At 31.6% G+C, this 72089-nt stretch overlaps 5 protein-coding genes, 1 long non-coding RNA gene and 3 pseudogenes across 8 annotated transcripts; 8 read left to right on the plus strand and 1 right to left on the minus strand.

Moving 5' to 3' along the window:
• Positions 1-4131: 4131 nt before the first annotated feature.
• On the minus strand, positions 4132-8418 carry LOC146908354 (uncharacterized). Of its 2 annotated transcripts, XR_015020674.1 has the most exons (6): positions 7974-8418; positions 7770-7849; positions 7112-7177; positions 5406-5513; positions 5238-5303; positions 4132-4357 (listed from the first exon to the last, which is right to left on the minus strand). It is a non-coding gene; the product is annotated as an uncharacterized LOC146908354 (long non-coding RNA). The 2 variants fall into 2 exon arrangements; XR_015020673.1 differs by having other exon boundaries at positions 7770-8415.
• A 3875-nt stretch (positions 8419-12293) lies between these two features.
• On the plus strand, positions 12294-39042 carry LOC146908355 (non-specific lipid-transfer protein-like). Of its 2 annotated transcripts, none has more exons than XM_085730947.1 (2): positions 12294-12725; positions 38914-39042. In XM_085730947.1, exons 1-2 carry the CDS (start codon positions 12370-12372, stop codon positions 38921-38923), a joined length of 366 nt encoding a protein of 121 aa, XP_085587073.1. In that variant the 5' UTR covers positions 12294-12369; the 3' UTR covers positions 38924-39042. The 2 variants fall into 2 exon arrangements, with proteins under 2 accessions (XP_085587073.1, XP_085587072.1); XM_085730946.1 differs by lacking the exon at positions 38914-39042 and adding an exon at positions 12924-13143 and having other exon boundaries at positions 12296-12725.
• Positions 13990-15893, plus strand: LOC146908356 (uncharacterized; annotated as a pseudogene).
• Positions 19388-20193, plus strand: LOC146908357 (agamous-like MADS-box protein AGL62 pseudogene; annotated as a pseudogene).
• On the plus strand, positions 25762-26407 carry LOC146908358 (agamous-like MADS-box protein AGL62 pseudogene; annotated as a pseudogene).
• LOC146908359 (non-specific lipid-transfer protein-like) lies at positions 38336-39044 on the plus strand. The gene is made up of 2 exons (XM_085730948.1): positions 38336-38741; positions 38914-39044. Exons 1-2 carry the CDS (start codon positions 38389-38391, stop codon positions 38921-38923), a joined length of 363 nt encoding a protein of 120 aa, XP_085587074.1. The 5' UTR covers positions 38336-38388; the 3' UTR covers positions 38924-39044.
• Positions 39045-46777: 7733 nt separating this feature from the next.
• On the plus strand, positions 46778-47910 carry LOC146908360 (non-specific lipid-transfer protein-like). Its single transcript, XM_085729262.1, has 2 exons — positions 46778-47170; positions 47901-47910. The coding sequence occupies exons 1-2, from the start codon at positions 46821-46823 to the stop codon at positions 47908-47910; spliced, it is 360 nt and encodes a 119-aa protein (XP_085585388.1). The 5' UTR covers positions 46778-46820.
• Positions 47911-55946: 8036 nt separating this feature from the next.
• On the plus strand, positions 55947-59900 carry LOC146908361 (uncharacterized). Its single transcript, XM_085729263.1, has 2 exons — positions 55947-56353; positions 59582-59900. Exons 1-2 carry the CDS (start codon positions 55953-55955, stop codon positions 59898-59900), a joined length of 720 nt encoding a protein of 239 aa, XP_085585389.1. The 5' UTR covers positions 55947-55952.
• A 10192-nt stretch (positions 59901-70092) lies between these two features.
• On the plus strand, positions 70093-70801 carry LOC146908362 (non-specific lipid-transfer protein 2-like). The gene is made up of 2 exons (XM_085727197.1): positions 70093-70491; positions 70623-70801. Exons 1-2 carry the CDS (start codon positions 70142-70144, stop codon positions 70630-70632), a joined length of 360 nt encoding a protein of 119 aa, XP_085583323.1. The 5' UTR covers positions 70093-70141; the 3' UTR covers positions 70633-70801.
• Positions 70802-72089: the final 1288 nt, after the last annotated feature.

Consider the following 72089-nt stretch of genomic DNA (forward strand, 5'->3'; position numbering starts at 1 on the left):
ATTGTATGAATGATTATCAGTATCCATGATATCATAAACCACTCATAACTAAAAATAAGTAAGAAAATTTTAGACGGGACGAGAAGTGAAGAATGAATGAAAATTTTGAAGGATGGAAGGTAATTTATAGCTACAAAATATTCATAGACTATAACTACAGTTAATGAAACATGTTTACCTTGATAACTCAATTAACACACCAGAATACTTTTGATGTTACGCCACCGTCTGTATTCTGGGACAGTTCGGATTATATAATCTGAAATCTTCAGAGAATAATTTGGATTATATAATATGAACCGTCCAATAATGTGTCTAAGCTTTGTACACGTTTTAACACATGTGATTTAATTTCAGCGACATAAATTAAATATAACAATCTGAAATACATTAAAAAATTAAATGACATAACCCAACAACGTAAAACACATAATAAAACAAAACATAACAAATCATGGATGAGTCAAACTAACTTCTTCATCTGGTTCCTGCATGAGAACCCTTATTTCTTCATATGTTTTGTGCTGAATAATTTTTTTAAATATCTTCAAAAGATTCTACCAAGGAAGTTTCCAACTTGATTGATCATTTAGTACCGCACTGACCAAATATTGAGAACATTATTCTCACGTCGTCGTTCTTGAGCTTCATCTGGGTGAATTAGACACTTCCATATGTGACGTCTGATGGTTGTCGTTACTAGACATGTTTCACCCTTTGTGTTCTTGTGCACGAGCAAATCATGTCTTGTATCCCTAATTTGCACTAGTATGGTTGAGTCGACGGTTGATCTGGTCCAGCTGATCCTTCAACCCAGACAACGTGACATCATTTCGAATCCTAAACTAATTGGGTTTTCCTTCATTGTAGTAAACTAAAACTTATTTGGTGTTCAGATCAATGACTGAAGTGTCCGTGATTATTTTGTGTGGTTTACAACAAATGAACAAGCACACCAAGTTATAAATGTTTTTATGCATCGTGAACCACGAAAACTGTCAGTGCAATGTGAACCACATAAAATTCATGTATTTGACTGATTCAAATTATTATATAATATGAATTGTTTCTCACCCTACAAAGCACTATTTTAACATAGTCTTGAACCGATTCGGATTATATAATTCGAACATTTTTTAGATAGTTTTAGATTATATAATCTAAATCATTTCAGAGTGTGGACGGTGTCTTGCTTAGCAAGACTTAGTCATTTAAAACATTTTTCTTTGGGTCCCTTAACTAGTCAGGCTAGTTTGAACACTTTATTAATGGACATTTACACTATATGCACCATCCTACACAAATTCTCATTCCATCTCACACTATCTACTTATTTCTTCTACAATGTTCTTTCGCTGTTGGCCTTTCATAGAAACATGCTACTATAATATTTTATGGATTGTTTGAATGGTCAAATGAAAAGGTGCTACTCTGTAAATTGGCACCATCTGTCTGAGTGTAGGGTTGATTTGTTTGGGTGTAAGGTTGATCATCAAAATTTCCTTCTCCTAGGGAGGAAACGAACCTTACCCAACCTCCTCCCCCCTCCATCTTCTTGCACCAAAGGTTTAACATTATGTGCTTAATAAGTTGTGTAATAAGCTTCAATGTTAATGTAAATGTACTTTGAAAAATATGATATATTAATAAAACGAGAATTTGATTCATTTTTATCTCTTTACATTAATTTTATTTTTGGTCATTTTCAATTATGTCTTATGAATATTAAATTTCAATGATATTCTGTAAATATTGGCAATACAAGGTTTCAGATTATATAATCTGAAACATGGTTTGATTTATAGAATCCGAACAAAATGTATTTTGAGAAAAAATAAGGCGCGTGAATAACACATAAGATGGAAAAACAAAATAATATAAGAAGGGTTCTCAGTTTATCAATAGAAAAGGACTGTCCTTTTTTTTTCACCAAACAAAAGGACTGTCCTCTGTAAGACCTGTCGTGGGGTTTTCGTGACAGGCCGAGAAGGTGAAGGAAAATTCTTTGGAGTAATTTTTTTTCTTCTTCATGTGTTTACCATTAAATTAAGTTGATTCTATATGAAATATATCACTAAATTTGAGTTGATATCTTATCTTATATTCAAACCTTAGTTTACTACATTGTAAAAGTCCAATCCTTCCACTGAACCTGACTCCCGTTTGATCCTCAATTTAATTATCGTATTTCAAAATTAACCTGTGAGGACACTCAAAAGTGCCATCTAAATCCCTTTTAAGAGACGGTAATGAGCTGTTTTTATGACAAATAAAAAAAGAAGAATGCTAACAAGTGTCATTAAGATATTGTTTAAAGTATTAAAAGGAGTAAGGGGGACTTATGGCACTAGCTCGTTAGCAAAACCCAAAAAAAATAGTAACAGAAATCGTATCCTTGAGATATTGTTTGAGTTTAATATATAGGAAAAACAAATGTTAAGGCACCAGATATAGAAATTATGTGTTGAAAATTGTGCTAATTTATTTTTCAAAATTTTACAAATGATTTTTTCTTAATAAATACTTACTACCATGTGGAATCCTTAACATTCTTTCCAAAAAAAAAAAAAATGTGGCATCCTTAACATAACTATTTTTTCTCAATAACTCCTTAACATCTATGTAATATAAATACTTCCTTTCAAAAAAATGTAATATAAATACTTACTAATTTATATTATTGAATTATCCAAAAAATTACTTTTAAGTTATATATAATTACTTTTGTAAAAAAAATAAATTATACATATACGGGCCTCATCTTTATCATAAAAAAAAAAAAAAAAAAAGTTATACATACACATATATAGGTACGGAATTTATCACAATCCTAATATTCAAACTAGTAAACAATTACCATATTATATGTACGAAATTTTCACATTCCTAATATTTCCACTAGGATCCTATTTGACACACATGATAAGTTCTTCCCTTTCAACCAAGTTTTTCTTTATACACAAGAGTTAGAGATTGAATTTCCATTAATCACTTATTCTTAAAGCTTATTAGGTCTTGCAATTGTTAAACCTAAAATTTTCCCTCTAATTAGCTATCATTAATGCTAAGAAGTAAACCCTAAAAAAGTTCCCCCAATCAGATGTGCTATTTGAAATTCTAAAATCTGCCTAATTCCCTCCTTATGGTTGTGCATTCCGAAAATTGTTATTACCCTGCCTATTGTTATTCCCCTGCCTATTTTCTTGCAACATTAAGTGCACTATTTAGTGGATAATGTGAACAATGGAACGGTTCCATATTATCAGATTTTTGGTGTACATTGGAATTCATCAGCTTTTAATTCTTTTTATGCGTTTCCAATGCACACAATGGTAGCTCTTCACACACACACACTTTATTCTATAAATACCACCAAATTTTTGTACTGAATTACATCCTTGCATCTTCTTTCATCTATAACATTCAACATGGCAGGCCTCATTGGATTTCTTAATTGGATGACATTAAAAGCTGGGAATTTGAAGATGCTGTTATTTTAAGTTTTGAGTTTGATAAGTTTGTTTGATGTTATAAGGATTGTATTTTGTTCTTCAGTGTTTTAATTATTATTTGATGTAATAACATTTGTCTTAGCCTCAAGTATTGGTTTTCAATGAAATAGTTGCAAGTTATTTAACATTTGTTTCCAAGTTTATTAGTTCCGGTCCTATTTGTATCATTTAATTGACTGCAATACATAAACTAAACCCACTACTACAGAACGGAGTTTTTACATCAGTTGGAAATGCGTTTTTACATCAGGTGGCAACTGATGTAAAGTGATATGATGTTGTAAGTCCACATCCTTTCACATCAGGTTTGGACTGATGTGAAATCTTATTTTCTACATCAGGTCTCTCTTCCACTGTTGTAATAGACGTACTTTAAAATTTAATAATGGGGTTTTCACATCAGCTATAAGATGACACTGAAGTAAAATATGTATATTTCACATCAGTTCTCAAAACCACTGTTGGGAAATCAATTTTAATTTTTTTAAATGGTTTAACAATTAAGCTTGACACCTGCTCTTTTCTTTTATATTAATAAAATGAAAACAAAATATGGATAATTTTAATGCTAAAAAGGAAATTATATTATCTAATTGATATTACATAATCAATCATCAACTTTCAACATCAATATTCCAGTATATATATAAAAAAAGCATATGAGTACAATATAGCTAGGAATATTCCAATATCAACATTCAACCATATAACAACTTTGGGCAGAATATTTTCAAAAAACAATTCAACAGTAAAATCATCATTGTATATATGCCGGCATAGCCACATCTAAACCATAAGCACCGCCAATATCATCTCATCTCAGCCACATCAGAATCAATTTCCAGCTGCAAAAAAAAAAAAGTTCAATTGAAAAAGTCTGCAGAAACGCACTTCACACATCCAAACCACCACGCATTAAGACAACTACAAGTCCGGTCAAACTTCTAATCTCTCTACAAATTAAAATCCTCAATCCTAGACTTAGTAATATTAGTAGAGATAATATCTAGCATATTCTTCATCACATAAATAAATGAATAAACACTAAGAATATGATTTGAACCGTAGTTGTGGCAGTTTATTTTAAGTTGTCAAAAAATCTACTAAACTAGGATTAAGACACTAGAAACATATGAGCTTCATATTCAACGCAACATTTGTTATTGAAGACAAGAGTACCAATTCTCCAAGTGGGAAGCAACTAATAAAGTAAGCTTCTAGAATATTTGGTTTATGATTTGGCGTCAGAGTCTCTATGATTAAGTTGACAAAAGTTTGATCCTTGATGATTTCATTATTCTAATAAAAATAATTGAATATAACTAAGTATACATACATTGTTCATATTTCAAGCACACAAACTATAACATTTGTATGACTTCAACTACGGCTTAAGCTTATGAGTTGGTTCATGACATATTTTCAAGTCGATCGCTCTAATGGTGTTGCCAAATGCATGCAACAATTTTCCTTGCACCATTTACTTTTATTCTTATTGGTTCAATGAAATATACTCCTATTACTCTTAAGCTAAAATTGTATGAGGGATTAAAATGTTACTGACATGAATTTCACTATTGCATATAAAATATCAGGTACAAGCATTTCAAATCACAGGACAGCCACATAGAGGTGGAGTATAATTCAATAGCAAATTCAATAGCATACATGCTACCATACATGCATATGTGTGCACGAGCGCGTGTAGTGGTAAACAACTTTTACCTGGTCAGTCATAGGCATCAATCAAATAGCACGGGCACGAAGGAAACAACCAGGTATCACAGGCTCCTATTCAAAACACAAGTTTCAATTTAAATACAGCTGCAAATTTCACAATAAACAACTATTTCCATAAACTAGCTTCAAAATAAGTTCTTTAAGCATTATTACCTGCATCAGATCTAGGACATCCAAGGGATCTTCATCTTCACAAAGGGTTCTTGGAATAAAACCATAGTTATATGGATAGACAACTGATGAGTAAAGAATCCGATCAACCTAAGTTAAGCAGCCCATTTGTTAGCTATGCTTCAGAGCAAACAAACACAAATTTTACATCCAAAAACCAAAGCATTATATACATAAAGCAGGACACACAAAAACACTGAAACATCCTATAGCTCAATAACTATTGAGCACCGACAAAGATACATAACAAATGATTTAAAAAAATAAAAGTGACTGAATGCAATCACATGTGTTGGTATCATGTTAGACTCACATGTATCGTGTAACGCTCTAAACCCCGAAATAATTCATTTGTCTAATTCATCAACATAATTCAACACACGCAATCACCACACCTACACTTAGCAAGTATAAATTCAACACAACAACATCAACTCACAGATCTAATTCATTATACATCAATCATACTACATGAATTCAAAGGGACATGGCAATTAGCATGAGTTTGACAATTTTAAAAATCACTGTCAAAAATCAGATATAGGAGTCCTACGCATAATAATAGTGGAACTATATTCTTGTCAAAAAAAAAATAGTGGAACTATATGATTGTATATTAATGACCAAACAACTAACAAAATATAGCAACATGGAAGTACTTGGGTTTTTATCCTTGACATTTTGCTAGCTAAGCCACGCAAAAACAACTACAAGCCTTCAAATATGTAAGTCATTCTTATTAAAAACAATATATATATCAATTGCATTTAAGCCAACCAATCTCATGTAATGATAGTTTCTAATTTTTAAGGAAAACCAATTAACTTCAGTTAGTGCCCACCTGCACATTATCTAGATTCATTACTACCTTTTCAATCTAACCCAAGCAGGCTAGCTAGTTGAAAGCCACATATTCTCTCTTAATTATTGAAAACAAATCATATCAGGAGATATACTTATCTACTGGGACAAATTCTAGATCATATTATACTTATTTACAAGAAATAGATTCATCATTGCACATGGTTGTCATGGTTCAACAAACTGAAAAGAACTAAATTGATTGTACAGAGGTGCCCTGTTTGATCTTATAAAGATTACCTTCAGTGTACTAACATCAGGCTATACAAGTTTTAATGAGATACAACTCTTTACTCAACTTCATAGTTTCTAAATTCAAGAAGAAAATAAACAAAAAATAATTTGTGATAGCACTAACAACTAATGGGACGGCTTGTTCCTTTCTTTCTATGAATTCAACATGCCATACCCATGTGTAATTAATTAATACACCAAACCTGGTTTTATTTACAAAAAAGAAATAATTTTCTATACATAAAAATCAACAACTAGGTAAAGGATGAGAATGGATCATAGCTAGACTCATCTTGAGGACTTAATTTATTTCAAAAAGTGTGATGTAAAAGTTGCGATCAATGACAGTAGTTTATTTACTTCAAGAACAAAAAGATTGATCCTATAGCTAGCGACCAAAACAAACAATTATCCAATAACAGAAGGCAATCAGTAGTAGCGTATTGCAACTTCAACAAACACGCACCTTTTCAGTTCATGATAGCACAAATTGGTTAATTAAAATTCTAAAGAACCCAACGTAGCAGCAACGTATTCAAACCATTAATTTATCTTCATTCAACAACAACAATTGGGAAGAATGTAAATGATACCTTAATAAGTCCACTTTTCTTGTCCAGTTCATACTTAACTTTGCTTCCTTTGCCAATTTCAACCACCTACAATAATAAAATTCCCTTTACACCATTAATGGGACAGAAATGTTACAGAATGCAAATGAGATCACCACATTTATGAAGGCTTCATTTAGTTGGATTAACTACAAGTACAAACATTGAATGCATGAACATTATTCCAAAACTCAGAAGGGTGATGCTTGATGATAACTAATTTTCTTCCCTAAGCAATACAAGAAAAGAAAGAAACTCACACAATTGAAAACAAATGGAGCTCTTGGTCCTGTATTTATGAAAATAAAGGTAAATGCAGATATTGTTAAAACTACAGAGAGATTGTTAAAGCATAAACAACAATGAGAAATTAACAAGGATAGGCTATATACACTTTATGAATTCAACTCATTTTGATACCTTTATTTTTTATAATTCAACTCATTTTTATGTCCAATCACTTCACTCAAAATCAATTTTTATCATCACAAAACCAAACACACTAAAAATCAATTCACTTAAAATTATTAAACATTAAAATACTCTTTTTTATAATCCCTAACAAACAGGCCCAGAATTAATCAAATTAACCAGGTAATTAGTAAATCAAATAATGAATTAAATTAAATAAACAACTTACAATAGATAAGGTAGGAGGAGCTGATTGAGTTTTGATAAAGCTAGCAATGAATCTTCAAGTTTCAACTTTGAGTACTGGATCTACACAATAAACGTGTAAATTAGTAAACTCACAATAAACCAAATCAAAATCAAAATATAACCTACTTTCCCAAAATTAGATTCAAATTTGACTAAATCGAAATCAACAAAAACAGATATGTACACCGCCGGAGGTAGAAGAACCGTGAACAGTAGCGCGAACAGTACGAGGTAGAAGAAACGTGAACAGTAGCGGAGGTAGAAGATTGATTCTGAAATCCGTGAACCGTACGATCGAGAGTCGATGTGCATCTCTTGAAACAGGTGAGACAAAAGTGAAAAGGGATCTCTATGTTTTGGGAAGAGTTTAGGGTTTGTGTTGTACAAAAGAGGAAAAAGAGAATGGGATACGTGTTTTCAGAGAAGAGGAAAAGAAAAATGTTATACAAAAGACTTTTACTCTACAGGTAGAACTCACCAAAATAACAAAATTGCCACCGCGTTTTTTTCTCTACAGGTATTATAGCCACTGATGTGAAAACTCTTTATCAGTTATTTTTCCCCTCAGACATTCCTCTCCGCTGATGTGAAAACCATGTTATAAAGTTCAGAGTTACCTTTGACATCTGGTATGTAATCGACTGATGTGAAACTCTTTTAACCCATGATGTAAAATGTATATTTTCTACTAGTGACCCCAGAGGGAGAATGCATGCTGTTGAATATTCATCACAGTTTCTGGTGGAGTTTTGCTATTACTACCTTCACAAAAAATTCAGAATAATTAATCCATGAACCTTCTTTGCTTTCCCCTTTTGCTTTCTTCAAAATATTTGCTTCGTGGTGTAAATGTTGAGAACTTGAGAGAGGAGAGAATGGCGTTTCATTCTTGATGAAATGAGAAAAAAAATTTGAGTTAATAAACAATTGGTGGACAAAATAGCTAACTCTAATTGTTTAAGCAATGAACGATCCTCATATCTTAATATCCTAAAAGCAATTCTCTGAAAGTTTCTAATGCAGAGAAAGGAAACAAAATATAAATTAAAATAGTGTTGAAGATTGAAGACATGAAATAAGATTTGCTGCTTATTTTATTTATAACTATACAAAAATTTCATGCTCAACAATTAGGAAAAAAGTATAAGTATTTATCATTCTTGCAAAACAATTACCTGGGTATTTACTGATCTAAGTTTAAAAATGTACAATCATACATTTGAAAATTTTGAATATATAATGTTGCTGAAATGTTGTTTAAAAAAATCACTTTTTTTCATTTTTAAGTGTTTGTTTAGGATTTTTAGAAAAATCATTTTATCAAAAAAAATCTATTTTGATCCTAAAATGAAAAGCTATTAGGATTAGCTTTTCTCAAAATCTAATTTTTTTTAACAACAAGGAGGAACACATGTACATGTTAAAACTCAATTTTTTTTTTAAAAAAATAGATTTTTATGGGTAGTAGGCAAACAAAAACAGCTTTAGATTTTTTTAAAAATCTCTAAAAAAAATCTCTAGATTCTTTTAATCCAATTTTTTTTTTTTTTAAAGCTGAAACAAACGTCCCCCTTAATTGGTGGCTTTAAATGCTTTTTGTTGGATGGCATGTAATTGTATTGAAACTACCACACAACTTATTTCTTTTTTCTCCTTAAAAAATCATTTTTTAACTCTGACTTTTGTAGAACTCAAAAGCCAGATAACATAACCGTTCCCTCTCACTTATATGCCACACCCACAATTTTTTATGTTGTTTTATAATTGATCCTCTCTGGTGTGTTGCGACATTTGCTATATCCTTGGCATCCATTTTTACTTCATTTCATATTGAGATTACCAACTATATTTCGGCTCAAAAGACCCGTGCGGCGCACGGGTCATCAATCTAGTTTGTTTTTAAATGAACTATGGGTATTTGAGTTTCTTTTTTGAACAGTGTTCTAAAAAGAGCGCTCTTTATGAGGTATATATTTAGATCTATCTCATCTGATTCAACTAACGCAGAAAAATAGAGAGAAGGATACTAGAATATATGCATCTTATAGATTCTTGGAATGATGAAGTGTTACGGCAGCAGGCTATTCAACACTATTCTGATTTGGAAATAAATTCACATTAAATGGCTATGGTTGCTGGCTAGTATGATCTTATCAAATGCTATTGTTTGTGACATTTCATAAACGACAAGTTTTGAAGGATCAAGATGTTAAATAAATTTGTTAGGACATGGGGAGTGGGTCCTCTTGCTTATAGGGTGTTTAACTTTTACTTTTCTATCCGATGTGGGACATATAACTCATACTTGCACACAACACTCATCCTTAAGTGTGAGTCCATTAATTCATCAGTTGCATATATACTATGAGTTAAATATGTTTTTGGTCTTTATAAATATATCAATTTTTTGTTAGTCCCCAAAAAAATTTCACCACCACTTTTTGTCCCTACTTTCAAGTCAATTCTTGTTCTCTAGCCTTAATATTTTAGAATATTATAAGAATCTCTCACCAAAAAAATGATTTTTTTTAAACAAAAGTGGTGATCGAAAACTTTTCAAAGATTAAAAGTTAAAAAAAAAGAGGGAATAAAACAAAAAGTTTGTATACTTATAGAGATTAAAAAAAAAACAACATATTTAACCTTAGAATATATATATCGATGAGAAAGAGAAAGTGGCAACTATTGGATATTGAAATGATGTTTACCTTGCATATATTATGCAGTATCCTATCAACTGAGTTAAACTTATTGGGATAAATATTTAAATAATGTTTTACTACAAAGTGAAGTGCTTAGACATTGAAGATTTTTAAAACAAAGAGCAAGAAGGAAACCCAATTACGTAATACTCACTCAAATGGTAGGAAAAAAAAAAGGTAGAAAACCTATTGAGGAATATTTTTTATATTTTTATTTTTCTTTCCATTGTTTTTCCTTTTCATTGGTTAGGCTTATCCCTCACTTTTTCTGTTTTTAATTTCATCTTAAGTAAATTTTTAGCTTAGGAAAACAAAAATAACTATGGGAAATAATGGCGCAGCGAACCTTTCCATATGAAGGAATGAAGACGGTGGACGTGGAATACTATAGAAATTCTGAAATTAACATTCATAGTAGCTATGATTACTTACTTACAGTTGAGCGTATAAGCCAAATCTTATTGAAAATTGCACGATTTTCGTTTTTCTATTTACAATAAAAATTTCACCAAAGAGGCAATTTGTCACGTTAATTTTTATCTTATTATTTAATTCAACAAAAAAAAAATATATCGTTCACGTTAAGTTCAAGTATGACCCATTATTTGGTCAATTCCTTTTCTGTTAATATGGTTGAAAGTGGTGAATCCTTCCAAAGTTCCACATTTAATTCTTAACACCTCAATTATTGAGTGAACTTTATCCATACATTGTAGAGTGTTTATAATTTTCGAAGAATGATTTTTTTTTCCTAAATACATAAGTAGATATAGGAGTTTTTGCTGCGTTAGATATCTTTTTTTTTTTGACAAAACTGCGTTAGATATCTATTTCTCTGTAAATTATTATAAGTTGTTTTGAAATTTTCACATATATTAAGAAAAATAGTTAATTTTGTATTATAATACAAAATTATGAGAGATTTTATAAAATTATCTTTCATAAATGACATGTGAAAAGAGAGATTAAACAAATACCCTTTGATCACTATTATAAGCAAAACATTACATTTTAGATTCAATCAATTAATGACGTTTAAGATCTTTATTATAGACCACATACATAATTTAATGAATGAATGTAAATGTTGATTTTTGCTTATAATAGTGTCCGGATGGTGTAAACAATAAAAAACATAAGGGCTTTGTTAAAGAATGCCCTAAGGGCACTCTTTAAGGATTCCTAATCCTAATTAAAAAGTTATTCTTTAAAAAAACTTAAAACTTCAATTTCTGATGCGTTGAATGCACAAATTTCTATAAAATTTACTACTCCCTTCGTCCTATATTAGATGATCTAATTGACAATATGCACTAGTGACCTGACGTACTTTGACCTAATGCGGAGTATCTAAAGTTCTTAAATAACGCCTTTAAGGCACTCATTAGCATTTCTCAAAACATAATAATAAAAAAATATTAATTATGTAATGATATAGTAAAATGATATACTCTTGAGAGAGTATAACAAATCAATATTTTTTTTTTATCCAAAATGACATTTAATAAAATACGAACGAAATATATACACCCTACGGTCTTTATTATAAACAAAAATCTAAATTTTAGATTTATCTAATAAATGATGTATATGATCTTTATTATAAATCAAATACATTATTTAACGAATGAACTTAAAATATTGATTTTTTGTTTATAATTAGTAATCGAAGTATGTATTTTTTAGTTTTCATGATCGTTTAATCTTGAGATATTGATTGTGGGCAAAACAATCCTTACAAGGTAAATGTTAAACATTGGAAGTTGAGTTGCCGCCTATTCTCTATAAATAGCCATTTTTGTTTATAACACAACCATTCACCAATCCACACTCACTAATACACTAGAATTGCATTTCCTCTTCCTGAACTTCCAAATCATGGCTAGTTCAATGCTTACCAAGGTTACTTGTTTGGCTATGATATGCTTGGTTTTGGGCATTCCACTAACCAATTCTGCCCCTTCGTGTCCTGAAGTGCAACAAACTTTAGCACCATGCGTTCCGTACGCAACACACCCAGGTCCACCCATCTCTCCCCCTGAACCATGTTGCAATGCGGTTAAGACTTTAAATGAGCAATCCAAAACTCCCCAAGATCGTCGAGATGTTTGCGGTTGCCTCAAATCGATGATGGGCGGCATACCTGGACTCAATCTTCCTGCTGTTGCTACCCTCCCTAAAGACTGTGGTGTTGACATAGGCTATATTATTAGCCCTGACATGGACTGCAGCAAGTACATCTCTTACCATCAACCCTATTTTCCTATTTCATATATACACTATTACATAAAATTTATATATTCTGCTGTGTTGTTACACATTTACAACATGTTAGGGACTAAAATACATGTGTGTGTTTTTTAAGAACTAAATGAAAAACAGTAAAATATTTGTAAAGAAAACTAATATCAATTTCTCTTTACTAATTGCAGGGTAAACTAGTATTGAGCAGCTTGAAGGCTTGATGCCTAATGAATAAGTAATACTTGGTTTGTGGTAATAACCAATACAGTCAGAATAAACGAGATGATGTTACTCTTACAAAAAAAAATGGTTTAATTTCTCCGATTGTAAGTTGTAACCGAAATATATAATTAAATAAAATCTAAAATATTTCAATTCAAAATAATCAATATCTGTTGGACATTTGGATTTACCGCCATCTCTCTTAATTCTTACATTGAATTGAACTAGTTACATTTTACTGTAATTATTAGTATAGTGTGTACCTTTGTCATGCACAAAGTTAATTATATTGAGAGTAATATCTAATTAGATTATAATTAAAATACAATATATTTTTTGGCAAAATATATAAAATAGTGACAAAAAACAATCTTTAATCGGATTATCTAGAGGGAAAAAGCTCGGGGATTCGGTATACCTGAACTCATTGGGTAGGGGGTGGGGTTAAAATGAACCGGCAAAAAAAAATTCATTGTAAGTTGTTTGATTTTCTCTAACATTTTCATTATTCCTTTTTGAGAGTCTTTTTCCATTGTTCTAGTCTTTTTCTTCGTGTCCTCGTGAACTTAACTCACTTGGTATGGACAATGCATAATATATGGAAGATCCGGGGTTTAAACCTGACCACCACAAAAAAAAAGTCCTTTTCTTCGAAACATGTACTTGTGAGCCATCGATTCGATTTTATCGTTTATGTTTTTGCCCCTCAATCATTGGGTAACCATAACCGTAAAAGTTTGCAATATTTGGAATTAGGTAGATATAGTAACTATTTCAATCGAACTGAACTTAATATATAGCAAATTCAACATCATTTCTCTGTTAGGTATTGCTTTTAATTTCAATAACCTCATTGGCACACTCCCTTCAAATATAGGGTTTTATATTTTTTAACATCAAAATTAATTGGATATATAATAAAAGTTGCATAACCCACAACTAGCAAAAACTATAAGAAGATCATCGATGTTATATAAAACCTGTGAGAGTAAGCGAACCTTCAGCCTAAATGGTTCCCGTTGAGTACAATGGATGCGAGGGGTGCTAACACCTTCCTCTCGCATAACCAACTTCCGAACCCATCTCATGGTTCACAGACCATGTTCACTCAAGGTTTTATCGTTATTTTCCTTTCCCTCTTTTGGGATAAATAAAGTTCGGTGGCGACTCCGTTATCGTTGCGAGTGTTTATACTCGTGGCCATATCTTTATTTTTCGCGACGCTACAACAAGGAGAGTGATCTGCAAATGACATTCTCAAAGCGTCGTAGTAGTCTCTTCAAGAAAGCTAGTGAGTTTTGCACCTTTCGTGGTGTAGACGTTGCTCTTGTTATTCTCACTTGGTGAGAAGGCATTTTCCTTTGGTAACCCCAATGTCGGTACAATCATAAACCACTATCTCTCTTGGGTCCCACCCCAAAACAACAACATCACGCAATTCATTGAGGATCACTGGAGCGCCAACGTCTTAGCTGACTAACATACATAACACGTGAAAAGAAGTTTGGTGATGAGCTTAGCCTTTTGCGTAAAGCGGCTAAGGCTCAATTTTGTTGGGTGTGTCCAATTTATGAGATGAATAGGGCTTAACTTGAATTAGTCAAGAAGTCTTTGGAGGCGCTTAAGAGGCATGTTGCACAACATTTTGATAGGATTATAACTCGGGGTGCACCTGCTCAAACTCTTCCACTTTTTGTTGGCAATGCTTCATCCTCTAACATCCCTCTCCATCATCAGCCAAATCTTCAACAAGCCCAAATATTTCTATCACAATTTCTTCATAACCCTATGTTGCAACCTCATTTGTTTGTCTTCAATGATATAGGAGGACGAGGATATGGACCCCTGGATTCTTTTGAAGTTCTACAGTCATTAGCTTGTGTTGTATTAAAAGCCATAAACAACTCAATTTGTTATCCATGTCCCGTCTTGAAACTCAAACCGTTTTATGAATCTAGTTATATCTCGGTTAACATTTTGAAATATGTCCTCTAAGGAAATGGTATTCTATAAGTTTGTTGCCTACGGTATGCTTAGTTGATCTATAATAGAACACTTTTCTTAGTTAAACCCTCTTTTATGCTTGTTTTGTCTAGTAAACTAGTACTAGTAATCTTTCTGTTGACCTGATACTCTGCATGCATAGTAAATATTTCATCTCTTGTTAATTAAGAGCAACAAGGAGTATAACATTACCAACAAGGCAGTAGGAGAGTCAAAAACATGAATCTCCTTGAGAAAAAAGAATTTAGATCGATTATCTGAATCGCTCATTTCGATGGCAGCCTAATTAAACCCAAATGTGTCTAAGCCATGGTGATTACTTTGGGTCAAAGACAAGGAAGAATTTGTTACCATCTTAGTTAGGCCAAAACTTAGAGAATAGGGATCTAAATGGAAGCACCAATACAATTAAGTAACCATCTAAAAACTTTAATTAAAAAAAATGAATCTATTATGCATAATGCATTGGTTAACACACACCGGCCACACACTTTATTGGTAAATTAACATCAGAATTGTGAACAATTGACTGCACTTTTGTTGAGACCTTGAAAATTGACGCTACAGTCATTAAGAGCTAGGATATGAGATCAGCTTCACCACTTCACTTGTGTTCTATATAAAGACATAGCTAGCTGCTCAGTTTCTTATTCATACCCTCCCTTGAAACAAAAACCTTGTTTTTTATTAATCTAATATATACTCTAATTATATTTCTTTGATCATTTTGAACTATGGACAGCAAAGGAAATGGCAATAATGGTGCTGCTGCAAACAATCCCAAGGACAACGTTGGCAGTATCACTAAAGGTGATACGATGAAAGCTCCTGGTGGAGATGGATCCAACATTTCAAGGGAGCAATTTGAGAAAAACCCACAAGGCTATTTTGCTGACTTGCATGCTGCTCAAAAGGATAACAAGAAGAATTAGCTAACTAGTTAATTTCTTATTCTAATAATGTTTCTTGCTATGGTATTATATGTTCTGTAGAATATATTTTGTCATGTGCTAAGGAATAAATAAGAATTCCATTTTAAGTTTGTTTCCTAAGGTAATTGTACTGCTGATCTATAATAAAGCACTTTTCTTTGTTGGTCCCTCTTCTATACTTGTTATGTCTCAAATTATTAATTTTTATGTTGAATTGATACTTTAATTTGCAAGCGTAATGATAATTTTTATCTTCTTTAATCAAGAACATGAATAACTATCCAATTCATAGACGCCAAAAATCAAGTAGCACAAATGAGCAGTGATATCCAAGAGAATGAATTGTACATTCTATCAAGAAAGGATAATTAATTCATAAAGAAGCTTTAACAAATGCCTTTTAGAGCAAGAGACAATAAATTCAACTTGAACGTCTACAAAAGCTTCTAGGCATACGATTTTCATAAAAAATTACTTGTTAATTAAAGTAAGTGGTGCCAAACTTGGCTTCTTAAATCTGAGAGGTTATTATGTGAAGAACCATAAGGAGTAGAGATTAAGAAATGTTGCTACTCTCACACACTACTAATGAGGGTGAAGGTTAACATGGGAAAGGTGAATCCTTTCCCACCATGGGAAAGATGATTTTTGACCCTTGATATATTAATAAAAATATTCAATGGTTCAGATGGACCACTTGCTACCTATTGCTAACTTTTTGGTGTTAAAATTTGTACAAAAATTATGACCCCACATTGTATTGATTTAATGTTATTTTATTTAAAGGGCTATAATTACAATATTAGACAAATGGGCCTATTCTATTAATTTTCTGTAAAATGTTTTTTCTCTTCCCACTAAATTTTTTATACTTTATTATATTATAGTGGAAAAACGATATTCTTAATATATGGAATTCTTAATAAAAACGATATTCTTAATATATGGAATGAAATTCCATCATCCGGCCATTAATTTGATCTGATATTTTTTTTTTAATTAATAATATGAGATTGCTTAAGAAAATATTCTTAAAAAAATTAATAACGTGAAATTGTTTTTTTATTGATATATGAGATTGTGTTTATGCCTGATCCTACATTAAATACTGGAAAAAAATGTACTTAATTGGATCATTCTGTCAATTTATTTTTTATTGGATTTTTTTTCCCTTAACTATTGATGTTCATTAATTTATTTTTTGGTACAATTGATGTTCATTATTATATTGATTTTTTTAGGGAATTTATCACATTTTATTTATTTACATTGTCAGAAAATTTTTGTAAATTATTTATTATCCTTTTATATGCACAAACATGATTAGCCTTTCAACACAAAATTAATCTGGGGTCACAAGTTTTAAGGCTAAAAACTAGAAAAAAAGAAAAACATTGATTTTTTTTTTTTTTGGTGGTGAAAAAACATTGGAATTTCAGTATAAATTACCTTTTACGCATAATTACCTTGATTTAGTGGTTAGTGAAAAGTGTTAACCATATGTTTGTGTATTTTAATTATCCTATAAAACAATATTGCTTCGATATAAATATTTTGGAGTGAGATAGCCAAGTGGGGTGTAAAAAGTAGCGTTTTTAATAGGTGAGGGTGTAATCCAAATTTTGTATTATAATGCTCTAAATTCTGTTTGTTCAAACCAACACACCAAAAAAAAGCTTTACCCAGCCTGTTTGACTGCTAGCTGTCCTTAAAAAGCAACCTTTCCTATGGTGGGAAAGGATTAGTCTTTCCCATGTTAACCTTCACCGAGAATCAAAACTATTGTGAGACTACAATCTTTAAGACTTCAAAGTATACTGTATACCTTGCAATTGAGATTGAGAACCAGATTAATAGTGTGTGGGAGAAGCCTGGCGATGGATGAGTCAAGATTTACGGTGCACTAACCGGTGGCCGTGCCAATGGCGGAGTTGTTCCTAACCCATATGATAGTACCACGACGACACCGGTAACAACCATATTCACACTAATTAAATTTAAACCTATCAATTACGAAAAGATTGTTAAGAAGAGAGTGACAAAGAATGTGTTGCCGGCATTCATCCTATCAATATTAATAGGTTACGTATATAATAGTACATTTTACTATCCATTGCATTTTGAAAATTAGATAAGAAATGACACAAATAATATATGCCTCATGTTTTAAAGATATTAAGTAGCTAGTGAAATGTTTAACACAAAATAAAAACAAAATTGTGGAATTTTAAAATTAGTTTTAACTCTTCTGTCTGTTATCGTCAATAATCTTATTGTGATATTTTTGTGTTGCTTGTTGACCTTTTGTCTTGCAATATCAATAATAATTTGCATTTTTATAAAAAAAAAAAAAAAGCTTAAATGTGTTTTTTATCTATCTATTTTTAAAAAATGAAATTTTTGTCCCTATATTTTAAAACTGGATTTCTGTTCCTCCAATTTCACATTCTCTAAAATTTCCACTCATATTTTACATTAGGGTCATCTTCGTTGATGTGGCTTATTCGCTAATGATATTGAAGTGTTGTAGTCAAATCCATTTCAAGTGGGAGTAATTTGTAGTCCAATCCATAATGAATATGTCAAATCAACAAAAATAACCCTAAAATAGAATAGGGTTTGAATTCTAGAAAAAGTTAAAGTAGATAACCAAAATTTTAGTTTTTAAAACGAAGGACCAAAGTTTCTTTTTCTTTTTTTAATATGAGGATCGAAAATTTCTTTTTATTTTTTTAATGAGAATCAAAAGTGCATTAAGGCAAAAAAGAAGAAAATAAAAAGTGAACCCTATGTTACCATTGGTTGCTGCTTTGATTTTAAAAATTATATTATTTGTATTCCTTTTCGGGAAATGTTACCTTGTATCCATAAGGCACAAGTAAAAATATTTTATAATGTAATTAATGCATTTGAATTATTTTTTTTACTTTTTATTAATTGAATGCACATAATTCAAGAAAAGGTTTTTATTATTAGGTTGCTTAACATGTGCCCTAAAGACACAAGTTATCACGACCCTTCGTATCTTTTTTAACAATAAGTATACGAAAATATGATAGATTTCGAAGAATGTACCAAAATCTCTTGTTTTTATTTAATAAATACAAGAATATGAACATAATTATTGCAAATTCCTGAAAAATGTTTAGGTACATAAAACCTAAGTTGTATACAAGTTAATTTGACAAAATAGCGCAATTTTTTTTGCATTGAATATCATGTCATATTAGCCTTGCAAAAAGAGATTTGACGAGAATCCCTCAATCCAATAAATATTTCAATGTAACGAAAAGACGTAACGTTTGAAAAAGATAAACACAGATTGGTTTTTTTTAAGTCAAATCACAATATGAGTTAGAATATACACACATAAAAAAGTGGCTATAAAATGACTCCTTCGCATCCGATTTTAATATATCATTTCTCAGTCTAAAGTAACAAACACACCCACCTACCCTTTTCATTTTTCTATTTTATCTTTTTGTACTTCAACCATGTCGAGCGGAAGGAAAGGTCGTGGTAGCCAAAAGATCGAGATGAAAAAGATGAGCAACGAGAGCAACCTCCAAGTGACTTTCTCAAAGCGTCGTAGTGGGCTCTTCAAGAAAGTCAATGAGCTTTGCACCCTTTGTGGTGTAGATGTTGCTCTCGTTGTATTCTCACCTAGTGAAAAGGTATTTTCTTTCGGTCATCCAAATGTTGATACGGTCATAGATCGCTATCTCTCTGGGATCCCACCGCAAAACAATAGCACCATGGAATTCATTGAGGCTCACCGTAGCGCCAAAGTGCGTGAGCTCAATGCTGAGTTGTTTCAAATCAACAACACACTGGACGAGGAGAAAAGTGTGGTGATGAGTTGAGCCTTTTGTGCAAGGCGTTCAAGGCTCAATTTTGGTGGGCTTGTCCAATTGATAGAATGAATAGGGCTCAGCTTGAATTATTCAAGAAGATTTTGGTGGAGCTTAAGAAACTTGTTGCTCAACATGTTGATAGGAGTGCAATTCAGGGTGCTTCTGCTCACACTTTTCCATTTTCTCTTGGTAATGATTTATCCTCTAACATCCCTCTCCATTATCAGCCAAATCCTCAACAAACTGAGATGTTTTCGCCACAAATTTTTCATAACCCTATGTTGCAACCTCATTTAATTGGCTTCAACAATATGGAAGGAGGAGGATATGGACCCCCCGGATTCTATTGAAGTTTCTAGAGTCATTAAGTTCAGCTTCGCCACTTTACTTGTGTTATATGAAAATCCATAACCAATTCAATTTCTCATCCATGCCCTCTCTTGAAACTAAAACTTTTGTTTATGAGTCTAATCATATCTCTGTTATCATTTTGAACTATATAGATGATAGAGGAAAGGGTAATTATAAGTTTGTTGCCTAAAGTATATGCACCGTTGATCTATAATAAAGCACTTTTCTTTGTTGAATCCTCTTATATACTTGTTTTGTCTAGTAAACCAGTAATTTTTATGCAAATTTGATACTTTGTATGCTTAATGACGATTTCATCTCCTTTTTTTACTAATCAAGAATAACTATATGTATGTTTGGATTGACATCAAGTTTTGGTAGAATCGTAGTACGCCATTGTGATTTTGTTAAAGTTGCAATTTAGAGTTCAATAAAAAATCACAAGAATCTAAAATATTGAATACCATAACATGTCTGGTTTTTCTTTTGTCTAGTTATACATTGCTGTTTTTTTATTTTTTATTTTATGAAATCAATGATAGAGGATCTGCCCCTCCCTCCTGCCATTTTGGTTTCTATCTCTCTCATTTTTTCATTTGTCTCTCCTCAATCTCAAAAATTGCATGGACTGCAGTCATGTGCCAAGAAACTGATCCAATTAAGTGATAACTCAAATGTGTGTTGAAAATAACAACATCTGTGCAAAGTAATTAGCTGCTTACTCACTAATCCCTTCGGCCTTATTTACAAGTAATATTGATTAATTTCACAAGTTTTAATAAGTTGGTTTAATGGTATTGTATATATTGCATTACATCTAAAGGGAAATACATAGTTTTGGCAAGACTTTTGTCTTCAAATTTTACCTTTTATTTAAACAATTTATCATTTTTACGGTATTTTTAATTTATTAATTAAAAAATCAATTAAACTTCATTTCAATAGGAAAAATCTCACTACAAATGGAACGATATATTAGTTTGATCTTATTTGCCAAAATATTTGATTGTGGTATATGTTAAAATGATTATAAAATTACCAGCGCGGCATTAGGGGAGTGGTAACATGACTCTCCTTCAAGAAAAAAATTGAGTTCGATTCTTGGAGTCGCGCCCATTTAAAAAACAACCCAACCTTGTATAAAAAAAAAAAAATATCTCGTTGGCGACTCAATGATTAATTTCGTAGAGGACCCAAAGCACCTTATTTGTGGAGATAACTTTTGGGCATCTATTAAGTTCAAGACCCTAGTTACAGTGATGATCACATTAAATTTTCATTGATGCTATAAATCTATCAATGTGAGCTTAGCTCAGTTGGTATGGACAATGCATAAGATATGCAAGGTCCGGGGTTCAAACCCCGGCCACCGCAAAAAAAAAAAAAAAAGGAATTTGTAAAATACTTACTCCCTCCGTCTCCGTATATAAATAAGCAAGCATATATATATATATCCGTCTCCGTATATAAATAAGCAAGCATATCTCCGTCTCCGTATATAATATATAAATACGCAAGCATATATATATCCGTCTCCGTATATAAATAAGCAAGCATATCCGTTATATATATATCCGTCTCCGTATATAAATCAAGCATATATATATATCCGTCTCCGTATATAAATAAGCAAGCATATCTCCGTCTCCGTATATAATATATAAATACGCAAGCATATATATATCCGTCTCCGTATATAAATAAGCAAGCATATCCGTTATATATATATCCGTCTCCGTATATAAATAAGCAAGCATATCTCCGTCTCCGTATATAATATATAAATAAGCAAGCATATATATATCCGTCTCCGTATATAAATAAGCAAGCATATCCGTATATAAATAAGCAAGCATATATATAAATCCGTCTCCGTATATAAATAAGCAAGCATATATATAAATAAATATAAATAAGCAAGCATATCAAGAAAAGTTGCACTCCCTCCGTCTCCGTATATAAATAAGCAAGCATATCAAGAAAAGTTGCTAATGTAGTTGATGTTTCATTTTAAAAGTTGCTAATGTAGTTGTTGTTTCATTTTATGAGTGAATACCAAACTACCATTTATATGTGTGTAACTACCCTTATTGGGTGTGTTTGGTTGTGAGAAGAAAATGAGAAGAGAGAAATAGATGAGAGAGAGTATGAGAAGAGAGAAATAGAGTAGATTTGATGGGTTGTTTGATATAAGAGAAAGAAGAGAGATAATTTCTTTTAAGGCCCCTGCAGGTATAATTTCTTCTATTGAATCTATTTTTAAATTTTTTTTCTGGGGGGGTGGTGAGGATAATAGGAAAATAGCCTGGATTAATTGGGAGTCTATTTGTACTCCGAAGGAGGAGGGAGGATTGGGGGTGAGGAGGGTGGGAGCATTTAATTTTTCCTTGTTGGGGAAGTGGTGTTGGAGGATGTTGGTGGAGAAGGAGGGCTTATGGTATCGAGTTTTGAAAGCCCGTTATGGTGAGGAGGGGGGGGGGGGCGGTTGAAGGAGGGTGGTAGACATTGTTCGGCTTGGTGGCAGTCGATTTGTAGGATTCGGGAGGGGTTGGGAGAGGGTGTCGGAAGGTGGTTTGACAATAACATCCGTAGGGTGGTGGGAGATGGTAATGATACTTTATTTTGGCATGATACTTGGGTGGGGGACTTTCCTTTGAAAACTACTTTCCCCCGCTTATATGATCTTGCGTTGAATAAGGAGTGTTCGGTGGTGGAGGCGAGGAGGGACTTTGGTGCGGTTGGGGGTTGGGAGAGGGTGTGGAGGCGTCGGCTGTTTGCTTGGGAGGAGGAGGGAGCGAGGGAGTGTTCTATTTTACTTAATAATACTGTTCTGCAGGAAAATGTTCATGACACGTGGCGCTGGTTGTTAGATCCTATTCAGGGTTACTCGGTGAAGGGAGCCTATCACTTTCTTACCACCACCGGTCAACCTTTGGATAGGACTTTGGTTGATGATGTTTGGCAAAAGCATATTCCGTCAAAGGTGTCAGTGTTCGTTTGGCGGCTTCTCCGCAATAGACTACCTACGAAAGATAATTTGGTGCAAAGGCAAGTCATTCAAAATTCAGACACGGCTTGTATTACAGGTTGTGGAGGTTTGGAAACGGCAACACATTTGTTTTTACATTGTAATATATTCAGCTCTCTTTGGTATAACGTTTGCCGTTGGTTACATATTTCTTCGGTGACTCCTAGTAACATACGACAACATTTTATTCAATTCACCTCAATGGCGGGGCTGCCAAGATCCACTTATACATTTTTGAAGATAATTTGGTTTGCCTCTGTTTGGGTGCTTTGGAAGGAAATGAACAACCGGGTGTTCCAAAACAAGGTTTCTACTCCTTATGCACTTGTCGAACAGGTTAAATTAAATTCTTTCTTATGGCTGAAGTCAAAACAGGCGAATTTTGGTTATAGCTATCATGATTGGTGGCAACACCCTATTCTGTGTATGGGTGTCCACATGTAATCTGTTTTGTTTTGGTTGGAACTTCCTTGCGGTGGTTACTTTGTTGGTGTAAATACTTTTGGGTGGTTTGCCCCTTGCACACATTGTGCGGGGTGAATCATTTTTGTTAATATATATCATTTTAGTTTGTTCAAAAAAAAAGAAGAGAAAGAGATGTTACAATTTTTTGAAAAGACAAAAGTGTCCTTTAATAAAAACATGTAATTTATGATTATTAGTCAATTTAATTTAATCTATTAACTAACTATTATTTCTGCTAAAAAATACTATTATTTTTATATTTGCTCAACGTAGATATATCTATATAAAAAAAGAGCATTTGGTTTTTCACTTTTAATTAAATATTCAATAACAATTACTATTATTTCAACACCACAACGTAATTAATTAAATGTATCATTTTGTATAGTACTTATTAAATCAATGGTTTTACTTATTTTATGTTACGCTTGCGTTGAATCTACTATTACAATAACTTTGTATATTTATTCGACACAATGATTTTGGATTTTTTGTACATTAACTCACTTATTTTTGTTTCAATAAAAATGTTATGGCATGTATGTTGGATTCATCATGTGTTGATACTTCTTTTTATTTTCTTACGGAAATAATCATGTGCTGGCATAATTAGTAAAAAAAAAAAAATCTAAACAAATGGAAGAGGAGAAAGCAAAGGGTAATTCTGGAAGATGACAAAATATTGGGCTTTCTTCTCTCTTTCGCTGCAGATTTGTGAAGACTCCAAAAAGCAGTGGGTCCCACGTCTGTGTGTCTCTCTTCTCTATTTCTCTGCTGAACCAAACTGAAGAAATGTAGCATTTCTCTTGTATCTCTCTCTCACCTATTTCTCTCTCTCATAAATCACCTCTACCAAACATAGTAGAGTTTATTTGGAAAAGAAGCAATTATCTGCGGTGGCTCGGTTTCTTAAACCCGAAAGGGTTCGGTTGTTAAACCTGAAAGGGTTGTTTGGTTACTAATGTGTTGGACTCATCTCTCGATCTGGGTTCAAACACGTCTTTGAAATCGGTTGAGTTGATGCTACTGTGCTTGGTTCTCTGTTGAGATCTGCAGGTCTCAAGATTTCAGGGTGCTTCTCTCTAGTAGTGACTTCTTATCCATCTCAGAGAGTATTATCAAAATTATCAAAATTTCATTCAAATTGATGCTTATATTTAGAGAGTTCGGAGGGAGTATTATCAACTAATTTGATTTCAATTAGTTGGTTGAAAAAAATACTTATTATCAATGCATATAAGAATGCAAAGCAGTTAGCAAACAGAAGTATAAAATACATTTCATCAGATAACATTAGTGTACAATAATTTGATGCAGGTTTTGGACATTCATTTTTTGTCATATGAAAGAAAGACTTAGAAACTTTTTCATCTTAAACAAATTCAGAAATACAAAAAAGACGATTTTCACGTCAACTATTGATATACCAGTTTACTAACTTTTTCATCTTAACGTTGATGAAAAACATTAGTAGGTCTGAAGTCTACACTCCATCTACCTTAGACTAGTGATAAGTGGTAACAATAGAAAACGAAACAAAAATTCATTGTAAAAACCAAACACAACAAACCGATCAACCAATATGTCGGTAAGCCCTATATTAATTTTAAACAATATGAATTCATCTTTCCTCATCTATTCTCAAATTACCCTAAATAATGAACTTTTTAAAGCATCCATTAGAGAACTCAACATATGAGCAAAGAATTCAACACATGAATATAAAGTTAATTGAAGTTGATGAAGACTAACCAATGGGCAAAGAATCAAACAACATATTGCAAATTTCTAGAAACATCCAGGTACAGCTAGCATATCCAATAGTTTGCTGAATAATTCTCTCAAAAAAATAGTTTGCTGAATAAGGTAAGATATACAAATTTGCAAAAAGCACCATTTTTTCCTGCCATAGAAGGCATGCAAAAGAGATTTGATAAGAATCTCCTAATTCAGTAAATCACAATATGAAAAGATGCAACGTTTGAAAAAGATAGGCACGGCTGGTATTCAAAGAAAAATCATAATACAATACTTAAAACACATACACACAAAAATTGACTATACAAAATGACCCCTTCACACCCAATTTCAATGTGTCATTTCTTACTCTAAAATATCAAACACACAATCACCCACCCTTTTCTTTGTTCTCTCTGTTTGTGCCTCAGCCATGTCGAGCAGAAAGAAAGGCCGAGGTCGCCAAAAGATCGAGATGAAAAAGATGAGCAACGACAACAACCTGCAAGTGACTTTCTCAAAGCGTCGTAGCGGACTCTTCAAGAAATCAAGTGAGCTTTGCACCCTTTGTGGTGCAGATGCTGCTCTCGTTGTATTCTCCCCTAATGGAAAGGTATTTTCCTTTGGTCACCCCAATCTTGATACGGTCATAGACCGCTATCTTTCTCTGGTACCACCACAAAACAACGGCACCATGCAACTCATATTGAGGCTCACCGCAATGCCAACGTTCGTGAACTCAATGCTCAGCTTACTCAAATCAACAACACGCTCAAGGAAATGTAGGCTAATTTTTGGTGGGCTTGTCTGGTTGATGGGATGAATAGGGATCAACTTAAATTATTCAAAAAGGCTTTGGAGGAGCTTAAGAAACTTGTAATTCAGCATGGTGCAACTCGAACTCTTCCATTTTTTGTTGGCAACACTTCTTCCTCGAACATTTATCTCAATCATCAGCCAAATGCTCAACAAGCTGAAATGTTGCCACACAATTTTTTCAAAACCCTATGTTGCAATTGCAGCCTCATTTGTTTGATGGATCAATGATGCCTCACCATGGCTTCAATAATATGGTGTAATAATATGTTCTGTAGAAAATATTGCCAGAGGCTATGGAATAAATATGAATTAATCCTTTAAATTTGTGGCTAATTTACTTTGTTGGTCCCTCTGCTATGCTTGTTTGTCTACTAATTTTTTTGGCTGATTTGATACTTTTCATGCGTAGTGATAATTTTTATCTCCTTTAATCAAGAATATCTACCAATATGTTTGATTTTTCTTCTGTCTAGTTATGCATAGCTGATATGATGGAACAAGTGTGTGTCAAGAATTATCAGCATTCAGCATTGGCGGCAAAATAATTAGTAGTCAGTAATTTAAAATCAAACAAAATGAATGGTTTACTGTTGGAACTCTATCCATTGAATTTACTTTCTGATTTCATGCCAACAATCAAATCCACCTATTACATTAATAATTGGTGATATAGAACACTCATATAATATGCTGCTCTCTGACTTTAATTATAAGTAAAAATAGATCTAAAAAAATTTATTTATTTGATATGAAATTTGAACTAGATACATCCATTTTCCCTGACCTACTTTTGTCTATAATTAAGCTTAGAGAAAATATTTATTGGCTAAGGCTGACGATTTAAATAAATAGAATATTTTTCTTCAAAAAAAAAAATTGATTTTTTTTTTGCATATACTAAATAAATAAGTTAAATTTTATTGGCTAGATAATATGTTCATATTGGGCTAGCTTACACTCACCCTTACACTAACGAATTTTTGAAAGCTCGACAAAGGATCAAATCACTTTTTGAACGAAGACATTATGGGCAAAAGAAAGAACTGAAAAGCTACTTGGTCGTGTGCTTATGTTCATTTTCGCACGACTCATACTATAGCAAATAAATATTTATTTTTCATTTATGGATGCCTAAGTGTTTAATGGTGGCTTTCTGAGGATTTTTATCATGATAGGATGCTTTTGCCTTCTTATAGATTCAGTTGATTTGTTGTTCTTGGATTATGATCTGGTTTATTTTTTTTATAATAATTTTTATGTGGTGCTGCAAATGATTTATACGGAGTTTGATGTGTCAACATAGTTAGGATGTCACGTTTCTACAACTATTACATTTGCACTGCACTAGCCTTCAGTTGATTTGTTTTTCATTGAATTTCCATTTATTTATTTTTATGAACTATGGTATTTGTGTTTCTTTGTTGAAGTAGGGTTGACAATGAATCGAACCAACTCGACAATAGTTCAAAACTCGATTCGACAATTATCTCGTTGAACTTGGTTCATGAACCAAATGAGCTGAACTTGAGTTGTATATATTTCGATTCGATTGTTTCATGAACTAGCTCGATAATATATTTATATATGTGTGTGTTGCTTAATATGTAGTTTATTACAAGATTCCAATAATATTTATGTACTTGTTCTTAGAGGAATTATTACTAATTTAATTAACAATAATTATAATAAAAGAGAGAAAAAAGAAGCTAATAACATACTTATACAGACAGGAGGAGTTTGAAAACATCAGACAGGAGGAGTAGATATAAAAAGAGAAGTGCGCTGCATTACATGGACTACGCTGCTACATGGACTGTGCTACACGATTGTTATAGTTTTCTTTTAATTATAAAGTAGTACTTTTTTCTTAAGTAGTCTTAAGACCGGTATACTCTTGTAGTTTTATTTTATTTAGTTTAATTTTTGTTTTTTTTAATTAATTAAAAGGTCAAGCTATAATTGACAATAAATTTTTTTTGTCAAATGAGTTGAACCTAACGAGTCGAACCGAGTGGTTCGTGAACTTTAAAGGAGCTGAGCTCGAACTAAAAAAAACGTTCGTATCGAACTAAAGTTGGGTTTCAAGCCGAGTCAATTCTTATCGAGTCGAATCGAGCTCAGACGAATTCGATTCAACTCGACTCATTTCCAGCCATATTGAAGAGTGTTCTAAAAAGAACGTTCTTCATGAGATATTTAGATCTATCTCATTTGATTCAGCTAACACATAAGAATAGAGAGAAGAATACCAAAATATGCATCTATAGGTTTTTGAAGTGATGAAGTGTTACAAGAGAATGCTATTCAACTCTGTTCTGATTTGGAAATAAATTCACATCCAATGGCTATGGTTGTAGCTAGTATGACCTTATCAGATGCTATTGTTAGTGATATTTCAGAAACAACAAGTTTTGAGTTATAAAGATGTAAAAGAAATTAAGCATATAGATTATGCGTTAAATATGTTTTTGTTCTTATAAATATATCAATTTTTCATTTTAGTTCTTCTAATTTTTGTTTTTAACTTTTAGTCCCCCAAACAACTTTAACCTCCACTTTTAATCCTTTCTTTTAAGTCAACTCTTGTATAGTCTTGTTCTCTTTTTCTTTTTTTTTTTTTTTTTGCAAAAAAGGGCAGTGGCAAAAAGCCAACCAACACCAATATATATATATATATATATATATATATATATATATATATATATATATATATATATATATATATATATATATATATATACAAGAAGTACAAATTGGAGGGAACTATACCAAAACTCCAAAATTACATACAATATCTAAAGTTAGGCCACCCTAGTTTATTTTTGATATAACAGTCCTTAATAAATACAGGAACTTCTTGCCAAACATTGATGGAAGGAATGGTAAGAGAATGATTTGCAAGGAGGCGAGCTACTTGATTCCCCTCCCTAAAAATGTGAGAAATCAAGTAGTTCATTGTATTTAAAATGGTCATGACATTGAGCCATATATTTCTAAGCTCCCAAGGAACCTGATTGGAACTATTGGCTGTTATGCCAGTTGTTTTGATGTGCTATCTCAACCGCTCTCATGAACTCTTGTATAGTCTTCATATTTTAGAATATTATAAGAATCTCTCACCAAAACATTGATTATTTTACAAAATATAAATTAAATATGAATTTCTAACAAAACATAAATAATTCATATTTAATTTATATTTTGTTATTTTTTTTTTTTTGAGAATTCAATATAATATTCTAAACCTTCGTGAAATTTTTCATTCAAAAATATATGAGGGGTATATATGAGTTGAAATAATTGTAGAGACCAAAAGTGATGATTGAAAATATTCTGGGGACTAAAAGTTTAAAAAAATAATTAAATGGAATAAAACGAAAAGTTGATATATTTATAGAGAACAAAATAATATTTAACCTTAAAATATATACCGATGAGAAAGAGAAAGCAACAACTGTTAGATATTTAATCTTGTCAAAAAAAACTGTTAGATATTTAATTATTCAGAGAAAAAAAATGTTAGATATTTAAATAATTGTTTTACTAAAACATTCCCTTGTGTTTGTTTCATGGTTTGTAATATGATTCCCAAAAATGTGAGATTGGAAATGCAACATTCTCATGTTTGTTTCAAGTTTTGAAAATTTGTTTCCATGAATGTTATATTCTCATGAATGTTATTTAATATGATTTCTTCTATTTTTATTCTCATGCTTAAAGGATGGGAATCTAACATTCACATGGGAATAAAACTAAACATGCTATAAATTCTCACTACCACTAACATTTTTTTTTTTGTGGTGGCCGAGGTTCGAACCACATACCTTGCATATTTTATGCATTGTCATACCAACTGAGTTAAGTTCACAAGTACCACTAACATTTATTTCCATTTTAATTTTTTTAGTTATTTAATTTCTAAAACATTCCAAGAAATCTAAATTTTTACCAAACAAATGGGTAAAAATGTTATTCCTATAAATATTATTCCTAGGAATGTCATTCCAAGGAATGTAATTTATTGCCTTGAAACAAACACACCCCTAAGTGAAAAGCCTTAGACATTGAAGATTTTTAAAACAAAAAGAGAAAATAATACGCAGAAGCCCAATTAAGTAATACTCACTCATAGGAAGAAAAAAAAACGGGGGTAGAAAATCTATTGAGGAATACACATTTTAAATATTTTTATTTTTCTTTTCATTGTTTTTTTCTTTTCATGGGTTAGGCTCCCTCACTTTTTTTTGTTTTTGTTTTTTATTTTATCTTCAATAAATTTTTGGCTTAGGCAAACAAAAACAATTATGGCAAGTAATGGTGGAGAGATCCTCTTTCCACACGAAGGAATGAAGACGGTTGATGTGGAAGTATAACTTTGGAGCGTATAAGCCAAATCTTATTCAACATTGCACGATTTTCGTTTTACTATTTACAATAAAAATTTCAAGTACTACTTGTGAATAAAATTCTCCATAAATGTAAAAAGGGAATTGATCACGTTAATTTTTAGCTTATTATTTTTTTGGGTACAATTTATCTTATTATTTAATTCACAAAAAAAAAATATATTGTTCACATTCGGTTCAAGTACGACACAATATTTGGTCAATAAATATGCTATAAAGGTATTTACCCTTCCCAAAAATTTAAAAACAATGAAATAAAAGTAAAAGAGGTATTCACTTAAAATATTTCGTTGAGATGATAAGAAATTTCTTTCGATTTAATTAGAGGTTTTGATTTCAAGATAAACATTAGCATAACTAGACCATTTACCCGTGCTACCGCACGGGTCCTACCACATAGAAGTTAATCGAATCAATGAAAATAATGTAACCATATATAGCCGATAGAAGTTTTATATCATACATAACAAAATGAAATGATAGTTAACAAAATTGAATACTTGTTAACAAAATTGCACATAGCCCTACACTGCTCGATCTTAAGTCATGTCATAAAGAAAAATGGAGAGCATCAAAAAAAGTGTCATTACCGTAAAGAATGGAAACAGAAAATTTAACAAAAAATATATTGCATCAATTTTTTTCGTGATGCAATATTTGTTGTTAAATTTTCTGTGCATATTGATGCAAAGCTTTTCCATATAGCGTGACAAATGTGTTTAATATATTTTTCGTGGTTATTTTTTGTTATTGGAGCATATTTGATATATAGCATATATAGCATAGTCGATTAAGTTCTCTGTGTATTAAGTTTTTCGTGACCAATTGATATCAGTACGTCATAAATGCTTTTAATAGGTAGTAATTGGTAGAGTAATTAGTGCATAATGCATAAAAGCAATTAAAAACGATTCTTATAGGAAAATATGCAAGTTAAAAGTTTTCAATTGCCATTAACTAAGTTTTCAAGCCATTAACTACGCTCTTAATTGCCATTAACCGTGCGTCATTCGTTGTTAATTGCATTAAAAGTGTATTATTCGTTTTTAATTAGCATTAAGTAAGTTATTTGTTTTTTAATTAGCATTAACTACGTTCTCATGGAGTAATTCAAATTTGATTTCTCATGTGACGATATACCTATTTTGTCGGTTTCTAAGAAATAAATATGTTGATCTCTTAAGACCTTATATTGCAAATCAAATGGCCTTTATCGTCCATGGTTTGAGACATGATCACTACATAATTAATCAAAGAGCCATGATGACTATTATTATTATTATTTCTACAAATCGGTGACTGTATTTTTTTTCACTATTCTTATTCTAGTTTTAGTATTTGTTTAGATTGCAACAATAAGATATAATTAATCAAAGAGCCATGATGACTATTATTATTATTTCTACAAATCGGTGACTGTATTTTTTCACTATTTTTATTCTAGTTTTAGTATTTGTTTAGACTGCAACAATAAGATTAATAGATGAACTTATTCTGGTTTCTTTAAGCAAATATAATTAATCTGGTTTCCAATCGCAATATATAAAAGTCTACAATAGATGAAAATAATGAAGCAACCAAAACATAACATCCTTCAATTGAAAATAATAAAAACATATCAAATAGGAATTACATGACATTAGATAGCACGTAATCAAAACCATCAGACAACTAAAAATCAAATGTGCAAAATAGGAATGCATTGGGGGCCAAAGTTTTTGCTCCAAGCCTTAATGCCTTCCACTCGTACAGATTCCTTGCGGTGCAAAACATTTTCCAATCCTCTCCAAACTTGAGTTCGTCCTTGTCAAAAAGAATGAACACATTGAACAACCAATGATGTCCGCTATTGTCAATAATTGTCAATTCTTTGCAATTCTTGTCAACGATGCTATCAAATACTTTAGCATAGGAGAAAGTCTGTGTAAAATAAGAAAACAGACACATATGAGATCTTATAAATAAATCGACGTTGACAAATAACAAACTGAAATATGTGACTAAATCTATAAAGATTGTATACCAGTTGATCAGATGTTACATCTGCGAGTGTTAACCATTTGGTGACACTAAATTTAAAACAGTCGCATATGTGGGGATAATGAGCGGGGTAGTCGATCTGGACAGATCCAGGTGCTGCATTAGGACCGTAAATTAATTGTGGTAGCCTTAAACGTAAAGGAGGGAGATAACTCGGATACTTGATTTCATAGTTATAGCGATCGTGAACCCGAATCACAAAAAGTTGAGGAAAAGTATAGATCAGAGATATCCAGCCACCATGCTCTAATTTATAGGCCTTGTTCAGTTCTTCTATTCCATGAGAGAAATACAACTTTCCATTATATTTATCCACGACAACCTCAAATTGATTGAGTCCTGGATCGATTAAAGTGGCATATCTATTCAACTCATTGCCTATCTCCTTGTTGAGAGCTATACCCTATATCAAATGTGTCTGTATTGGAAACATATATCAAAATAAATCAATTATGCTCTTTATAGCAACTAAATAGCAAAATATTTTCTTTCTCCTATTTTACTTTCTAACAGTATGATTGAGTTCCAGGATTTTTTGTATAAAATACCTCGTCTGGGTGGTACTGCACATGATATGTGCGCCACTTTAGCTTCAGCAGTTGCATAAATGCAGGATCTTCAACGTGATACTCCCATAGTGTAACATCTGCGAAGGAACAATGTTAATATATTATTGTTGTTCCATAGCTACGGTATATTTCACTCATCAAAAAATAAGAGTAATAAGATGATATTAACATAAAGTTTCTATTAAACAAAATATACATGAGCATGAGTATAGAGCGAAATCCGTGATATTTTTTGTTGTCGTAAGGTCTAACATCATAAAATTATAGGATCATATGTTTTTTTAAGGCTTTGATTCGAAAATATGCACCAAAGTTATAAGGAGAATACAACATTTTATAGAATGCTAATTAATGTGAATGATCATTGTGCTTCTTTTGGTAGTAATTCTCATTCATTGTGAAAATTAAAAGCAATTAATTACCAGCCTATTTTATAGAAATATTTAAAATAATTCCTATTTAGTCGAAATACTTTTTTTTTTATTTTGAGAGAAGTTGAAATACTTTTTGGACAGTGGCATATAATTTTATTTAAAGCAATTAGTTATAGCAATTTAATTATAGTTAATGACATATAATTTCGACTTTATTTAAAAAATGTATGTGTGAAACATTGTAATTTCAGTACGAAGAACACCTTTTGATCAGCAATTAGTTAGGGGATTGTTGACCGATTTTATTTGCATTAAATACGTCTTTAATTGCATTAACTAAGTAATATGAGAGAAAATTTGTAGACTTTGAATCAACGGGTGTGATCAAGTGTGAAAATAAAGGTTGAACGGATGAGATTAGATTGGTCATTAGTACTAGGGGTGTTCGCGGTGCGGTTTGGTTCGGTTTTGAGCATAAAAGTCATCCAAACCGCGAGATAAAAAAGCATGCGGTTTGGTTTGGTTCGGTTGATTTTTAAAAAGTCATCCAAACCAAACCAATGCGGTTTGGATTGGTTCGGTTGGTGCGGTTTATCGCGAGATAAAAAAAATATTACTTTAACTCTAATATTTCCAACCTGTTACAAAATAAACATAGGAGTTCTAACCAGATTAAAACTAACCAGATTAAAACCAAACAAAACTTATATCAAAATAGGTAAAATTAAGAAGAAACATAAGCATGAAACAAATTATTGGGAAGAAAAAGAAACAAATTCATCACTGGAAATGAATTAGAATCGAACCTGATGGTGCAACAATGGAAAAATCGAATCAAAAGAGATTATTCTTGAGCTATGTAATTGGGCTAGTACAAGTTTAAGTAATATTGATTATTCTTGCGGTTTGGTTTGGTTTGGTTCGGTTGCTGAGATGCAAACCGCAAACCGAACCAAACCGCGCGGTTCAGTGCAAAAGTCATCCGAATTCATCCGAACTAAGTGCGGTTTTTTGCGGTTTCGGTTTGGATTGGTTTGGGTTACGGTTTTTCTATTGGGTTGGTTCGGTTTTGAACACCCCTAATTAGTACATGTTTAGGAGGGAAAAATGCTAGGGATTAGGGCAAAGAAGGGTGAATTAGGGCAAACATGATAGCCAGACAGGTCTAGCTTTTATAATAAAGGAAGGATAATAAAGGATGTTTTGACGTAAAAATGATGGTAGGAGAGGATAATGGGAATGCAATCGTTAATATAAAAATAGGAGTTTCTGGACGTAAAAATGATGGTAGGAGAGGACAATAGTTAGAGAGGACAATAGTTTACTGACTTGATTTGCATCAACTACGTTTTCAATTGCCATTATGACGTTTCTTTATGAGAGAGAAAATGAGGAGTTTGAAAACTGAGATTGAATCAACGGCTGTGGTTGGGAGATTAGATTAGGAGGGAAAAATGCTAGGGATTAGAGCAAACATCTTAACTAAACAACTCTAGCTTTTATAATAAAAGATATTTTCTCCCAAATAAAATTGCATGATTGAATATTAAAGATACTAGTCGAATCAATAAATGCACAAAAAAAAAAAATAATAATTGAAATCAAGGTGACTACTACTACTAGCATTTCCTTAAAAAGACGACTACTGCCATGTTTGTCTTTTTTTATTTTATATTACGTTTAATTATATGTTTATTTTATCTTATCATATCTACTTATAAAATGGAATATATCCCAATCAAATAAAGATTTAACTTATATTGTTCATGGTGCCAAATATTTATTTTTTATTGGCAAATTATTTTCCTTTACTTTGATCAGTGCCTCAGTGGCATTTATTATTATATTATGGGTCTTGTTAACCAGTGCCTCTGGGGCATAGGGGCACTAGTTAAGGAAGCAAATATGGTAATATTTGTCTTGAAAACTGTGTAATCAATGCATTAAAAGATTAAAAAGTGTTTTTTTTTACTTTCACTTTCTTCTTTTAACTTCCTTAACTAGTGTCTTAGGAGCACTCGTTAACATTTTTTTTATTTTCATTACTTTACCTCATTATCCTTTGATGGAGGAGGATCAAACACCATGTGTTTCTTAACTGGAGGGCCCTAATTCCCTCTTGAAAACAATGGATATACAGTATAATTTGGGGAGACGACTGTTGTACTCGTGGATTGGGAATCCAATGAAGGAGATCCAACTGGAGCTATTTCATTTTTTATTTTTTGAGATTTGACTATTTGAGTAAATTTTCACATTAGTCTTTATAAAAAGTAAGAAAACTTTTTTTTAAGGAAAAAAATAAGGAAACTTAGTTAGTCTTCGGAAAATGGAAAAAATAAAATCAAATATGGTTTTTTATCTTTTTTTACGTCAAAAAAGAAAAATGACGTATAAAAAAACATAAAAATGAGTAAGTCTTTTTTTTTTCAGAATAATTTTTATAATATTTTGGTCCATTTAGAAACTACATATTTTATCAATTATTGATTTGCGTAACCAATTAAAAAGTTCTTGTGAGCTTACCTCAGTTAGTATGAACAATGCATTAAATATGCAAGGTCCGAGGTTCGAACCTCGGCCACCAAAAAAAATATTTGTAAAAAAATAAATTATACTCCAATAGTTCACAAGTTTTAATTAAAGACTATTTTTTCAAGGGAATTCAAATTAATATTTTTATCCAAAAAATTATTTGTCTGACTTTATTCGATTGGTGCACAATGCATACATTGTAGAGTGTTCATAATTCCCCAAGAATGAAATATATTTCCTACCAGTACAAAAGTAGATATCTACTTCTCTTTATATTATTATAAGTTGTTTTGACCTTTTCACATATATTAAAAAAATAGTTAATTCTGTATTAGAAAACAAAATTATAAGTAATTTTATAAAATTTTCCTTCATAAATGACATGTTAAAGCGAGATTGAAACAAATAAACAATAAAAAAGCATATTAAGAAAATAACGTTAATGATGTATTGCTTGACAAAAAAAAACGTTAATGATGTATTGATATCGTAAAATGATATACTCTTGAGAGCGTATGACGGACTGAGATTCCCTGCTGTAAAAAAGCATCCTGTTTTGCCGTTGTTTTGCATCTCAGTCGTTAATTATAGATCGTACAGTGTAAATTAACTCAGTTGTCAAATCATTCTAAACAATCTCGACCACACGATTTAGATCGGACGGTCCTAAACTGTAACAGCAGTAAATCCAGATTTGTGTATGACCATAGTCTTAAAATTTGGCTGGGTCATTGTCTTGGCAAAGATAATGGTCACTGGGATGGTCGAACCATTGAGTTACTGATTGAACCGCATGATTGAATCAGATTAAATTGAATAACTCGGTTAGATGCCTCGGTCTTAAGATTAAAATTTTTATATGTATTTAACTAGATTAAATCGGATTGAACTGATGACTTGACCACTTAAAAACTAAAAAACTGACATGTAATCTATATATTAATATTTTTTTTGAAGGAATTTATATGTTAATATTTGTATAGCTATAATTTTTTTTAAAGAAATAAATTTTGTTTTGCATATTTTTTTTGAGTAATTGTTTTGCATATTTATTAATATTAATATTATATGTAGATTTTTATAAACAAAAATATATGTATATTTTTTTTTGAGGGGAGAGATGATATGTATATGACTATTGTGTAAATATTATATTTAATAATGATGTGTTTTATTAACAAAGAAAAACGATGTGTTGTTCCATGAAAAAATGAAGATGTAGTATACTTACATAAAACTGTGCATAATGGAGCTAATTAACGACTAAGTAGGACAGTAAACATAAAATAATTATTAAACCGGGTTGCTAGAAAACCGGCCAAGTCACCGATTTTTAGCGATCCAATAAATAGTTTGAACCGGCACACCCCCCAGTTCGACTGGCCGGTCTTAACCGGTTTTTAAAACTATCATTACAACAAAACAAAAATATTTAACTGGTTTGGCATAAGGATATCCCTCTGAATATTATGCTTTTTGCTTGGCGTCTGTTTCGAGATAGGTTGTCCACAAAGGATAATATATTTCGCCGTGAAGTTATTGATAACGCTTCTCAGATGTGTGTTATTGGGTGCGGTTCTTTGGAAACTTCATCTCATTTATTATTACATTGTAGCAGTTTTGGATCAGTTTGGCATTTCATTTATCGGTGGCTAGTTTTTTTTTGGTTACCCCTTGTTATGTAGCAGATCATTATAATCAATTCAGCTATGTCGGTGGTGGTGCTAAGGCGCGGCGACCAATTATGCAGGTGCTTTGGTTTGCTATCGTGTGAGAAACTTGGAAAGAAAGAAATAACATGATATTTAATGGTAAAGAATGCTCAATATTACAGTAGGTAGACAAGATTAAGTCACTTTCCTTCATGTGGTTGAAGGCGAAATTTGCCTCTCTTCCATTAAATTATCATGAATGGTGCCTTAGTCCATTTACTATGTTGGGCATTGGCTAGTAGTTATTTCTTTCTTTGCTTTGTTATTATTTTTTCGGTTTTCATCATGTAAATATTGTTATGACTCTTTTGTTCTTCCTTGGTACACCTTGTGCTAGGAATGATATTTTGATTTGGTAATATATTCCATTTTAGCCTCTTAAAAAAACAAAACAAAAATATTTATCCAAAATGACATTTAATAAAATACAAAGGAAATATATATATTTTTTTATTTTGATGATCGTTTACTCTTGAGTTGAGTTGCCGTATATTCTCTATAAATAGCCATTAATTAGATAGGCACACCACCATAACACAACCATTCACCAAATCCACACTCCCTAACATACTTGAATTGCATTTCTCTTCCAAAATATCCAAATCATGGCTAGTTCAATGCTTGACAAGGTTACTTGTTTGGCTATGATATGCTTGGTTTTGGGCATTCCACTAGCCAATGCTGCCCCTTCATGTGTTGAAATGGAACAAACTTTAATACCATGCCTTGAGTACGCAACACACCCAGGTCCACCTCCTCCCCCTGAACCATGTTGCAATGCGATTAAGACTTTACATAACCAAACCCATACTCCCCAAGATCGTCGAGGTTGTTGCGGTTGTGTCAAATTCATTATCATCGACACACCTGGACTCAATCTTCCTGCCGTTGCTGCCATGCCTAAAGACTGTGGTGTTGACTTGGGCTATGAGATTAGCCCTGACATGGATTGCAGCAAGTACATCTCTCACCATCAACCCTCTTTTTTTATTTCATATTTACACTATTACGTAAAATTTATATATTCTGCTGTGTTGTTACACATGTGTGTGTGTTTTTTAGGAACTAGAAGAAAAACAGTAATAGATTTGTAAAGAAAACTAATATCAATTTCACTTTACTAATTGCAGGGTAAACTAGTATTGAGCAGCTTGAAGGGTTGGTGCCTAATGAATAAGTAATACTTGGTTTGTGGTAATAACCAATACAGGCAGAATAAAGGGATGACTTTACTCTTACGAAAAATAAAAAGATGGCTTTGCATCTTTTTCTATTTTGTACTTTTTCTATTTCATATTTATCACCTTTTGAGAAGATTTTCGCCTAGTCCTCTTTTTCTATTTTGTACTTTTTTTTATATATATGATCTGATCAGACGCTCTTTGCATCTTTTCATTATAAAAAATAAAAAATTAAATGCATAATTCAACAACGTAAAACAAATAATAAACAACAAAACATAACAAATCATGGATGAGCCAAACTAACTTCTTCGTCTGGTTCCTGCATGAGAGCCCTTATTTCTTCATATGTTTTGGGATGGATCAACTTTTTTTCGAATATCTTTGAAAGATTTGACCAAGAAAGCGTCCAACTTAATTGGGGCTTTAGTATTGCACCGACCAAATATTGAGAACATTATTCTCACACCGTCGTTGTTCCTGAGTTTCATCTGGTTGAGTTGTACACTTCCAGATGAGACAATCAATGGTCATCGTTACTCAACATTGTCCACCCTCCTTGTGTATTTTTGGTTGAGTTAACGGGTGATTTGGTCCAGATGATCCTTCAACTCAGACAGCGTGACATCATTTTAAATCCTAAATTGATTGGGTTTTTCTCCATTGTGGTAAACTACAACTAATTTGGTATTCAAATCAATGACTGAAGTGTCCATAATTATTTAGTGTGGTTTAAGGTATATGAACAAGCAAACAAAGTTATAAATATTTATGTGCATCGTGGACCACCAAAACTGGCGGGGCAATATGGACCACATAAAAATCATGTACTTGAGTGGTTTAGTTTATATAATCTGAACTATTGCTCATCCTACAAAGCACGAGTTTTAATAATTTTGTGTAATAAACTTTTGTTCATGTAAATGTACTGCAAAAATTATGATCTATTAATAAAATGAGAAATTGATTCATTTTTATCACTATATATTAATTTTATTTTTGGTCATTTTCAATTATGTCTTCTAAATATCATATAACAATGATGTTGTGTAAAAAGGCTATTTTGAAAAAAGATAGGGCGCGTGAATAACACATAAGATGGAAACAATAATAATAATAATATTATAAGAAGGGGTCCCAATTTATCAATACAAACGGACTGCCCCTTTTATTTTATTTTTCAATCAACAGGACCATCCTCTTGAGGACTTGTGGAGGGGATTTTCGCGACGGGCCGAGAAGGTGAAGGAAAATTCTTTGGAATAATATTTTTTAAGTTATATTTACTAATTTATGTTTAAGTTATACATATACACCTTTTCTTTCAAAAAAAAAAATCATACATATATATACCTTTGTCAAAAAAAAAAATTATACATATATACGGGAGAAAGCCCTCTCTATAAAAAAAAAAAAAAAAAGTTATACATACACATACATGCATACATATATATACGTACGGAATTTATCACAGTCCTAATATTCAAACTAAAAAAAAAAATTAACATATTATATGTACTAAATTTCCACAATCATAATATTTCCACTAAGAACCTATTTGACACACCGAATAAGTTCTTCCCTTTCACTGATTTTTTTTCAAAATACACCAGAGTTAGAGATTAAATTTCCATTTATTTGTTTTTATGAACTATGGGTATTTGAGTTTCTTTGTTGAAGAGTGTTCCAAAAAGAACGCTCTTCAAGAGGTATTTAGATATGTCTCATTTGATTCAGCTAACAGAGAAAAATAGAGAGAAGAATGCCAAAATAGCATGTTGTAGTTTCTTGGAGTGATGAAGTGTTACGGAAGAACGCTATTCAACTCTAGTTTGATTTGTTCTGTCAAAAAAAAAAAACTTTATTCTGATTTGGAAATAAATTCACATCCAATGGCTATGGTTGCTACCTAGTATGACCTTATCAATTATGCTATTGTTAGTGATATTTCAGAAACAACCAAGTTTCGAGTTATAAAGATGTAAAAGAAATTAACCATATAGATTTTTTTTTTTAAACAAAAAAATGACAGATTTAATTAACTAAATCATGAAAATACAAAGCATTTGTTGCTATTGGCACCTCTTCTATCCAGACCACATTAGGTTCTGTATGGGCTAAATGGGCCAAACTATCTGCTGTCTTATTACCCAATCTATGGATATATCTAAAATAACACTTGTCAAAAGCAGATTGGAGCATTTGGATTTCCTTTATAAAGGAACCAAGATAAGATCTATCTTTTAGCCTTTCATTTTGAATTAACCGAATCAGAGTTTGATTGTCTCCTTCGAAAACCATTTGCTTGAAACCACAATCCTTGGCTAATTGCATCGTTCTCATCATGGCGCATGCTTCAGCCGAGATGATATCTTCAAAACCGGGTTGCTTCCAGGTAGCAGCTACCATGACTAGCCCTTCTTCGTTTCTAATAATCGCTCCAAGACCCCAACAACCTGCATCCTTCACACTAGCGTCGCAGTTTGCTTTGTAGAAGTCCGGTTCCGGCCTAAGCCATCTAGAGTTGCTAGAAACCTGCTGACAAGGTGGCGCTGTGTGAGGGGAAGAAACTGAAGCAGAGTTCGCTGGGCAGGAGGTGGCAGGATTATTTGCTAAGATAAAATCCTTTATGCTGCTGGAAGCTCAGGTAATAATCTCATCCTCAGGTACAATTCTTTCTTCAAAAACACTAAGGTTTCTCGCAAACCAGATCGAATAAGTAATAGCTGCAACTTGAATAATTAAATTATCATCTTTATGAGTCAAAATATCATATAGCCAATTCTCAAAATTGGGATTAATCTGGTCTTGGAAGTTGATGTTTAGACTTGAGCCGAACCAAACTTTGAGGCTGTTTGGACAAGTCATAAAGGTGTGAGTAGTGGTTTCCAATTTACTGTTACATCTGGGACAAAGGATAGAACAAGGGTGTCCCCTTTTTCTTAGTTCACTTCGGACAGGAAGTGTAGTTTGAAGAATCCTCCATAGTAACATTTTGTGCCTAGGTATGGTATGAAGAGACCAAAGTCTCTTCCATAAGTGAAGGTTAGAGTTACTACTAGAAGGATTGAGGTTCTGTTGATTTTGCCAATCCTTGATAGCCCTATAGCCACTCTTAACAGTATAGATATCATTGGGTTCAAACATCCACATCAGTTCACCCTTGTTGTTGCTAGAGATAATGGGAATTTGTTCAATGTGCTCCTTATCTATAGATAGAAAATGATTGCTGAGGTATTCTGAATCCCACCTGAGAGGGTCAGAGAGAATTAAATTATTCACAGTTTTGGCTTGTGAGTTCTCCTCGGTAGGAGTGAAAACCTTGAAATTCTTATGACCAGGAACCCAATTATCCTTCCATATATTGATGTTACTTCCATCACCAATTTTCCAGCAACTCCCCTTATTGATAACCCAAAGAGAGGCCTGAATGCTTCTCCATGCATAGCTGGGGTTACACCCTATAGGAGCCTGTAGGACATCTGTAAGAGGGTAATATTTTGCCTTAAAAACCTTGGCAATAAGAGAAGAGGGATTGGTATGAAATCTCCAGGCTTGTTTAGCTAACATAGCTAAATTAAACTCTCTAAGAGTTTTAAATCCCATACCACCTGTATGTTTGGATTTAAAAAGATTCTCTTTCTTAGTCCAATGAATTTTCCTAGTTGCTCCATTAGATCCCCACCAAAAGGCACAAACATCCTTTTCAATCTTGTTGCAGAGGCCTTTAGGAAGTAAAAAACAGCTCATATAGTAGGTAGGAATAGCTTGAGCTACTACCCTGATGAGAACTCCTCTGCCGTCAAATGAGAGACTCTTTTCTTTCCACCCCTTCAGCTTTTTCCAAATCTTATCCATGAGAAGGTTGAAATCTTGATCTTTAGATCTGCCAAAATGAGTTGGCATGCCTAAGTATTTATTGATATTATCACTGATTTTGACAGGGAGAATGTCTTGGAAGCTTTTTTTTATAGTCCATAGAGATGTTAGGACTAAAAATCATCTCTGATTTGTCCATATTGACCTGTTGTCCAGATGCATTTTGATAGGTCTTAAGAATATTCATGATAGCAATAGCATCTTCAGGTTTTGCCCTACAAAATAAGATACTATCATCAGCATAGAGAAGGTGAGAGATGGCAGGGGCATTGGTGGCTATAGATATTCCATGGAGAATACCATCTTGTTGGCTTTTATTGATAAGCCCTGAAAGAACCTCAGCACAGAGGATATAAAGGTAGGGAGATAAAGGATCTCCTTGCCTAATACCCCTCTTAGGCTGAAAAAAATCTGTGGGCTGACCATTTATCAAAACAGAAAAAGACACAGTTCTGATACAACTCATAATTGTTTTGACAAGATTACTAGGAAAACCCATGGAAAGTAAAGTATGTTCACTAAAATTCCACTCTAAACTATCATAAGCCTTAGCAATATCCAATTTTATACCAACAAAACCATTGTTTTTTTTCCTGGGTTTTTTTAAGGTAATGAAAGGTTTCAAACACAATTAGAGAATTGTCTGTAATTAGTCTTCCAGGAAGAAAAGCACTTTGGTTATCATGTACAATGTTTGGAAGGATTTGTTTAACCCTATTAGCTATAGTTTTGGTAATGATTTTTAAAATAACATTACAAAGGCTAATAGGTCTATAGTCAGAGGGAGAATTAGGGGAAGTGATTTTAGGAATGAGACTTATATAGGTTTTGTTGATAGATAGCATAGATTCACCCTTGTTAAGGATGTTTAGAATGTAGTCAAGAATGTCAGGACCAATAATTTCCCAATATAGATTATGTTTTAAACATGTTGCTAAAAAAAAAGGTTTTAAACATGTTTTTGTCCTATAAATATATCAATTTTTTATTTTAGTCCCCAAACAATTTTCACCACCAATGTTTTAAACATGTTTTTATCCTTATAAATATATCAATTTTTTATTTTAGTCCCCAAACAATTTTCACCACCACTTTTAGTCACTTTTTTTAAGTCAATTCTTGTATAGCCTTCATATTTTAGAATATTATAAAAATCTCTCACCAAAAAATGATTATTTTACAAAACATAAATTAAATATGAATTTCTAACAAATCATAAATAATTCATATCTAATTTATATTTTGTTAAAAAAAATTGGAGAAATTCTTATAATATTCTAAACCTATCTGAAAATTTTCATTAAAAAGGCTAAATATGAGTTGACTTAATAGTAGGGATAAAATATGATGATTGAAAACTTTTAGGGACTAAAAGTTAAAAAAAAAATAGAGGGACTAAAATGAAAATTTGTTATATTTACAGAAAAAAATCATATTTAACCTTAAAATATATAAAGATGAGAAAGAGAAAGCGAAACTGCTAGATATTTAAATAATTGTTTTAGTGCAAGTGAAGAGCCTTAGACCTAAAAGATTTTTTAAACAATAGAGAAAATAATATGCAAAAGGAAGCCCAATTACGCAATACTCACTCTTAGGAAAAAATGGTAGAAAATATATTGAGGAATATTTTAATTTTTTTATTTTTCTTTTCATTGGTTTTTTCTTTTCATGGGTTATGCTTATCCCTCACTTTTTTTTTTGTTTTTTATTTTATCTTTAATAAATTTTTGACTTAGGAAAAAAAAATATTTATTGGAAATAATGGTAGAGAGATCCTCTTTCCATATGAAGGAATGAAGACGGTTGATGTGGAAGTATGACTTGGGAGCATATAAGCCAAATCTTATTCAACATTTGCACGATTTTCGTTTTACTATTTACAATAAAAATTTCAAGTATTACTTGTGAATAAAAGTCTCCATAAATGTAAAGAGGCAATTGATCACGTTAATTTTTATCTTATTATTTAATTCACCAAAAAAAAAAATATCGCTCTCGTTCAGGTCAAGTATGATACAACATTTGATCAATAAATATGCTATGACTTATGAGAAGTTACTGAGGTATTCACCCTTCCTAAAAATTATTAGATTATTTTCTCTACTTTACCTCATTATCCTTTGATTGAGGAGGATCAAACACCTTGTGTTTCTTAGCTGGAGGGCCCTTCCCTCTTGGGCACAAACAATATAATTTGGGAGACGACTGTTGTATCCATTGGCTGGGAAACCAACGAAGGAGATCTAATTGGAGCTATTTCATTTTTTTTTTCAGATTTGAATATTTGAGTAAATTTTGACATTAGTCTTTATAAAAAATAAGGATTCTTATTTAGTCTTCGAAAAATGAAGGAAAAAAATAATTGGTTTGGTTTTTGTCAAAAAAGAAAAATGACGGTCTAAAAAAAACATAAAAATGAGTTATAGTCTTTTTTCTTCAGAATAATTTTTATAATAAATTGGTCCATATTTAGAAACTACATACTTTAACAATTATTGATTTGCGTAAACAATTAAAAGATTCAAATATTTGTAAAAAAAAATATTATACTCTAGTAGTTCACGAGTTTTAATTAAAGACTAATTATTCAAGGGAATCCAAATTAATTTTCATATCCAAAAAATCATATGTCTGACTTTATTTGATTTTCTTGCACAATGCATACATCGTAGAGTGTTTATGATTCCCCAAGAATGATTTTTTTTTCCCTACAAATATAAACATAGATATTTGAATTTTTGTCGTGTTAGATATCTACTTCCTTATATATTATTATAAGTTGTTTTGACATTTTCACATATATTAAAAAATATAGTTAATTTTGTATTAGAAAACGAAATTATATGTAATTTTATAAAATTATCATTTATAAATGACATGTGAAAGAAAGATTAAACAAATAAACAAGAAAAAAGCATAATAAAAAAAATAACGTTAATGATGCATGGATATCGTAAAATGATATACTCTTGAGAGAGTATAACCATAGCTTTAAAACTTGGCTCGGTCATATTGTCTTGGCAGAGATACTTGGTCCTTGGTTAATGGTCGAATCACTGAGTCATTGGTTGAACTGCATAACTTAATCAGATTAAATCGAATGACTCGGTTAGATGATTCATTCTTAAGATTAAATTTTTATAGGTATTTTACAAGATTAAATCAGAGTGAACTGATGACTCGACCACTTAAAAAGTAAAAAACTTACACGTATTTGTATTTTATATATTAATATTTGTATAGCTATAATTTTTTAAAGAAATAGATTTTGTTTTGTATATTTATCAATATTAATATTATATGTAGATTTTCTAAACAAAAATTAATGTATATTTTCTTTTGAGGGGAGAGATGATATGTATATGATTATTGTGTAATTATTATATTTAAAAATGATGTGCTTTTTTAAAGAAAGAAAAACTATGTGTTGTTCCTGAAAAGATGAAGATGTATTATACTTAAAGCATATGTAATATACTTCATTTTGTTGACTAGTATTAAACCGTGCATTATGGAGCTAATTAACGACTAAGTATGACAATAAATATAAAAAAATTATTAAACGGGATAGCCCGAAAACCGGCCAAATCACCAGTTTTTAGTGAGTCTCGCCGATTTGTACTGGTTTAATTACATTGCCGATCTGATATATAGTTCAAACCGGCGTGCCCACCGGTTCGATCGGCCAGTCATAACCAGTTTTTAAAACTATCACAATAACAAAAGAAAATATTTTATCCAAAATGACATTTAATAAAATACAAAGAGAATATTTTTTTTTTATTTTGATGATTTGTTTACTCTTGAGATATTGATCGTGCTCCTTGCACAGTAAATGTTAAATATTGGAAGCTGAATTGCCGTCTATTCTCTAATCTCTATAAATAGCCATTAATTAGATAGGCACCATAACACAACCATCCACCTCTTCCAAAATAGTTGAATTGCATTTCCTCTTCCAAAATTTCCAAATCATGGTCAGTTCAATGTTTGTCAAGGTTACTTGTTTGGCTATGATATGCTTGGTTTTGGGCATTCCACTGGCCAATGCTGTCATTACATGTCCTGGCGCGGATATAACTTTAATGCCATGCCTTTCATACGTAGCACGCCCAACTCAATGGCCCCCTCTACAATGTTGCACTGCGGTTCTCGACCTAACTGCCCGAGCCGTAACTCGCGAAGATCGTCAAGCTGTTTGCAAATGCCTCTTAGGCCTTATGAATGGCATACCTGGACTCGATCTTACTGCCTTTGCTGCCGTCCCTATTCTCTGTGCTGCTAACATAGGCTATATTATTAGCCCTAACATGAACTGCAACTCGTACATCTCTCACCATCAACCCTCTTTTTCTATTTCATATATACATTATTCCATAAAATATATACAATATGCCGTGTTGATAATATATGTTAGGGATTAAATAAGATTCACACATGCATGAGTGTCCATATATATATATATATATATATATATATATATATATATATATATATATATATATATTTGCGCGTGTGTTTTAGGAACCATTTATAAAGAAAACTACAGTATAAACTCTATAAATTAATAATGTTAGGACCGGAGAAATTTATTAATTTAGAGAGTTATTAATTTACCGATAAATTAATAATTATTAATTTAAAGATTTTTTAAGTAAGCACTTATGGCGTCGAACACTCTTCACAACTTTATGATACAATACAAAAATACAACACCTGAGCTATTGGATGCAATAAGAAAAGTTAGAGATGAGCTCCAAACAGACTTGAACTTTAAAGGAAAACAAACAACTATTGAATCATATTTCAATAGAGTGTGTAATATATTTTGTTCAGTTTCTATGAATTATTAATTTATGATTTTCTTGGGACCGAAAATTATAAAGGGATCTTCCGAAAAATTATTATCTTATTATTTTATCGAGTTTTTCAATTTTTTACATTGGCCCAAGTCGGGACCGGACAAATTTATTATTTTAGAGAGTTTATTAATTTACCGAGTATTAATTTAAAGAGTTTCTACTGTAATATCAATTTAACTTTACTAATTGCAGGGTAAACTAGTATGGAGCAGCTTGAAGGGTTAGTGCTGAATGAATAAGTAATACTTGGTTTGTGGTAAAACCAATACAGACAGAATAAAGGAGATGATGTTACTCTTACAAAAAAAATGGTTTAATTTCTTCGATTGTAAGTTGTAACCGAAATATATAATTAAATAAAATCTGAAATATTTTCTTGGCTCTCAAAAATCCCTCTTTAGTGCCTTGGAGATTAAGAAAGAGATGGCTGAACTGTTTGCATTTAACCCTTAGCATGAATTTTATGGCTACTCATATTTATAGGGAGGGTAATCAATGTGCGGACACTCTAGCTAGTTTTGGCTTTAATGTTAGCAATTTTACGGTTTGGACGGAAATCCCTGATTGCATCAGGGCTGAATACGGCAAAAATAGGCTAGGGTTACCCTTGTTTAGATTTGTTCCTCATTATGGAGGTTTTGGTTTCATCCCCCTCCTTCCTTTGTACTTTGCTAGCTACTTTGTTATGTTAAAAAAAAAAAAAAACTGAAATATTTCAATTCAAAATAATCAATATCTTATGGACATTTGGATTTACTATCATCTCTCTTAATTCTTACATTGAATTGAATTAGTTACATTTTACTGTAATTATCACTATAGTGCGTACCTGTATGATGCACAAAGTTAATTCTATTGAGAGTAATATTTAATAGATTATAAAATAGTGACAAAATAAAAGATAAACAATCTTAATCGGATTATCTATTGGGAAGAAGATCAAAAGGGGGTGGGGGTTACATTATAATGAACCAGCAATTTTTTTTTAATTGTACCTTGTTTGATTTTCTCAAACATTTTCATTATTCCTTTGAGAGCCTTTTCCTATTGTTCTAGTCTTTTTCTTTGAAACGTGTACTTGTGAGCCATCGTCTTTTTTCATTGTTACATAACTCACAATTAGCGAAAACTATAAGGGCACTTGACCCTCTACATTTATGAATTAAAATAAAGAAGGGGGTGATATTAATTTGGCAAACGATCCTATGAGAGACATGGGAATTTAGAAATGACAAGATTTTTCAACAATGTAGTAGTTTATGTGGTTGTTGAAATTTGGAACCTAACTCATGCTTACAAATCCGGCTTGTGAGGTGAGGAGTACCTCCTCTTTATAAACTCTCATCAAGAGTCTCATCTATCCGATATGGAACTTGGATTTTTCCCAATAGTGGTGGAGGTGGTGCCATACAACATTTTAACCATATGACATTCTGTCTAATGTGAACAACACCCTAAACACCAAACTTTCCAATTTCATTGAGAATGGTAATTGGATGATTCCAATGCATGCGAAGGATGGATTATTAACAACAAAAGAGACTTATCGTCATCTTTTTTCCAAAGGGTCATGCTGTCCCTTGGGACCAATACAAAAGGACCGTCCTCATGTTGATTGCCCTTTTTTTTTCAATACAAAAGGATTGCCCTTTTTTTTTCAAACAAATTAAGAACCGTCCTCATGAGGACCTGTCGGGGGGCTTTTCGCGGCAGGCCGAGAAGGTGAAGGAAAGTTCTTTGGAGTAATCCTTTTCTTTTCTTCATGTGTTTCCTATTAAATAAGTTGATTCTATATGAAATATATCATTAAATATGAGTTGATATTCAAACCTTAATTTTCTACATTGTAAAAGTCCAATCTTTATGCTGAACCTGACTCCCATTTGATCCTCAATTAATTACCGTATTTGAAAATTAACTTGTGAGGACACTCAAAAGTACCATCTAAATCCCTTTAATGAAACTGTAATAAGATTTTTTAATGATTAATGAAAAAAAAAGCTTGCTAACAAGTGCGCTTAGGGTATTGTTTAAAGTATTTTTTGGTGGTGGCCGGGGTTTGAACCCCGGACCTTGCATATTTTATGCATTGTTTAAATTATTGAAAATATTAAAGGGGGCTTATGACACTCGTTAGAAAAACCCATAAATTAAAAAAATAGTAATGGAAATCATATCATTCTAATTTGTGGATAATTTGTTTTAGAGTCTAATTCATAGGGAAATTCTAACATGTGCCATAAGACACATGTTAAGGGACCAAATATAGAAATTATGTGTTGGAAATTATGACAATTTATTTCTCAAAATTTTGCTAATTTTTATTTCTCAATAAATACTTATTATTTTTAAAATCCTTAACATTACTATTTTTTCTCAATAAATCCTTATCATGTAAGTAATATAAATACTTACTAATTTCTATTATTGAATTATCCAAAAAGTTACTTTTGAAGTTATATATATACCTTTGTCAATATATATGGGATTTACTAGAACACACCCACTAATTTTTATGTGGGAGTGTTTTAGCAAACTACACCTTAAGGTGCATTTAACTACTTTTTAGTTATTACTTGCTAAAACACACCTTCTACAAAATAAGTGGGTGTATTCTAGCAAATGCCTATAGGAGTTGCTAACATACACCCACTTATTTTTTTAAGAAGGTGTGTTTTAGCAACATTCACCTTAAGGTGCATTTAACAACTTTTTAGTTATATCTTTGCTAAAACACACCTTAATAAAAACTAGTGGGTGCATCCTAGCAAACCCCTACATACATATATATATAATTTATCACAGTCCTAATATTCAAACTAATAAAAAAAAATTGTCACCATATCAAAAGTACTAAATTTCCACAATCATAATATTTTCACTAGGAACTTATTAGACACACAAAATAAGTTCTTTCCGTTCAACCGATTGTTTTTCTATATACACAAGAGTTAGATATTGAATTTCCGTTTATTTGTGTGATGAACTATGAGTATTTGAGTTTCTTTGTTAAAGAGTGTTCAAAAAGAATGTTCTTCATGAGGTATTTAGATCTATCTCATTTGATTCATAATACATAAAAATAGAGAGAAGAATACCAAAATATGCATCTTATAGGTTCTTGGAATGAAGAAGTGTTACGGGGGAAAGCTATTCAACTCTATTCGGATTTGGAAATAAATTCACATCCAATGGCTATATGGTTGCTAGCTAGTATGACCTTATCAAATGCTATTATTACTGATATTTCAGAAACAACAAGTTATAAAGATGTAAAAGAAATTAGGCATATAGATTATGTATTAAATATGTTTTTATCTTTTATCTTTATAAATATATCAATTTTTCATTTTAGTCCGTCTTTTTTTTTTTAAACTTTTAGTCTCCCAAACAATTTTCACCATCACTTTTAGTCCCTTCTTTTAAGTCAACTCTTGCATAGCCTTCATATTTTAGAATATTATAAGAATCTCTCACCAAATAATTGATTATTTTACAAAACACAAATTAAATATGAATTTCTAACAAAACATAAATATTTCATATTAATTTATATTTTAGTCCCTTCTTTATTTTTTATTTTTCTTTCCATTGTTTTTTTTTTTTTATCTTTTCATGGGTTAGACTTATCCCTTACTTTATTTTTTTTTTGTTTTTTATTTTATGTTTAATAAATTTTTGTCTTAGGAAAACAAAAATAACTATGGGAAATAATCAATGGTGTTGCCAGGACCCTGGATCAGGGGGTTCAAACTTTTGAACTTTATTTAATCTATACTATATATAAAGAAAATACATTGTTGGCTGGCTTTTTCCTTTCTTAATTTTACCTTCCATTTAAATTATTTTATTTACTATTTTATCCATTTTATAATACTGCTTAAATTATTAATTAAAAAATTAGTTAATATACCATTAAAATAGAAACCACCTCACTATAATAGAATAATATTATCGAGAACAATATATAAGAGGAATGGGAGATTTTGGGCGAGGTTTTTTATTATTTCAATTATACCCCTAAATAAATTCTCCTGTAATAATGATATATTGCTAGTGTCATTGAAAAAATAAGTGTGTAAACGTTATAAACATCTATACATATAATTTTAATCAAAATACTAACTAATTTTAAATAAATTCTACATGTGTTTTATCATTAATCATTCTGGTTCTCGAATCCATTTTTAAATAATTAATGTTGTGCTCAAAAGTGTTTTTTATTGGTTAACTTAGTCTATAAAATTATTAACAAAAGAAGTATTATAGTTTGTTTGCAATTTCAATATATTTAAAAAATAGTGATAATGTCTCACATATTCAGAAATCAAAATAGTTGTTTGGACTTCATGCTTTTGCGTTTGGGAGAAAATTAAAAACAACAAAATAAAACTAAATGAATAACAACGAAAAATAACAAAGCTAGTCAGTCTTAACATTTTAAAAGCTGATCCGCGTAGCTGATACAATATGGTGTGAGAGAGAGAGAGAGAGAGAAAAACTTTACATGATTGGTTCAATATAGGGTGCAAAGCAAGACTTTGAGGGGATTCAAGATACATAATAGATGGAATAATAGGTGTAAATTTAAAATCTGAGGGGGTTCACTTGAATCCCCTGGTTTGTATGTAGCTCCGCCAATGGAAATAATATCATTCAAAAAAAAACTATGGGAAATAATAGTGGAGAGATCCTTTTCCATATGAAGGAATGAAGACGGCTGATTTGGAAGTATAACTTGGGAGCGTATAAGCCAAATCTTATTCAACATTGCACGATTTTCGTTTTACTATTTACAATAAAAATTTCAGGTAATATTACTTGTGAATAAAAGTCTCCATTAATGTAAAGAGGCAATTGATCACGTTAATTTGTATCTTATTATATTATTTAATTCACCAAAAAAGTATATCACGTTCAGTTGAAGTACGACACAGTATTTGGTCAATAAATATGCTATGAGAAGTTTTTGAGGTATTCACCCTTTCTACAAATTAAAAATGAAAATTGATGTATACACATTTGCTTAGGCTGAAAAACACATGTAAAGGCAGTTAACTGCCGAATTATAGAACCGGCTGCAGTTAACCACCTAGGAAAACTTCTGCAGTTAACTACCGAGGAAAACTTCGGCAGTTAACTGCCGAGGAAACTTCAAACCTGTTTTTTTTTTTACAAAAACCATAAATTTTCATTATTAATATTAATTGATTTTGAATGTTTCAATCATTATTTTGGTACGTTTCAAACAATTGCAGTATGTACTTATGCATATATATGATATGTTCCATGGGCAAAAGTTATGGTGCATAAGCCATTTGCTTATGCACCATGCATAAGGACTTCCCAACCATTAGATTTATTGGACACTTGTAATAATCCTAGCCTTCATCTCTCTCAGCATTCCACTCGTAGAGCAACCCCTTCATCTCTCTCTGCATTCCTCTCTCAACCGACCACCTCCACCACACCCTCCATCCTCCGTCCACCCCATCGCCGACACTTCCGTTCCTCCACCGCCGTCAACTCCGTTCCCCACCGTTGTCACCTCCGTCATTGTCCTCTGCCTTCTTTCTCTTTGGCTCAAATTCAATGGCGCCTTCTTTTGTTGCTTCCGATTCAGCGGATTCGTCTCCCCTGTCTTCTCCGGCGAAGGTTTCTTCCCCAAAACCTAATTCCTCTTCTAACAAACAGGATTATCCAGATCCATACTACATCCATCCAAACGAGAATATGTCGCTCGTTCTCGTTTTGTTAGTTTGTTGATGGTTCGATTCGAAAGCCTTCCAGTACCGATCCAACGTGAGGATGAAAATTCTCCCAATTCCATGTCTCAAAAGTGTAATAAAAAAAATCTTCTGATAAGGCTGGAAAATAAAGAGAGACATGTTCTTCATCAAAACAAAATCTTCATCGAAGTGCATCTTTGTGGGATTTCTTTATTGGAAATTTTCCACTGAGAGAAGATTGTGGAGTTAAATTGGAAAATCCTTGACACAAAATAAAGAAGATTTATGTGTGCACCAGTAGCTTGAGAAACCTTTGAGCTATTAAGCGTGGAGTAGATGCCTTCATATTTAGGATGTTTGAACTTTGAACCTGGAGGCTGACATACGCAGGTCTTAGATCAGCAGAAAATTCGTACTATTGTATGCTTATTTGTTAAGCTTGTTTTTTGTTGCAGATGCACACCGGTTGTGTTTAACATTTTTTATTTGCTCTTGTATTATGCAGTAAGTGGTGTTATGTTTTAATGTGCAGTCAGGATATTGTCCGTAATGGATTTGTAGTGAAACCTTAAAAAATGAATTGCTGGAAAATATTGTTCATGTTGTTCTTGCTGGAAACCATTCCCACAGCAAAATGGTTTTGGAGTACAGCTCACAGAAACCATTTCTACAGCAAAATGGTTTTGGAGTACAACTCACAAAAACCATTTCTTTCCCCCTCCTCCAATTGTGTCAGTCCAAAACTGAATGATGGCAATGACTCTAGGTCCTTAGTTTTTTTTCACCTGCTGGAAACCATTAAGTACATCTAATGGTTTTGGAGTACAATTCACAGAAACCATTTCCACAGCAAAATGGTTTTGGCATAATTTCATGTTTTCATTTTTTATTACATGTTTTCATTTTATCTAAGACATGTTGAGTATTTTACATGTTAGTGTAAAAAATTTCTGAAAGCTACCAGAAAATGATAACTAATTAACTAACTAACCGTTTTACTTTTTTTTTTGGATAACTCATTAACTTAGTCTAATTATTACTCTCTCCAATTTAAAGTATAAAATATATAAAAATATTAAATATGAATTCCGTCACTTTAATTCCAACTCTTTAAATGTTAGAGACTAACATACATATTTTCATATATTTACCAATAAATTAACGAGTTCATATAATACTAATGTGTGTTTTGTTCAGACAAAAATTGATTTTGACTAAAAGTGACATAAACAAAAAATCTGAAACTGAAAATTAATGAGATAAAAACTCCTAACTTAGAGTTGAAATCAATTCTAAAGGTAAATCAATTATTCTTGGTAACATCGAAATTGTTGAGTATGATTCATATCACTGTTCATGCGTTACCGTTTCATTAATCTTTTGTGCTTAACACAAAGCAGTAATTTTACTACCTCTCCAAAATTGGAAGCAAACACACGAAGTATCTCCTTGAAAAGTGATACTTTGAGAAGTTTTCTTTTGTTTTCGGATTTGGGGGGTGTAGAAAGCAATTCTGTTGGGCTACAAGTTAATGGGCTGGACTTATGCATGGTGCATAAGGATTTTCCTTATGCACCATAACCACACCCTGTTCCATGGAGGTTTTGCACTGGTGTTTGGACATTGATTGATTATTACAAAAATGAAAGACTAGATCTGATACTGTAATTTGTTATATTGTATAAGATCTGATACAATACATTGACTATGTACAGTTTCATCTATTATGCATTCGTATATTAATATTTTGCAGGATGAGTTTGAAAAAAAGATTATTGAGAGGGATTCACATGAGGAGGCACTAAGGGGTGATGTTTCCAGCCATGAAAGTGACAACATTATCTTCTTAGATGTTGGAGGAGTAAATAAGAAAGTTTGTATATATGGTGTGGAAATGTTAAAAATTGTTTCTTATGAAACTTATTTTGAATGTTTCCTTATGACTCTTAATGTATATATTTTGAGAGTGTTGAACAATTGTTGTAAATTTATTGAGAGTTTTTTTTTATGACTTTGTCATTAATTAGCTACATTTATGCACGGTATGATAGTAAACATAAAAAATTATTAAATAGGATTGTCCGAAAACCAACAGAATCACTGGTTTTTAGCAAGTTTCGCCGATTTTTACCAGTTTAATTACATGGCCGATCCGATATGTAGCTCGAACCGACATACCCACTGATTCGACCGGCCGGTACGAGCCGGTTTTTAGAACTATCACTATAACAAAAAAAAAATATTTTATCCAAAATGACATTTAATAAAATACAAAGGGAATATATATTTTTATTTGATGAGTGTTTACTCTTGAAATATTGATCGTGCTCCTTACACAGTAAATGTAATTTTTTTTTTTTGAGAGAATAAATGTAAAATATTGGAAGCTGAGTTTCCGTCTATTCTCTAATCTCTATTAATAGCCATTAATTAGATAGGCACCATAACACAACCATTCACCAATCTACACTCACTAACACACTAGAATTGCATTTCCAAATCATTGGCTAGTTCAATGCTTACCAAGGTTACTTGTTTGGCTATGATATGCTCGGTTTTGGGCTTCCCACTAGCCAATGCGGACCCTTCATGTCCATGTGTTCCGTACACAACACACCCAGGTCCACCCATCTCTCCCCCTGAACCATGTTGCAATGCGGTTAAGACTTTAAATGACCAATCCAAAACTCCCCAAGATCGTCGAGATGTTTGCGGTCGCCTCAAATCCATGATTGGCGGCATACCTGCACTCAATCTTCCTGCTGTTGCTTCCCTCCCTAAAGACTGTGGTGTTGACATAGGCTATATTATTAGCCCTGACATGGACTGCAGCAAGTACATCTCTCACCATCAACCCTCTTTTTCTATTTCATATATACATTATTCCATAAAATATATACAATATGCCGTGACGATGTACATTTACAATATATGTTAGGGATTAAAAAAGATTCACACATGCATGAGTGTGCATATATATATATATATATATATATATATATCTATATATATATATATACACATATATATATATACATATATATATATACATACATATATATATATATATACATATATATATAGATACATATATATATAGATATATATATACACATATATATATACATATATATATATATATATATATATATATATATATATATATATTTGCGCGTGTGTTTTAGGAACCATTTATAAAGAAAACTAATATCAATTTAACTTTACTAATTGCAGGGTAAACTAGTATGGAGCAGCTTGAAGGGTTAGTGCTGAATGAATAAGTAATACTTGGTTTGTGGTAAAACCAATACAGACAGAATAAAGGAGATGATGTTACTCTTACAAAAAAATGGTTTAATTTCTCCGATTGTAAGCTGTAACCGAAATATATAATTAAATAAAATCTGAAATATTTTCTTGGCTCTCAAAAATCCCTCTTTAGTGCCTTGGAGATTAAGAAAGAGATGGCTGAACTGTTTGCATTTAACCCTTAGCATGAATTTTATGGCTACCCATATTTATAGGGAGGGTAATCAATGTGCGGACACTCTAGCTAGTTTTCGCTTTAATGGCTTTACAGTTTGGACGGAAATCCCTGATTCCATCAGAGCTGAATACGGCAAAAATAGGCTAGGGTTACCCTTGTTTAGATTTGTTCCTCATTAAGGAGGTTTTGGTTTCATCCCCTTCCTTCCTTTGTATTTTCTAGCTACTTTGTTAGGTTAAAAAAAAAACTGAAATATTTCAATTCAAAATAATCAATATCTGATGGACATTTGGATTTACTGTCATCTCTCTTAATTCTTACATTGAATTGAATTAGTTACATTTAACTGTAATTATCACTATAGTGCGTACCTGTATGATGCACGAGGTTAATTCTATTGAGAGTAATATTTAATAGATTATAAAATAGTGACAAAATATTCTGTCAAAAAAAAAAAAAAAATAGTGACAAAATAAAAGATAAACAATCTTAACCGGATTATCTAGAGGGAAGAAGATCAAAACGGGGGTGGGGTTATATGCATTATAATGAACCTGCAAAAAAAAAAAATTAATTGTACCTTGTTTGATTTTCTCAAACATTTTCATTATTCTTTCTGTTTGTGTTCTTTGTCTCTGTGAATATGAGACTATAAATTACTTTTTATTCGCATGCAATTTTTCTTACTCTCTTTGGTTGTGGAATGAAGCTAAGTTTTTGGCATGCAATTAGATTTCTCATCCCCTACATTTCTGATTCAGTGTTGTTTCAGCGCCGATAGGAAACGGCTTGAAGATCGTATATTGGTCGCAGTTATTCATACTCTCAACACCATTTGGATAGTCAAGAACAATTTTAAATTTAAGGGTTAAATATGTTTTTGGTCCCTATAAATATTCCAACTTTTCGTTTTAGTCCTTCTAAAATTTTCCTTCAACTTTTAGTCCCTATAAAACTTTCAATCACTACTTTAGGTCCCTAGTTTTAAGTTAATTTTTGTCTTTTTTTAAAGAAATTTTGTATAAATGTGTAAAATATTGTGAAAGAAATTCCAAAAAAAAAATCAGAATTTTTTAACAAAACACAAATTAAATATGGATTTTTAACCTTCAAAAATATTAAAATTCATATTAAATTCATGTTTTGTTAAACATTCTATATTTTTTTGGATGGGATTCTTATAATATTATGAATTTTTGTGCAAAATTTTATTCAAAAATATGAATTCTACATATGAGTTTACTTTAAATGAGGATCAAAAGTGAAGATGGAAAATTTTGGAGGACTAAAAGTTGAAGAAATTTTTTAGAGGGACTAAAACGAAAAATTGACATATTTATAGAGATTAAAAACATATTTAACCCTAAATTTAGTAACACAAAAATAGTGGTCCAACCTTCTATTACCAAGATTAATACAACTATATTTACAAAAACCATTATAAAAAGGAAAAGACAACACCTCGATTTGCCTTCTCTCTGAACTTGCGTTTTTCTCATGTCCTATTTTTTCTTTCAAAATATTATTTGTTATATAATCTCAACTCCTATTGAGGGATTTTCGAATTATACAATCCAAAATCTACTGAAACCTATAAATGGCTATGTAATTGATATCAAATGTCATTGCTGACAATCTAAAGATCTCCACAAAAACTGAAAAGGAATTCGTTGATGATGATGACTTTCTTGTCTATACTCTTAATTTGATGATTGAATTTATTTGAGATAATTAGATAAGAATATATGTGAATATTGTATGTTGTGATGAACATGTGTAACTGAAGATGGAAAAAGTGATGATATGTTATTTGATGAGAAAAGATGTGATGGTGTATTTATGTAGTAATATGTATAATTGAAGTTGTGATGTTTACAAATGAGTTTTGTTAAGTTTAAGATGTGAATGATGTGAAGTGTGTAAATTATATGCATTATGCGATTTATATGCATTACGTGGATTATGTGCTTTATGTGAATATAAGTGGAGATGAGTATATGGTTATATTTTCTAAATGATGATGTTGGTGTAATTTGATGATTAAGGTAAATTTAGAATGATGTAAGAAGTACTCTTGTATGAATAATGTATTGATTTATGAAAGTATGTATATGTGATATTTGAAATCCTATTATATTATACTTAAATTCGTAGTTTCTTAATGTTGAATGTAACCTTACGCTCCATTGGACGTTTGGTTGACCGCCTCGCCATTTTAAAATGGTGTAGACATGCAAGTTGAGGACGCTTGAGACGGCGAGAGTACAGGGGATTAGCTTAAGGCTTCATATTGGAGTCTAGTCTAGAGCTCTGATTTAGGGCTTTTGGGAGTTGTCTTATTTATATTTTCTGTTGGATTATGTGGAGAACCTTGTGGATTTTTTTGATGTATTTCTGAGATTAAATCATGATGTTGAGACCTTGAGATGATTTTTTTGGAGATTATTATTTATTCTGTTGCGAAACTTTGATGAAAAATGTAATATGCATGTTTTGAGTTTTAATGACGTGGCACCTTGATCATAATATGAATTAATTGTTGTATTTATATTAAATATTATTGGTGGGGTTCAAGGGTGTTACAGCAGGTCCCCCCAATGTAAAGTAGTGGTTCAAGCTTGCATTATCAACATCATCAATGTTATATGGTATTGTAGAAATCAGACAAGGTTCCCAGACAAAGCTACTCATTGGAATTCAGCTATTAATATGATCATTGCTAGAGCTTCCATCTCTGGTAACAATACAAAACAGACTTCAAGAAGTAATATGCATGAATTCTCAATAATGAAAGCTTGCAAGGTTGACATCAGGCCCCCTAGAGCTCCTGTTATTAAAAAGGTAGTTTTGTCTCCTCCCATTACTCCATGGATTAAAGTCAATACATATGGTGCTTCTATCCAGAACCCAATTAGAGCCTCAACTGGTGGTATTTTTAGGAATGAAGAGGGTGTCTGCTTAAGGTGTTTTGCTTAGTTCTTAAGAGTTGGAAATGCTCTCTTTGATGAGCTCTCAACTGCAATGTGTGGTATTGAATTGACTGCTTCAAAAGGATACCTCATTGTCTGGCTTGAATGTGACTCTCCACTGGTTCTACAAGCTTTTGGTTCCACCTCAATAGTCCCATGAAACATAGAGAACATATGGCATAACTGTATGACTACGATTCAGAATATGAGATTTATTGTTTCCCATATATACAGGGAATGCAATGCTTGTGTTGATGGTCTGGAAAACTTTGGCCTCTCCCTGACTTCTTTAGACTTATTTTGGTTTTCTGATGCACCCACCTTTATTAGGGGGGAGTACATTAAAAATAGATGTATCACCTTTTGAGAAGGTTTTGGCCTAGTCCCCCATTTCTATTTTGTACTTTTTTTTATATATGATATGATCAGAGGCTCTTTGCATGTTTTTACTAAAAAAAATTAAAAAACTAAATAACATAATCCAACAACATAAAATAAAAATAAACAACAAAACATAATAAATCTTGAATGAGCCAAACTAACTTCTTCGTCTGGTTTTTGCATGAGAGCCCTTATTTCTTCATATATTTTGAGCTGGATAATTTTTTTTCGAATATCTTCGAAAGTTCTGACCAAGGAAGTTTCCAACTTAAATGGGTTCTCAGCTCGTCGTTCCCGGGTTTCATCTGGTTGAATTGGACGCTTCCAAATGAGACAATCGATGGCCATCGAAAGCATGAGTTTTAATAATTTTGTCTAATAAACTTCAATGTAAATGTAAATGTACTATGAAAAATATGATCTATTAATGAAATGAAAAATTGATTCATTTCTGTCTCTATATATTAATTTTATTTTTGTAAATATAATTTGTAACATGGTTCGATTTATATAATCTAAGCAAAGACTATTTAAAAAAAGATAGGACGTGTTAATAACACATAAAATGGAAAAAATAAAAATAATATTATAAGATGGAGTCCCAGTTTATCAATACAAAAGGATTGCCCTTTTTCTTCAAACAAAAGGACCGTCCTCTTGAGGACCTCTCGGGGGGCTTTTCGCGACAGGCCGAGAAGGTGAAGGAAAGTTCTTTGGAGTAATCCTTTTCTTTTCTTCATGTGTTTCCTATTAAATTAAGTTGATTCTATATGAAATATATCATTAAATATGATTTGATATTCAAACCTTAATTTTTTACATTGTAAAAGTCCAATCCTTATGCTGAACCTGACTCCCGTTTGATCCTCAATTAATTATTGTATTTCAAAATTAACTCCCGTTTTCTACATAATTTTTTTTATGATAGAGAGGGGTTTCGCCCGTATATATGTATATACATATTTTTCTGACAAAGGTATATATAATTTTTCAAAATTAAAAGCCCAAACATATATATAATTAAAAGGCCAAACTTCAATTTGTATGTATATATATGTTCTGGAACGGCCAAAAGGACCATTGGTCCATTTACTTAGGCCCAATACAATCCAAAGTCCAAACACCACTTTTGGCAAAGTTACTTGCGACACACCCCTTCCACGCAAGGGGGGGGGGGGGGGGGGGGGTGCACGGAACGAAAGAGACTGGTTCAAACGAACCACAACGTCTCTTTGCACGTTCCCGCAATAAACTCTCTGCGGTTACACTTCCCACAATTTCGTAACCGCCTGAACCAGGTGTGCCATTACAACGGCTTTGCAGCCCTCCACCTCTATAAATAGGGGACTCACGGCAGTCCCCAAGGTAGAATCTCTCTTCCTTCTAAACCCTCACTCTCAGATCTCTACTGACTTGAGCGTCGGCGTGCCTGCAGATACACACCCCCCATTCGCTCTGAGAAGCATTCTGATGTATTCCACCACCGTCACAACCACCGCATTTAAAGCACCGGTAGTCACTTTCTGATCAGGTATGATCAATATATATATAGATATAGATAGAATTTATCACAGTCCTAATATTCAAACTAATAAAAAAAATAGTCACCATAGCATATGTACTAAATTTCCACAATAATAATATTTTCACTAGGAACTTATTAGACACACAAAATAAGTCCCTTTCAACCGATTGTTTTTCTATATACAGAAGAGTAAGATATTGAATTTCCATTTATTTGTTTTTATGAACTAAGGGTATTTGAGTTTGTTTGTTGAAGAGTGTTCCAAAAAGAACGTTGTTCATGAGGTATTTAGATCTATCTCATTTGATAAGAATACCAAAATATGCATCTTATAGGTTCTTGAGTGAGTAAGTCTTATGGGGGAATGCTATTCAACTCTATTAGGATTCCTCAGCATACATAGGATTTATACTTAGCCAATTTTTTTACCTATTTTTCTTTTCGTGGGCGAATTCTGCCCATTTTTTCATCTAGGATTTACATATACAACATATATCACTGTCAAGGTCAAGAGTAAATTTTTTATTATTGAGAATAAAAAATTCAAAAATCAAAAATTAAAAAAATAAGAGGCTCGATTTTCAGGGATGGAACCTTCGTGGATTTTTTCATTTTATATATAATATGATTTCTCGAAGACGGTTCCTTCTTTTCTACTGGGTCTTGTTGTATTGAGTGAAATAAATTCACATCCAATGGCTATATGGTTGCTAGCTAGTATGACCTTATCAAATGCTATTGTTAGTGATATTTCAGAAACAACAAGTTCTGAGTTATAAAGATGTAAAAGAAATTAAGCATATAGATTATGTGTTAAATATGCTTTTATCTTTACAAATATATCAATTTTTCATTTTTGTCTCTCTTTTTTTTGTCTTTTTCAAATATATCAATTTTTCATTTTTGTCTCTCTTTTTTTTGTCTTTTTTTCCTTTTAACTTTTAGTCTCCCAAACAATTTTCACCACCACTTTCAGTCCCTTCTTTTAAGTCAACTTTTATAAGAATCTCTCACCAAATAATTGATTATTTGACAAAACATAAATTAAGTATGGATTTCTAACAAAACATAAATATTTCATATTAATTCATATTTAATTTATATTTTGTTAAAAAAATCTTTTTTTTTTTGGAGAAATTCTTATAATATTCTAAACCTTTCTGAAAACTTTCATTCAAAAATATGAAGGTTATATATACGAGTTGACTTAATAGTAGGGATCAAAAGTGGTGATTGAAAATTTTTGGGGACTAAGATTTTTTTTAAAAAAAATAGAAGGACTAAAACAAAAAGTTGTTATATTTATAAAGAACAAAATCATATTTAACCTTACAGTATATACAGATGATAAAGAGAAAGCGACAATTTTTTTTTTGTTTTGCGGTGGCCGGAATTTTAACCCCGGACCTTGCATATTTTATGCATTGTCCCTACCAACTGAGTTAAACTCACGAAGACAGAAAACGACAACTATTAGATATTTAAATTATTGTTTTTTTTGTGGTGTCCAGAGATTGAACCCCGAACCCTGCATATTTGAAGAGCCTTAGACATAAAAGATTTTTAAGACAATAGAGAAAATAATATGCAAAAGGAAGGCCAATTACGTAATACTCACTCATAGAAAAAAAATGGTAGAAAATCTATTGAGGAATATTTTAATTTTTTATTTTTCTTTTCATTGTTTTTTTTCTTTTCATGGGTTAGGCTTATCCCTTACTTTTTGTTTGTGTTTTTTATTTTATCTTTAATAAATTTCTGTCTTAGGAAAACAAAAATAACTATGGGAAATAATATCCTTCAAATAAAACTATGGGAAATAATAGTGGAGAGATCCTCTTTCCATATGAAGGAATGAAGACGGCTGACGTCGAAGTATAACTTGGGAGCATATAAGCCAAATCTTATTCAACATTGCACGATTTTCGTTTTACTATTTACAATAAAAACTTCAGGTAATAATACTTGTGAATAAAAGTCTCCATAAATGTAAAGAGGCAATTTGTTTTTTTTTTTTAGAGAATGTAAAGAGGCAATTGATCACGTTAATTTTTATCTTATTATATTATTTAATTCACCAAAAAAATATATCGTTCACGTTCAGTTCAAGTACGACACAATATTTGGTCAATAAATATGCTATGAGACTCTACCAAAAAAAAATGCTATGAGAAGTTACTGAGGTATTCACTTCTACAAATTAAAAACAATGAAATAAATGTAAAAGAAGTATTCACCTAAAATATTTCGTTGAGATGATAAGAAATTTCTTTCAATTTAATTAGAGGTTTTGATTTCAAGAAAAGCATTTGCATAACAAAAATGCTAAATATAGCGACAAAACCCATCACGATATTTTCACAAGCGTTGTTAATTTTTACACCTATAAACTACAAAATACCTACTTCCATTATTTATTGACATAGCTTCAATGCTTAACACATACTAATAATTGGATTACCTGTGAGGCTATGACAGTGTTGTGCTTTAACAATGTGACGGTGGGTTTTGTTTTTTCTTTAAAGATGGGTGTTTTGTTTTCTTTTTCATTTTGATAAAACATGTGTTCGCTTTTTATCTAGTAGTGGGAGAAAATCTTTTATGGACACAACCATAAATTAATATTACTTATGCACTTACACATGAAATGAATTTTTTTTTAAAAAAAAATTAGTAACATCGATTGACATTATTCAATTGTATTTTCGTTTATTTTTCTTTTGGTTTTGTGTGTGTAAATAATATTTATTTGGGTTTGTGACCAAGCAAGTATATGGTAGTGGTGGTTTTCTTGTAGATATAGAGGAAAATTGATTAGAAAAAAAGCTATATAGAGGAAAGGAATGTCAAAAGAGGAATGATATTTATCAAGAAAGATTTTATCAAGAAATTGTCCCGAAATTAATGTTAGCCAATAAAATCTCAGCCTGGCCGGAAATCATGGGGTGATGGGCGTTATGTATTTTTTTTTTTATGAAACTTTAATAAATAAGATTAAAATCTAAGGGTGATTATTCTGCCATGTCATTATTGAATTCATCAAGAAAATTCATTCTTGATATCTAGCATTTTCCATGTCAAAATACAGCATTTGTGAAAATTCTCGTGAAAAAAGGCTTCCCGATATTTATTTTTTTTTGACAGAAAAGGCTTCCCGATATATAGCATAGCTGTTTGCATAATATTTTCACCCATATAAAATTGCATGATTGAGTATTATAGATACTAGTCGAATCAATAAATTCACACGTGTTTAAGAAAATCTACACACACCAAATATTAATTCATAAGTTAACCGATCTTAGAAATCATAGAAGATTCAAATCAAGACTGACTACTAGCATGTTTGTCTTTTCTATTTTATTTTATGGTTGATTGTATATTTATTTTATAATATCTAGTTTTTTTTTTTGAAAGAGATATATCACAATCAAATAAAGATTTAGCTTATGTTGCTCATAGTGTGAAATATTTCTTTTTCATTGACGATTTGTTTTCCCTCACTTTGATTAGTGCCTCAAGGGGTTATTATTATATTATTTTCACTACTTTACCTCATTATCCTTCAATTAGTTTTAATAATTTTGGGGACAAATCCACTGGTTTGAGGGAATTGATTCAATTGGATTTTTTACTAAACTTATGGACTTTTTTTTGTGGTGGTTTGGGGTTTGAACCCCAAACCTTACATATATTATATATTGTCTATATTAACTGAACTAAACTCACGAAGACAGACTTATGAAGCTTAAGTACACATGTTGTTACTTGTGTATTTGCCGATGATATTCTAAGTTTTAACAACTTGTTTTGATGGAGGAGGCTCAACCACCTTGTGTTTCTTAGCTAGAGGGCTCTTCCCTCTTGGGCACAAACAATGGATATAAAATATAATTTGGGGAGACGACTATTGTATTGTACCCTGGCTGGGAAGCCAATGAAGGAAATTGGGGCTAATTAAATTTTTTTATTTTTTAGATTGAGTAAATTTTCACATTAGTCTTTATAGAAAATAAGGAAACTAATTATTTAGTCTTTGAAAAATCAAAAAAATAAAATGAAATTTGTTTTTTTTGTCAAAAAAGAAAAATGACGTCTAAAAAAACATAAAAATAAGTAATAGTCATTTTTTTTCAGAATAATTTTTATGATATTTTGGTCCATATTTTACCAATTATTGATTTGTGTAACCAATTAATAGATTCAAATATTTGTAAAAAAATAAAAAATATTCTCCAGTAGTTCACGAGTTTTAATTGAAGACTAATTTTTCAAGGGAATCGAAATTAATTTTTTTATCCAAAAAAATCATTTGTCTGACTCTATTCGATTGTTGCGCAATGCATACATTGTAGAGTGTTTATAATTCCCCAAGAATTAATTTTTTTTCCTACCAATAGAAAAATAGATATCTGACTTTTTGCCGCTTTAGATATCTACTTCCCTATATATTATTATTAGTTGTTTTGACATTTTCACATATATTTAAAAATATAGTTAATTTTGTATTAGAAAACAAAATTATAAGTAATTTTATAAAATTATCTTTCATAAATGACATGAAAGATAGATTAAACAAATAAGCTATAAAAAAACATAATAAGATAATAACGTTAAGGTTAATGCTAACATGTATCTCAAGGGCATATGCTAAGGAATTTAAAATAGAAATAATTGCCTTAAAAATTGTGCATTCAACTTGATTTAACTTTTCAAAGTCAAAATTTTGTACTTTTCTATGAAAAATTTCTAATTATGGTTTCCTTAACTTGTGCCCTAAGGGCACAAGATAACAAGACCCTTAACGTAAAATGATATACTCTTGGGAGACTATAACCATAGCTTTAAAACTTGCACTACTAGAAGAATCAATTTTAGTGAAGGTAGAAATCCGTCACTAAAGTATAGTAATTCCGTAGTGACGAATTTTATTTGTGGCGACTGGTAATCCATTCCGAATTTTGGCCTCGCGAAATTTTTGAGAGATTATTTTGGTTACTGTCACTAATTGATACAAATAAAATCCGTCACTAATAATATAAGGCAAATTCTATGGTACACTCAATAATTTGAGTGTACCGATGCACCAAATACTTATATTATAAACCCACCACTAAATATGAAGCAAAGATGTTTTTTTTTTTGAAGAGGCTAAAATGGAATATATTACCAAATCAAAATGATTTTTCTAGCACAAGGTGTGCCAAGGAAAACATGAAAAGTGTGAACAATATTTACAATCAGGTAAAAGGAAAAGCAACAAAAAAAAAAAAACAAAAGAAATAACAGCTAGTCATAGCCCAACATTGCAAGCGGATTCAGCCACCAGCCATGGTAGTTGAGAGATAAATTAAGTTTCATCTTCAACCATGAGAAAGACAGTAACTTAATTTTGTCCACCAACCGCAAGATCGAGCACTTTTTACTTTTAAAAATCCTATTATTTCTTTCTTTCCATAATTCCCACATAGTAGCAAACCAAATGACATTCAACAGAGATTGCCGCATTTGAGGACCCCCACCACCCAATCTAAACCAAAAATGTTCTTAATCACACACAATTCCTTCCATAATTATTGATGGATTGCTGTTCCCTCTCTAATTGCGAGGGACCATTCCATCCTTTTCACCAATATTTTCGTCACTAATTAATGATGGATTGTTATTCCCTCTCAAATTGTGAGGATTTATTCCGTCACAAACTACAACGTATGGTTTAATGACAAATTTATTTCCGTCACTAATTAATGAGAAAATTCAAACAAATTAAAATTTGCATTATTAATCTAATGTTCAATTTCCTGTCAGATTTCATTAATTATATTAATATCGCAAATGCATTTACTATATTAAACCATATGAAACTCTTTGGAAATTATAAATACACAATAGAAAACACTTTATAAATTGTCTTCATAAGCATCGCATACATTCATCACCATAAAATATAAAAGTCATAAAAAAAATAACTCAATAAATTTACAACAATTGTTCAACACTCTCAAAATACATTAAGAGTCATAAGGAAACGTTCAAAATAAGTTTCATAAGAAACAATTTTCAACATTTCCAAACAATATATACAACTTTTCTTATTTACTCCTCTAACAACATCTAAGAAGATAATGTTGTCACTTTCATGGCTGGAAACATCATCCCTTAGTGCCTCCTCATGTGAATCCCTCTCAATAATTTTTTTTTTCAAACTCATCCTGCAAAATAATATATGAATGCATTATAGATGAAACGCTGCATAGTCAATGTATTGTATCAGATCTTATACAATATAACAAATTACAATATCAAATCTAGTCTTTCATTTATGTAATAATCAATCACCGTCCAAACACCAGTGCAAAACCTCCATATCATAGTTCAACTACTTTAAAAATAGACTAAAAATTCATCAAGTTCAATAAGTTAATCAAGTTATAACTTACATTAACATCCTTTGATTTTGACGAAACCCACTTGCTTGGATCACCTTTCAATTTGTGTCTCGCTTGAAACAAGTCCCAACATGTTGGTCATCGTCTCGGCAGAGATACTGGGTCACTGGTTAATGGTCGAACCACTAAGTCACTGGTTGAACCACATGTCTAAATCAGATGAAATCAAATAACTCAGTTAGATGACCAAGTCTTAAGATTAAATTTTTTATAGATATTTAACCAAATTAAATCAGACTGAACCAATGACTCGACCACTTAAAAACTAAAAAACTGACATGTAATTTATATTTTAATATTTTTTTGAAGGAATTTATATATTGATATTTGTATAGCTATAATTTTTTTAAAGAAGTAGATTTTGTTTTGCATATTTATTAATAGACAGATACTACCCACACCCCAAATAATCCAAGTTACACCCCAAAGTTACTAATATACCCTTTATTCATGTTCACTGCACATTAATTAGGTATACGTAAATTCAGTTTACATAGTGTATGTAAACTCAGTTTACGTAGTGTATGTAAATTCAGTTCACATGAGTTAAGTAAACTGAGTTTACATACACTACGTAAACTGAGTTTACATACACTATGTAAACTGAATTTACATAAGTAAGTTAAGACTGAGTTTTTAGTTCATGTAAACTGATTTTACGTAGTTTATGTAAACTGAGTTTACATACACAAGTAAACTGAGTTTAGGTGTATGTTATTCCTTTTTAGAATATGTACGTCAACTAAATTCACGTGAGACTTATATGTAAACTTAAATTATGTTACCCTTCTACGTAAACTTAAATCAAACAAATCGATGTCGATAGACAAGCGTGAAATTAACAACAACTATAAACATCCATGGTAAAATTAACAACATCGAATAAATCATAGAGCAAACGATAAATAGAAACTCGAAGAAATTTATGAAATTCTCTTACTTGTATTAATCGAGTACGTATCAATGGAAGAGATGTTGATTCAATTGACGATTTTAGTAGGTATTGATTGCATATCCATGGTGGTTTGTGGGTTAAAAAGGGGTGAGGGTTCAGAATGATAATAAAAGAAGGGTTTTTCGAAAGAAGGGTTTTTAGAAATTTAGATGAAGAGGGCAATTTTGGTATTATTGTAAAATTTTTAATAAATTTGGGTGTAACTATGATTATATGGGGTGAAACTAGCAAGAGTCTTATTAATATTAATATTATATGTAGATTTTCTAAACAAAAATATATGTATATTTTCTTTTTGAGGGGAGATGTGATATGTATATGATTATTGTGTAAATATTATATTTAATAATGATGTGTTTTTCTTAACAATGAAAAACTATGCATTGTTCCATGAAAAAATGAAGATGTAGTATACTTACATATGTAATATATTTCATTTGTTGACTAGTATTAAACCGTGCATAATAGATCTAATTATTCAATAAGCATGTCAGTTAACATAAAAAAAAAAAATTTATTTAACCGGATTGTTTGAAAACCGGCCAGTCACTGATTTTTAACGTGTCTCGCCGGTTTGTACCGGTTTAATTACATGACCGATCCGATATATAGCTCGGACAGGCATATTCACCGGTTCGACCGGCCAGTCCTATCCGTTTTTAAAACTATCACTATAACAAAACAAAAATATTTTATCCAACATGACATTTAATAAATTACAAAGGGAATATATATTTTATTTTGATGATTGTTTGTTTACTCTTGAGATATTGATCGTGCGTAAAACACTCCTTGCACAGTAAATGTTAAATATTGGAACCTGGGTTGCCGTCTATTCTCTATAAATAGCCATTAATTAGATAGGCACCATATAACACAAACCATTCACCTCTTCTAAAATAGTTGAATTGCATTTCCTCTTCCAAAATTTCCAAATCATGGCCAGTTCAATGCTTGTCAAGGTTACTTGTTTGGCTATGATATGCTTGGTTTTGGGCATTCCACTAGCCAATGCTGTCATTACATGTCCTGATGCGGATATAACTTTACTGCCATGCCTTCCGTACGTAGCTTACCCAACTCCATCTCCCCCTCAATCATGTTGCACTGGGGTTAACGACCTAACTGCCCAAGCCATAACTCGCGAAGATCGTCAAGCAGTTTGCAGTTGCCTCAAAGGCCTTATGACCGGCATACCTGGACTCGATCTTGTCGCCTTAGCTGCCCTCCCTAAAGTCTGTGGTGCTAACATAGGCTATGAGATTAGCCCTGACATGGACTGCAGCAAGTACATCTCTTACCATCAACCCTCTTTTTCTATTTCATATATATATATTACGTGTGTTTTTTAAGAACCAAAAGAAAGAAGTAATATATTTATAAAGAAAACTAATATCAGTTTCACTTTACTAATTGCAGGATAAACTAGTATTGAGCAGCTTGAAGGGTTGGTGCTTAATGAATAAGTAATACTTGGTTTGTGGTAATAACCAATACAGACAGAATAAAGGAGATGATGTTACTCTTACAAAAAAATGGTTTAATTTCTCCGATTGTAAGTTGTAACCGAAATATATAATTAAATAAAATCTGAAATATTTCAATTCAAAATAATTAATATCTGTTCGACATTTGGATTTACCGTCATCTCTCTTAATTCTTACATTGAATTGAATTAGTTACATTTTACAGTAATTATCACTGTAGTGCGTACCTGTGTGTTGCACCAAGTTAATTCTATTGAGAGTAATATTTAATAGATTATAAAATAGTGACAAAATAAAAGATTAACAATCTTAATCGGATTATCTAGAGGGAAGAAGATCAAAAGGGGGTGAGGAACCGGCGAAATTTTATAATTGTACCTTGTTTGGTTTTCTCTAACATTTTCATTATTCCTTTGAGAGTCTTTTTCTTTGAAACGTGTACTTGTGAAACATCGTCTTTTTTCATTGTTACATAACCTACAATTAGCTTTGAACTTACCTTTTTGATATATGAGTTCACTGATAAAGCTGACATCTTTTATGTTAACTTGCCTTTTTGACGTTCGGCCTATTTGGTTCCAAGTTGCTCTAATTGTGCCTCAAATATCTTTGATTTTTTTCTGGTAGTGACAAATATCTTTGATTGATTGAGGGATGTTTTTCTGGTTCTGAAGAGAGACTTGTATAAACAATTTTAATGTATCCTCAAGTGTTTGTGTTCTAGCTTCTTGAGGATTTTGTCAATATTGTTGGTAAGGATATTGAGGCTTCTGAAAATTAGGGTTACCTTTCTCTGGTAGTTGTTCCTATATTGGTTGTGTGCTTGTCTTTGTAGATACTGGTTATCAATATCATTTCATTTTGCCATTAAAAAAATTAATGTTGGAAGAAAACTATCATTTAGTTTGACTTAAATGCAATTTAATCTCCTTATTTTTGAATTTGTTAACTTTCGATACCCCATTTTTTTAAAAACCGGATTTTTGATGCCCTATTTAAAAAGTCAATGAAAAATTATAATCCTCTTCTATTTGAATGATGTGGGGTTCTCATTAATAACATGGATCCTACGTGACGTTGCTTGTATGGTCAATCAAATGAGGTGTCAAATCCATGTCATTTAAATTGAAATATGATCATAAAATTATATAATTAGAATTAAAAAAAGAATCTGAAAATAAAATGCTTATATTATTCAAGAACCCTAATTTATAAAATCCCTAAATTGATTTTCAATCGGCTCCTAAGTCTCAAAGTAATACGTGTGTTCACCGATTTCGCCCCCAAATTGATTGTTCAAGAGATGGAGTTCCAACTGTACCTGCGTTCATATCCTTCCTTCAATTTTCTTCTTTGATTTTGCATGTATCACGATTTTGTCTTCACCACCAAAAACTTA

This window comes from Medicago sativa, chromosome 7 (assembly GCF_051527215.1).
Source record: "Medicago sativa cultivar Bolivia chromosome 7, Bolivia_mono, whole genome shotgun sequence".
Taxonomy (NCBI): Eukaryota; Viridiplantae; Streptophyta; class Magnoliopsida; order Fabales; family Fabaceae; genus Medicago; species Medicago sativa.

Coding starts and splice junctions, on each gene's coding strand:
- LOC146908355 (XM_085730947.1), top strand. CDS start 12,370: ATGGCTAGTTCAATGCTTACCAAGGTTACTTGTTTGGCTATGATATGC.
- LOC146908361 (XM_085729263.1), top strand. CDS start 55,953: ATGCTTACCAAGGTTACTTGTTTGGCTATGATATGCTCGGTTTTGGGC. Junction 56,354..59,581: donor ATACAATATGCCGTGACGAT/GTACATTTACAA, acceptor ATGGTATTGTAG/AAATCAGACAAGGTTCCCAG.
- LOC146908362 (XM_085727197.1), top strand. CDS start 70,142: ATGGCCAGTTCAATGCTTGTCAAGGTTACTTGTTTGGCTATGATATGC.
- LOC146908359 (XM_085730948.1), top strand. CDS start 38,389: ATGGCTAGTTCAATGCTTGACAAGGTTACTTGTTTGGCTATGATATGC.
- LOC146908360 (XM_085729262.1), top strand. CDS start 46,821: ATGGTCAGTTCAATGTTTGTCAAGGTTACTTGTTTGGCTATGATATGC.